The sequence below is a fragment of the Leucoraja erinacea genome, chromosome 29 (genome assembly GCF_028641065.1).
Source record: "Leucoraja erinacea ecotype New England chromosome 29, Leri_hhj_1, whole genome shotgun sequence".
In the NCBI taxonomy this organism is placed as follows: Eukaryota; Metazoa; Chordata; class Chondrichthyes; order Rajiformes; family Rajidae; genus Leucoraja; species Leucoraja erinaceus.
In genome coordinates this window covers 26,414,191-26,485,611 of record NC_073405.1, presented here as the reverse complement: position 1 = coordinate 26,485,611, position 71,421 = coordinate 26,414,191, and the positions used below count along the sequence as shown (strand labels likewise).

Sequence of the window (71,421 nt, the reverse complement as noted above, 5' to 3'; positions counted from 1 at the left end):
ACAAGAGTGCAAGACAGTGGAGCACACTGTCAGCATGTGAGAGTTGCCACATTTTAGTCACCATCTTGTACCCTTTAAGTCCAAAAAACAATGTTAGAGACTTACCTTGGCCAGAAAGGCCCGTTGTCCTGGCAGAGGCACAGGGTCGGAGTTGCCGGGGTCATCCTGCCCTGGTGATGTGTCGATATCCTCCACCGCTGCTCCACCCCTACGTGCCGCATGCGTTCCGTGCGCTCAGCCACTTCAGATTCAGATTCAATCTTTATTGTCATTGTGCAGTGTACAGTACAGAGACAACGAAATGCAGTTAGCATCTCACCCAGAAGAGCGAACATAGAATAATGGAACAGTAAAATATATATATGTACATACAGTAGCAGTAGTGCAATTTTTCTGGGGGAAGGAGTGTCCGGGGGGGAGGGGGGTGACTGGCAATCACCAAGGTGCAGAGTTAAGTTGTGTAACAGCCGCAGGGAAGAAGCTGTTCCTGAACCTGCTGGTCCGGCAACGGAGAGACCTGTAGCGCCTCCCGGATGGGAGGAGGGTAAACAGTCTGTGGTTGGGGTGAGAGCAGTCCTTGACGATGCTGAGCGCCCTTCGCAGACATCGCTTGCTCTGGACAGACTCAATGGAGGGGAGTGAGGAACCGGTGATGCGTTGGGCAGTTTTCACCACCCTCTGCAGTGCTTTCCGGTCGGAGACAGAGCAGTTGCCATACCATACTGTGATACAGTTGGTAAGGATGCTCTCGATGGTGCAGCGGTAGATGTTCACCAGAATCTGAGGAGACAGATGGACCTTCTTCAGTCTCCTCAGGAAGAAGAGACGCTGGTGAGCCTTCTTGACCAGTGTTGAGGTATTGTGGGTCCAAGAGAGGTCATCAGAGATGTTGACCCCCAGAAACCTGTAGCTGGAAACACGTTCCACCTCCGTCCAGTTAATGTGGATGGGGGTGTGCGTGCCGCCCCTAGACCTTCTGTAGTCTACAATGAGCTCCTTGGTCTTCTTGGAGTTAAAGGCCAGGTTGTTGTCAGCGCACCATGCTGCTAGGAGCTGGACCACCTCCCTATAGGCCGACATTGTTGTTGCTGATGAGGCCAATCACCGTTGTATCATCTGCATACTTGATGATGGTGTTAGTACCATGTACAGGTGTGCAGTCGTAGGTGAAGAGGGAGTAGAGGAGGGGGCTCACCACACAGCCCTGTGGAACGCCGGTATTCAGGGTGAGGGTTGAAGAGGTGTGGTTGTCTGACCTAACAGACTGGGGTCTGTTAGTTAGAAAGTCCAGTTTCCAGTTGCAGAGGGAGGGGTCGATGCCCAGGTTACCGAGTTTGGTGATCAGTTTTGAGGGAATAATGGTGTTAAATGCTGAGCTATAGTCGATGAACAGCATTCTCACGTAAGTGTCTCTATTGTCGAGGTGGGAGAGGGATTGAAATGGCATCCTCCGTACTCCTGTTCTTGCGGTAGGCGAACTGATAGGGGTCCAATGTGGGAGGTAGGCAGCCTTTGAGGTGTGCCAGGACCAGCCTCTCAAAGCACTTAATGATGATGGGAGTAAGTGCAACTGGGCTGAAGTCGTTGAGGCTCGCCGCAGTCGAGTGTTTTGGCACCAGCACGATGGAGGTGGTTTTAAGGCACGTGGGGACAACTGCTTGGGCAAGTGACAGGTTGAAGATGTCAGTCCAGACGTCTGTCAGCTGCGCAGCACAGGCCCTGAGGACACGCCCGGGGATGCCATCAGCCATTCGTGCATTAATCCTGCTCAGTGCCACGTACACGTCGTATAGACTTGGAGCAGCGCCCAGAGAAATGGAGCCCCGGGCTGCTGCCGGGCCCCCAGCGGCCCACTACACCAACTGAACGCCTCCTTGACATCGGCACGTCTCATGCCTCCGACTGCCCCCGCTAGGCCTCTGTGCCCAGGGGCCACTCCCGTAGCTTAACCATAGCACCTCCAATGTCATTACAGCTGAGCCCCCAATCTACTCATTATCTTTCCTACCGTCTGCTGCCATCTTGTAGGGTATTCTTTGCCATTTCTTTCAAAAATTGACTACTTTTACATTTGATTACGTATGTGGTCTGCTCACACCGAGCTGTAAAGGCACTTTGAAGCTTTACTCCTGTGTTTTCATTGAGTTGAACATAATTTCCCTCTTTCGTCTTAAGCAAATAAGAATGCACCAATTATCCACTTCATGTGTACCAGAGAAATTGATCAGTTGCTATTGATTTGAATCTCTTCAGAACTGTGACTTTAGCTACTCTGTAAGATAATATGCTCCCAGGGTGGCTGTTACTCAGATGTTCAGTCTTAACTAAATTACACTTTGTTGTTTAAAAATGAATTGTGTAAAGAGCACCATTCTGCAGGATGCAAGTAGCTTTTCTACAGTTCACTCAAGTGGTGAACATCAATATTCTACCCTCTGGACTCTACACTCTACCTGTTGTATTTGTGTTTGCATGATTGTATTCATGTATAGTATTATCTCATTTATTAATACAGCAAGCAAACAAAACCTTTTCATTGTCCAGGGACCCCGACAGTCCTTTCAGGTTCGGCAGACGTTCACTTGCACATCCTCCAACCTCATCTGTCGTATCCGTTGTTCAAGATGTGGACTCGTACATTGGCGAGACCAAACGTAGACTGGGCAATCGTTTTGCTGAACACCTTCGCTCAGTCTGCCTGAACCTACCTGATCTCCCGGTTGCTAAACACTTTCATTCTCCTTCCCATTCCCACAGACCTTTCTGTCCTCCATTGACAGAGTGCAGTTAAATGCAAATTGGAGGAACAGCATCTCATATTCTGCTTGGGCAGCTTACAGCCCAGTGGGATGAACATTGATTTCTCTCACTTCAGATAGGCCCGGCATTTCCTCTCTCTCTATCCCACGTCCACCCAAGTTGTACGAGCTTCTCGTTTTCAACCAGCTAACAATGACCTGTTTCCTTTATCATCGTTACTTTTTTGCATATCTTTTATTCATTATTCTTTATCTCTCTACATCATTGTCTATATCTCTCGTTTCCCTTATTCCTAACCAGTCTGAAGGGTCTCGACCCAACACCCATTCCTTCTCTCCAGAGATGCTGCCTGTCCAGCTGAGTTACTCCAGCTTTTTGTGTCCATCTTCTTTTCATTGTATCTCAGCACATACACACAATAAACCCAAGCCTAAAGTGGTAATTCAGAAAGACCGCTTTACTGAGAGCATCACAATTGGAGAGGTGCAGCCTCGCAGTGTCAGAGAGCCAGGTTCGATCCTGACCTCAGCTACTGTCTGTGTGGAGTTTTCACGAATCACCTGTGACCACATGGGCTTCCTCCCTCATCCTAAAGACATATAGAATTGACCCCTGTAAAATTGCAGTGGACGAGAAAGCAGTGGATGAGAAAGTGAGATGACGTATCCCATATGATCACCGTAGACCTGGTAGGCCAAAGAGCCTTTTCCATGCTGTATCTCGAAACTAAACTTCAATTCAGGATCTCACCCAAAAGCCATGCATACACACTTTCCAACAGTCACTGAACGAATCATGGACAATTTCTCCTTTAGCCAGTGGGTGACAAACCAAGCCTAGAATCAATCGTAATATTCAATTCTACAGCACAACTGAAATTAATTAATACTTTAGAATTTAAACCCAAGCCCTTTCTTGTCTGGGTGGCTGCATATTGTATAAACCAATGCATCAAGAATTCTTATTCTTTTGTACAGCTTCGTTTTGAGAAGATGGCCAGGAAAAATATTGGTTAATAACAAGCTTGGAGTTTATACCTTGTGGCTTTAGCAAAACATGGAATTTATATTATTATTGAGAACTCAGTGCACATTTACCCTATCCATTCCCCGCTTGACCCTGTACACCACTGTAAGATCACCCCTCACCCTCCTGTGTTCCAAGGAATAAGGTCCCAGCCTGTGCAACCTTTCCCTGTAGTTTAGGTCCCGTCCTGGCATCATCCCTGTAAATCTGCTCTGCACTCCATCCAGTTTAACAACATCCTTCCTATAGCAGGGTGACCAAAACACTCCAAATGTGGCCTCACCAACATCTTGTAACATAACATCCAAGATTCTGTACTCAATATCCTGACTGATGATGGCCAATGTACCAAAAGCTTCTTTGATCACCCCATCTGCCTGTGATGCCACTTTCAAGGAACTATGTACATGCACTTCTAGATCCCTCTGCTCTACAGCACTCTTAGGGCCGTGCAATTCACTGTGATGGTCCTACCTTGATTTGACTTCCTGAAATGCAATACCTCAGACTATCTACATGAAACTACATTAACCACTCCTCAGTCCATGTGCCCAACTGAGCAAGATCCTGCTGTAAGTTTTGATAACCATCTTCACTATCTAGGATACCACCCACTTGAGGTTCATCTCCAAATTTACTAAACAAGGCCTTATGCAGTCGATGATATAATACTACAAAGTTTGGGATAAACATCTGGTGATCAAGTTCAAGGAAAGGCCAATGTTACCAAACAGTGAAGGAAAGAACGTCACCCACTTCTTCTCTCCAGAGATGCTGTGTGTCCCACTGAGTTACTCCAGCATCTTGTGTCCACCTTTGATTTAAACCAGGCACGTGACGTGAGTAATTACTCAGGGTAGGTAGTCAGTCGGCTTTTTTTTTAATCTTTAACCGCGCAGGCGCAGATTGTTCTCCTCTCAGTAAAAATAAAAAATTAAAATAAAGAAAGTAACAATTCAGTTAGCCCAAGGCTTCCAAATCTCCTTCATTCTAAATTACTGAATGGGTGCGGGGGTGGAGGGTGACGGCAGGTGGAGAGATGGTGGGGAAAAACGGAGCACACCGGGACAAGTTGAATCAGTTGTGATCTTATTGAATGACTATACTAGTTCAAGGGACCAATTGGGGGGAGAATTTCTTTCACAGCATGTGGGGAGACTGGCCAGGGGTAGTTGCGGGGAGAGCAGGAGCGTTGAGAAGGAGATGTTGCCTGGCCCGCTGAGTTACTCCAGCATTTTGTGTCCATCTTCAATGTTACCAAACCTGTGAGAATCCCTACACAGTTGGTTAAACATCTGTCATTGTAATATTGATCTTGTTTCATTTCAGGTGATCACTACGATGTGTTTAAGTTAGTAAATCACAAATTTGAAACATTGCCATTTATTAATCCTCGATGAAAAACATAGATAACAACAAGACATACTCCAGTGATACTTGTCCCATTCCACATGATTTTTTATTTGTGTAATGCAGGTTTACAGAACAATTACATCCTTGGCTTCAGGCTATCCAACAATCTTTTATTAAAGAACCTAGAGTTGTAACCAAGCCTGTTAATGAACCTTAAACATGGTGGAATTTGCACGGTCTCCAAATCGACATTCACAGGGAGGACTTTGCTTCCCTTCTCGATGTACTGCTGCAAGTTCCACTCAGAGACTCTCCGACACCAACCACTTTTCAGGGAGCTCTGGGACAAGACGATGATGGCGACTTTGCTTTGCTGGATAACATTGGTGACCTCTGTTATCATTAATCTTCCACCCACTTGGTCCTGAAGTTCTACAAATCCTTTATGGCCATGTTCACGGAGTAACTGAGAGATATGTAATGCCACTTCCTCATCCGATTCGCAAAACCAGAGGGAGAAATCATACTCAAGAAGTCCACTGGAAGTTGCCCCTTTCTTAACTTCCATGAGTTAGAATATTGTCATAAATTTAATAACAATTCCTTGTGAATAGTTTAGTTTTGAAAATTTGTATCTTTAATTTCAGAAATACTTAGGTCAAGTTGTTTGCCTGCTTTTTTCAGCTGCTCACACTGTGTCGACAACTCACCACGCTCCTTCTGTAAACGTCTGTTCAGATCAACATAGTCTCTGCTTTGCTGGTACTGAGAATCCACGTCCGGCATTGACACTTCTCCTCGCAATGGGCTCACAAACTCTGTAGGGGAGACATTTTTTTTTTTTAATTAATGCATCCTTTGCTAATATACATCTGATGTTAGACGCAAAGTGCTGGAGTAACTCAGGTCAGACAGCATCTCCAGAAAAAAAAGGATAGGTGACGTTTCGGGTCCCAAAATGCCACCCATCCTTTTTTGCCAGAGATGTTGTCCGACCTGCTGAGTCACTCCGGCACTTTGTCTTTCTTTGGAATAGACCAGTATCTACAGTTCTTTTCTACATATTTCTGATGCTATTTCCATTTCATTTTATAAAACATCAACATCAGGTGACAAACACAAAGTGCTGGAGGAACACAATGGGTCAAGTATGATCTGTGGAAGGAATGGACAATGTTTCAGGTTGGGACCCTTCTTCAGACTGATTGGAGGAAGGGAAGAAAGCTGGAAAAGAGAAGTGGGGCAGGGCAAAGCCTGGCAAGTGATAGGTAATAGGATACAGGCAAGGGGGGGGTGATAAGCAAATGGGTGGAGAAAGTAATAAAGGCTAGAGATGAAAAGGAGACAAAAGGGTGTCAGATAAGGAGAAAAGAGGAGTGAAATGTAAAGCCAGAGGGAGAGATATAGGTGGAAGGCAGGCACGTGCCGTGAGTAATTAGTCAGGGTAGGCAGTGGCTTTTAAAAATCTTGAAAACCGCGCATGTGCAGATTATTCTCTCCCTGGCGAGCTGTCAGTCAGCTTTTTTTTTAATCGTGGAAACCGCGCATGCGCAGATTGTTCTCTCGACTTTTATCAAGCAATTTGTATTCAATAGGTCCTATCTCTTAATAAAGTATTTAAAAACATATAGCCCAAAGAAATTTATTTACCACATTATTTGTACACAAAATCCATTCTTCTCTCTGTACCAAGCCGTTTTAAATGTTCTAATTATTTTTGTTCCTTTGCCCTGTTGAAGTTCTTTAAGTTCCAGCGTTGGTCTGCCATTTTTAATTATTTTGGTATTTTCCTCGTAAGTTTGCTTCGAGAAACTCTTCAGGTAATCACTACCCATCTTTGAAAAACCCGGCAAGAAACTTGCACGTGTGCATGCGCAGTAGGCTGTTGCACAGTGCAGCACATGCACACAGTCCATGGTGTAAAGGCAGGATTTCAGCTGCCTTTATGGACCGTTGCCACTGATGGCTTGAAGCATCGTCGACGGCACATGAGTAGCACATACCTCCGCGTTTTAAAATGTAATGCGGATGAAAGGCACGGGAGGGAGAATTCTCCCGTGCCTTTACTATTTATGACCATTTTATATATGTTTTATATATATTATATTTATAAAATATTGACAATATTATAATTTTATTCAGGGTAGGCACTGCCTACCTAATCTGATGGCACGTGCCTGGTGGAAGGGAACAGTGGGGAGTAGAAAGAGAAAGGATAAGGGGAAATGGAACTCAGGATAGGAGATGAACGTATGAAGAAAGATAATGGAGCAGAGTGACTGAGGTGGGATAGTGCGAGAAAAGGTGTGCATGGTGGGGGAGGGGAGGTCATAGGGAGGAGAGGGGTAGGAGGGTATTACTTAAAACTGGACAGTTCCTCCAGTTTGCGTGTGGTCTCCGCCCTGGCACTGGAGGAGGCCCAGGACAGAAAGATCATTATGGGAGTGGGAAGAGGTTAATATGATTAGAAACAGTGAGATAACATTTAGCAACATAATTCTGGAATTCAGAACAGTTAAATTAATGTGTTGTAGGTTGCAACTTTACAGGGCAATCTTGCCTAGATTATAGAAAGAGAAAAGACTCTCATGTTCCGACAAAAGTGCTCTGCAAACAATAAAACACCTTTGTGGAGTCATCATTGTAAATGTAGGGCAACATCGATTCTCAAATTGGAAGTGTCCTATATGGTAATGTTGGGTCAAGTGCATGTTTCAGTTGCTGACTCAGCAATGACCACTGGCCACAAGACAACATGGGTAACTTCTCCAAAAGTCTTCCACGTAATCTTTTCCAACCGCTTTGTTTAAAATCTTATCCGAGAACCTGCCCCGACAACAATGTGACGTAGAATGGGGACACAAGGAAGTGCAGATGTTGAATCTTGGACTTAATACAAATGCTGGAGTAACTCAGTGGGCCATGCAGCACCCGTGGGGAGAAGAGGGCAAAGTTTAGGATCGAGAGGATTTTACGATTTAAACGACAAGTCAGGCAGCATCTGTGGAGGGAATGGTTAAGAGATGTTTTGGATTGGGACTCATCTTCAGACTGCGTGAAAAATGGTCCCAATCCTGAATATTACATCCATTCTCTCCACAGATGTTGCTTGACCCACTGAGTTACTCTAGCACTTTGTGTTTTGCTGTAACATAGATTATTAGTCTAGATTTTTATATTCAGGTCTCCGATAAAGATTGTGAACGCACATCATGGATTGGACAGGTTTAGGGGGATATGGACCAAACGCAGGTAGGCAGAACTAGTGCAGATGGGACATGTCTGTTGGTGTGGGCAAGTTGGGCAGAAGAGCTCTTTGACTATCACACATTGTGAAACCAAAAGAGGCAAACCAGCAACCAACGTGGAAATTCCCAATTAAGCAATCTAGTAACTTGTAACAATTCGTAGTTTGCAAGGAAAATTAAAATACCTTCACTGCCTTCAACGAATGAGGTGAATACTGGATCTGAGAGACAGGCACTTCTGACATCCTCCAGAATCTGTTCAACAGTCGGAGGCTCGGGTCGAGTTGGCAGAATGACTCGCTTCTTGTTTTTTGATGTCATGCCACACCCTCATGCACGAGTCTTCAACAAATGGATAGCACACAGTGTTGTTAAAGGAAGGTACATGTACAAATACACAGTGCCATTTTATTACAACAGGCCTGGATGGAAGAACCCACTTGATTGGTATCTCATCAACCAGTCCATACACTTACTCTCATCCTTCCCAGTGCATGGTGGATGCAGTAAACTCCACTGACAACTCACAGGGCATGTGATTGCAGAAGTGTAGGAAGGAATTGTAGACGCTGGTTTACACCGATCATAGACAAAAAATGCTGGAGTAACTCAGCGGGGCATGCAGCACCTCTGAAGAAATGGGTGATGTTTTGGGTCGAGACCCTCCTTCAGACTGATAGTCAGGGGGGAGGGAGACATAATGAAAGGACAGTGTGAAAACAGATCAAAGAGGACGATGCTTAAAGGAAATGGAGAATGGTACATTGATGTTTGAGGGGAAGGTGACGAGGCATACAATCAGTAAAGTTTAATCAGGAGGACAGTGAAACTAATGGGGGAGCGACAGTGAGAGAGAAGGAACGCAGGGGTTACTTGAAGTTAGAGAAATCAATGTTCATACCACAAGATTCTAAGCTGGGCATTATTCCAGGCCATTTTTTAAATAAAAGGCAGTCTGAAGAACCTGAAACATCACCTATCCATGTTCTCCAGAGATGCTACCTGACCCGCTGAGTTACTCCAGCACCATGTCTTTTTTGTAAACCAGCATCTGCAATTCCTTGCATCCACATTATCCCAGGCCACTCTGACAGCACAGCTCATAAAGGAGACCTCTACCACCAAGCAGGGCCACAACAGCGGGTGCAAGGGACACGACTATCTGCAGGTTACATTTCAAAAAGCAGTCTTGGAAACTGCCAATGTGATTGGGAGCTAATGATGAGGAACTCTGTGGGTCAGGAGGTTACAAGGTCATAAAGGATAGGACCAGAATTAGGCCATTCAGTCCATCTAGTCTATTCCGCTATAAATAACTGTGCCAGTCGGGGTGACCGTGAGAAACAGCTATCCTACTTTAGAGTTCTAAAGATTAAGAAAAATGAAGGTAAAGAGAAGTGAGAGCTGAAGGGAAAATAACAGCGGAAGTTGTTGGCCGTGCAGATATAAAGATAGAAAATATCGGGAATTATCGCGTTTGCTCGCTGCATTTCATCAAGACTAAGGCATTATTGATGTTTTGATGAAATGCAGTGAGCAAATGCGATAATTCCCGACCTATGACCCAGTGACCTTTTGTGCAATCACCATATAATCCAAAGATTATAGCTATAATCTTTGCCCTAGATGGACATGGAGAGGTGACGTTTTGAGCGGGACCCTTCTTCAGACTGAGGGGGTAGAGAGGGGGGTGGGGAAGGAGGGTTGAGCGAAGGGGAGCGGGGAGAGGTGAGGGGTGAAGGAGGGCGGGGAGAGGAGAGGGGAAGGATAGCACCCGGTCCCGGTTGTCCTCCGGGTCCCGTCCACCTCATTCTCCACATTTGACAGGAGACAGACACAAGATGCTGGAGTGTTCCTATCTGTGATCCTATTTCGCCGCGACAGGAGCCCTGGGCAGCCCGCAGGCCAGGCCGGGCCCGGCCGAGGCCGATGGCCGGGGAAGGCCACAGCCCGGAGAAGCCGATGGCCGGTGCTGTTGGCCGTTTGGCCGGCGGTCCGTCCTCACACTCCCCCGGGTGTGCGCGGGAATCCCCGCAGACCTCCCCCTCCCCCTCCCCCCCGCCGGCGGCTCCTTACCTCAGCCCGTCGCCCGCTCCCGTCGCGGCGCCGGCACACCCGTCAATCACCCGGGACACCGCCCCGCCCCCTCATTGACGTCACCGACGAGTCAGCATAGTGCCCGATCTCATGTGACGTCACCGATCCGCCGAGCGGCCGCCTCTTTCTCCCATCGCCTGTCAATCAACGTAATCACCTCCCATTATTATATGTTCAAGAAGGAACTTACAGATGCTGGAAGATCGAAGGTACACAAAATTGCTGGAGAAACTCAGCGGGTGCAGCAGCATCTATGGAGCGAAGAAAATAGGCAACGTTTCGGGCCGAAACCCTTCTTCAGACTGATGGGGGGGGGGAAGGAGAGAAGGAAGGAATAAAAAGGGGAGGAGGAGGAGCCCGAGGGCGGGGGGGGGGGGGGGGGGGGGGGGGGATGGGGGGGGAGGAGACAGCAAGGGCTAGCAAAATTGGGAGAATTCAACATTCATGCCATCAGGATGCAAGCTGCCCAGGCGGAATATGAGGTGCTGTTCCTCCAATTTCCGGTGTTGCTCACTCTGGCAATGGAGAGGACCCAGGCCAGAGAGGTCGGATTGGGAATGGGAGGGGGAGTTGAAGTGCTGAGCCACCGGGAGGTCAGGTAGGTTATTGCGGACCGAGCGGAGGTGTTCGGCGAAACGATCGCCCAACTGCCGCTTAGTCTCCCCGATGTAAATCAGCTGACATCTAGAGCAGCGGATGCAGTAGATGAGGTTGGAGGAGATACAGGTGAACCTTTGTCGCACCTGGAACGACTGCTTGGGACCTTGAATGGAGTCGAGAAGTCTAGTGCCCGTCTGCCTAGCCTTGCTAACCTCAGTGGCTGTTCCACTGACTCCCCCCCCATCCCCCTCCAACTATGTCACCCCCCCCCTCCTCCCCACCCACGTTACCCCCCCCTCCAACCCCCGCCCCCCCCCCCCCCCCACCCCCCCCCACCCCCACCCCCCCCCCCCCCCGACACATCGCCCCGTCCCCAGTCCACCCACCTGCCTTCCTCTGGCCCCAACTCCCATCCTTGCCGGGTTTTCACCATCCCCCCCCGACCTCCCCCTCTCCCACACCGAACGGTCTGTCCTCAGCAGAGGTCTTACCTTTGTCCCCCTCCGTCCCCATCTCAATGAGTTCCGCGCCCACCATGACTTGGAGCGCTTCTACCATCGCCTCCGCGTCACACTTCCATGGGAAGGAGTCCTCGCCCCCCAATGATGACCCTTTTCCCTGTCTCCAACGCACCCCCTCCTCGTGGAACCCCCCTCGTAAAGCCCCGGCTCTGGTACTCTTTATCCAGAACTGCCGCCGCGACATCAACCGCCTCAACTTCTCCACTCCCCTGTCTCACTCCAATCTATCCCCCTCTGAACGCACTGCCATTGAATCACTCCGCAAAAACCCAGATTGGGTCATCAAACCAGCCGACAAGGGAGGTGCCGTGGTAGTCTGGCGCGCCGATCTCTACAACGCTGAGGCCACGCGCCAACTCTCGGACACCTCTTCCTACTTACCCTTGGACCATGACCCCACTGACGAGCACCAGGCCACCATATCTAGCACCATCACCGACTTCATCAATTCCCACGCCCTGCCCGACCTCATCGTTCCAACCTCATCGTTACCCAGCCCCGCACAGCCCGTTTTTACCTTCTCCCCAAAATCCACAAACCCGGCTCTCCCGCCAGACCCATTGTCTCTGCCTGTTCGTGCCCCATCAAACTCATCTCCACATACCTTGACTCCATACTATCCCCCTTGGTCAAATCCCTTCCCACCTATGTTCTAGACACCTCAGACACTCTCCGCCGCCTCCACGCATTCCACTCTGTAGGCCCCCACCCCCTCATCTTCACCATGGATGTCCAGTCACTCTACACATCCATCCCCCACCAGGATGGCCTCAAAGCCCTCCGGTGCTTCCTCGACCAGAGGAGCAACCTATACCCAGCCACTGACACTCTCCTCCGCCTAGCGGAGTTGGTACTCACCCGCAACAACTTTACATTTGACTCCTCCCATTTCCTCCAAACACAAGGCGTAGCTATGGGCACACGCATGGGCCCCAGCTACGCCTGCCTCTTTGTCGGGTATGTTGAACAATCCTTGTTCAACATGTACCAGGGCCCCATCCCCGACCTCTACCTCCATTACATTGACGACTGCTTTGGGGCCACCTCCTGCACCTACACACAACTGACTGACTTCATCCACTTCACCCAAACTTCCATCTGGCACTCCAATACACCTGGACCATTTCTGACACTTCCCTACCATTCCTTGACCTCACCATCTCCATCGCAGGGGACAGACTTCTGACCGACATACACTATAAACCAACTGACTCACATGGCTATCTGGATTACACATCTTCCCACCCTGCCCCCTGTAAAGACTCCATCCCCTACTCCCAATTCCTCCGCCTACGCTACATCTGTTGCCTGGATGAGACATTCCATACCAGGGCATCGGAAATGTCCTCGTTCTTCAGGGAACGGGGATTCCCCTCCGCCACCATAGATGAAGCTCGCACCAGGGTCTCATCCATACCCCGCAACACTGCTCTCTCTCCCCATCCCCGCACTCGCAACAAGGGCAGAGTCACCCTGGTCCTCACCTTTCACCCCACCAGCCGGCAAATACAACACATAATCCTCCGCCATTTCCGCCACCTCCAACGTGACCCCACCACTCGCCACATCTTCCCATCTTCCCCCATGTCTGCCTTCCGCAAAGATCGCTCCCTCCGCAACTCCCTTGTCAATTCTTCCATTCCCTCCTGTACCACCCCCTCCCCGGGCACTTTCCGTTGCAACCGCAAGAAATGCAACACCTGTCCCTTCACCTCCCCCCTCGACTCCATTCAAGGTCACAAGCAGTCGTTCCAGGTGCGACAAAGGTTCCCCTGTATCTCCTCCAACCTCATCTACTGCATCCGCTTCTCTAGATGTCAGCTGATTTACATCGGGGAGACTATGCGGCGGTTGGGCGATCGTTTCGCCGAACACCTCTGCTCAATCCGCAATAACCTACCTGAACTCCCGGTGGCTCAGCACTTCAACTCCCCCTCCCATTCCCAATCCGACCTCTCTGTCCTGAGTCTCCTCCTTTGCCAGAGTGAGCAACACCGGAAATTGGAGGAACAGCACCTCATATTCCGCCTGGGCAGCTTGCATCCTGATGGCATGAATGTTGAATTCTCCCAATTTTGCTAGCCCTTGCTGTCTCCCCTTCCTTAACCCTCAAGCTGTCTCCTCCCATTCCCCCGCCATCGGCGCCTCCTCCCCTTTTTCCTTCCTTCTCCCCTCCCACCCCCCCATCAGTCTGAAGAAGGGTTTCGGCCCAAAACGTCGCCTATTTCCTTCGCTCCATAGATGCTGCTGCACCCGCTGAGTTTCGCCAGCAATTTTGTGTACCTCCCATTATTATATCATCGACTCCGCTCTCTCTGACATCACCTCCCCTTGCCGACTATCGGCCATTCTCTCCTTGACGTCGCCAGTCAATTAACTCAAAGAACGACACGCCCCTTTCTGAGGTGGAGAGAACTGCAGATTGACAGCATTAACATTGACTTCTCTAATAATGTCCCAGTTAGGCAATTTTTTCGGCGACTGTCATAATTGTAGCAGGTCGCCGAAAAACTGGCGACTGGACTCCCCCTGGTCAATATCTACAACAACCTGGCAGCTAGTCGGTGTCAAGCTACCGACGTCCACCTACGACCACACAGCGACACGCTACGACACGGTAAGACAATTCAGTCGCCGGTACCTGTTGACGGTTGACGTAGGTAGTCGCCAATGGAATTCACCGAAGTCAGCACCAGCGACAACCTACGTTATCCTGGCAACAACCTACGACAGCACCTACGTCAGGAGAAGTCAAGCTACGACTGTCGGCGAAAAGTTTTGAATATTTCAAAATACAGTGGCGACCAGAAAAACGCTACGATTCTTTGGGCGACCGAGGAGACTATTCATGACCATACAGGCGACACCCCGGCGACCGTGTGGTGACAGCCTAGTCGCCTGTAATCGCCTAATAAATCGCCTAGGTTGGACAGGGGCATAACTTCAAATAGCGCTTGCTTTCCCTCTCTGTCTATCCACTCCCTTCCCAGTTTTTCCACTAGTCTTACTGTCTCCGACTACATTTTATCTCATTACCGCCCACTCCCCTGACTTGAGTGTGAAGAAGGGTCCCAACCCGAAACGCCACCCATTCCTTCGCTCCAGAGATGCTGCCTGTCTCGCTGAGTTACTCCAGCATTTTGCGTCCACAACCCTTTCTGATCTCCCCAGACAATCCAGAACCCGCCTCATTCTCACAACCCCAGACAATCAACCAACAAGGGGCGGCACAGTGGTAGAGTTGCTGCCTCACAGCGCCAGAGACCCTGGTTCGATCCTGACCACGGATGCTGTCTGTATGGAGTTTGTACGCTCACTCTGTGACCGCGTGGGTTTCCTCCCATACACCAAAGATGTGCAGGTTTGTAGGTTAATTGGCTTGGTATAGACGTAAAATTGTCCCTAGTGTGTGTAGGGGAGTGTGGGAATAGCTGGTCGGTGTAGACTCAGTGGGCCTGAAGGCCTGTTTCCACGCTGTATCTCTAAACTAAATTAAACAGTTTTACATCCCCTGCCAATCAACCCAGAGACTGCCCTTTTCTAACATCACCAAACGTAGGCTTGGCGATCGTTTTGCCGAACACCTCCGCTCGGTCCGCATTAACCAACCTGATCAGCACTTCAACTCCCCCTCCCATTCCAAATCCGACCTTTCTGTCCTGGGCCTCTTCCATGGCCAGAGTGAGCACCCACCGGAAATTGGAGGTGCAGCACCTCATATTCCACTTGGGCAGTCTGCACCCTAGCGGCATAAACATTGACTACTCCAATTTCCGGTAGCCCTTGCTGTTTCCTCCCCTTCTCAGCTCTCCCTCAGCCCACGGGCTCCTCCTTTTCCTTTCTTCTTCCCGCCCCACCCTACATAAGTCTGAAGAAGGGTTTTGGCCCGAAACATTGCCTATTTCCTTCGCTCCATAGATGCTGCTGCACCCACTGAGTTTCACCAGCACTTTTGTCTACTTTCGATTTTCCAGCATCTGCAGTTCCTTCTTAATCACCAATCAATAACTAATTGAAACCAATTTTTAGAAAATGGGATCCTCCTTTTTTCAGCATGGACCCATGTTATGTTAAATAAGGTTTCTCGATATACACGATTGGCCTCTATAAATTGCCCCGAGTGTGTAGGGAGTGGATAGGAAAGTTGGATAACATAAAACACTTATGAACAGGTCATCGTGGACTCGGTGGGCCAAAGGATGTGATACAATGCTGTTTTAAAACTAAAACCAAAGCTTAAACCAACACTGAATAGAATGATAGGTTGATACAGGAAAGGAGGAGGTCATTCAAACTGGATACCTCCTGATACTTAACCTCACTGCAATTCTTTACAGTTCTTTAATGTGATATTAATGTTAAGCTCTAGGTCCAAGTTTATCACTAAAATTTCTGCCCCATTAATCATTGAAGCAATAATAACAAATATATAAATTCATGACTATATGCAGCAACAATGATCAGAATCCAAGTATATCATCTTTATTTTAGATTGTGCATAAAATTTCCAGCAATGCGCAGCTTGTTCAAAGAGCGTTGCTCCAGAGAGGGTGTGTTTGGGGCTGCTCAGGAGTTTCACTGATGAATCCCAGCCTTGTGCCTGACCCATGGGACATTTGAGACACACTTGGTCTCACCTTCATCCCATTCATGCTGGGCTTCTCAGTTGTTAAACGATTTCCGAAAAATTGAACTTCTGCTCTTTTTGGTCACTGAAATACAAAGTGGGTAATCATAAAGGTCATAGACTTCATAGACATCAACAACTTCCGACTATTTCCATCCGTTAAACCAGTTTTGTTTTTTTCACTTGCCCTATTACTAACCCCTGCACCACCATTGAAACATATAAGATTATTAAGGGTTTGGACATGCTAGAGGCAGGAAACATGTTCAAGAATAAGGGGTAAGCCGTTTAGAACGGAGACGAGGAAACACTTTTTCTCACGGAGAGTTGTGAGTCTGTGGAATTCTCTGCCTCAGAGGGCGGTGGAGGCCGGTTCACTGGATAATTTTAAGAGAGAGCTAGATAGGGCTCTTAAAGATAGCAGAGTCCAGGGGATATGGGAAAAGGCAGGAATGGGGTACTGATTGGGGATGATCAGTCATGATCACATTGAATGACAGTGCTGGCTCGAAGGGCCGAATGGCCTACTCCTGCATCTATTGTCTATTGTCATCACTTGGGTGCCGAGTTCAAAATTGGAAATAGCCTTAATTTCTTAAAAAACACTCTGATGGTGACTTGACACTCGGATGCAGCCTGAGAGAGTGTAGTGGGCTATGCTTGGTACATCACAGACACAGCCCTCCCCCACCATCGAAAGTATCTACATGAGGCAGCACGATGGCACAGTGGTAGAGTTGCTGCCTTATAAGTTAATAAGTGATGGGAGCAGAATTTGTCCATTTGGCACATCAAGTCTACTCTGCCATTCAATCATGGCTGATCCATCTCCCCCTCATAATCCCATCTTCCTGCTTTCTCCCCATAACCCCTGAAACCTGTACTAATCAAGAATCTATCTACCTCTGCCTTAACACTTTCAATTGACTTGGCCGCCACAGTCTTATGACGCCAGAGACCCGGGTTTGATCCTGACTCCGGGTGCTGTCTGTACGTTGGTACATTCTCCCTGTGACCACATGGGTTTTCTCCGGGTGCTCTGGTTCCTCTCGCGCTCCAAAGACGTGCAGGTTTGTAGGTTAATTGGCTTCTGTAAATTGTAAATAGACCCTAGTGTGTCGGATAGAGCTAGAGTAAGGGGTGATCGCTAATCGGCGAGGATTCAGTGGGCCGAAGGGCCTGTTTCCGCGTTGTGTCGTTGCCGAATCCAACCTTTCTGTACTGGGCCTCCTCCATGGCCAGAGTGAGGACCACCGTAAATTGGAGGAGCAGCACGGTGGAAGCCGGTTCTCTGGATGTTTCAAGAGAGAGTTAGACAGAGCTCTTAAAGATAACGGAGTCAAGGGATATGGGGAGGAGGCAGGAACGGGGTACTGATTGTGGATGATCAGCCATGATCATATTGAATGGTGGTGCCTACTCCTGCACCTATTGTCTATTGTCTATTGTCTATCATTACCAATTGGTGATGAGGAAGATTCAACATTACAAACTCCATTCTAATGGATCCTTAATTTGAGTTTTACCTTTTGGGGATGAGGTGGTGACTTTCTTAGCCACTGGTGATAAATCTGTAAGAAAGAAGAGAGTTTGTATATATTCACAGTAACATTGTTATCAATACAAATCAGAGTTCATTCTACTGATCTATTATGCTTCAGTCTACTCCCTTACATTTCTTCCTTTGGAGACTAAGGAAATTTGGCATGATGACAACAATTCTTACCAACTTCCACAGATCCACCGTAGAAAGCATTCTATCAGGTTTGGGAACCGCTGTGCATAAGACCACACAAAATTGCAGAGTTGTGGATGTAACCCAGTCCATCACGGAGACCAGATCCCCACCGTTGGGTATCTTCAGTTTAGTTTATTTTCAAGTGTACCGAGGTACAGCAAAAAGCTTTTTTATTGCCTGCTATTAAGTCGGCGGAAATATTGAATCACTTCCTCGGAGGGAAGTGATTCAAGGAGTTTGTGGCCAGGGTGAGAGGGGTCAGAGATGATCTTACCCGCTCGCTTCCTGGCCCTTGCAGTGTACAGTTCGTCAATGGGGGGAAGGTTATAGCCAATAACCTTCTCAGCTGATTGAATGATTCGCTGCAGCCTCTGGATGTCGTGCTTGGTGGCTGAGCCAAACCAGACCATGATGGAGAAGGTGAGGACGGACTCTATGATGGCAGTATAGAATTGGACCATCATTGCCTGTGGCAGATTGTGCTTCCTCAGCTGCCACAAGAAGTACATCCTCTGTTGGGCCTTTTTGACTGTGCAGTCGATGGTGGCCCCCCATTTAAGGCCCTTGGAGATGATGGTTCCAAGGAACTTAAAGCACCAAAATTTGCAGAAAAGAAGAAGCAAAACCAAGCCCGTCCAACACTTGCACTCTGTCTGCAAGAACCAGTTATTATATTCCCCTTCCCATTCCCATGGTGACCTTTCTCTCCTGGGTCTCCTCCAATGTCACGGCGAGGCCAAATGCAAACTGGACGAGCAGCACCTCCTATTCCGCTTGTATCAGCCCAACGGTGCGAACATTGAATTTTAGTTAATGGCTACAAAACAACCCTCCCCCTCTCCTTCCTTCCCCGTAAACGCTAACCTTTTCATCCCTCCCTACTCCGCTGAGCGCTAGGTAACCATGCACCTTAAGGGACTGTCCCACTGCAGCGACCTAATCCGCGAGTTAAGAAGAGTGGCTTCGACCTTCAAGCTCGAGGGCACTCGCCTGGAAAACCTCGAGCTGGATCGACCGTCAGCGTTGAAACCGCGAGCTGGATCGACTGACCGCACACGCACCACACACACACATCGCAAAGGCGGGGGCCAGGGAAAGCGGGGGAGCGCTGTCTGAAATTCACACCCGCGATGAAGAGGAAGGTAAAAGACGGCTGCACAGTGTACGGTAAGTCCTTTGGAGAGCACAGCGAAGGGGGGGAGAAGGAGCGGAGACACTTTTAAGAAGTATAATAAAGTTTTGCGGGCATTTTACCCACCTGTTGGTTTTCTTTGGTCCTGAAAACTCCAGTCAGACAATCAAAATACCAGGTCAGCGAAGGAGATTGCCTATGGCTGCCCTCGACTGCCTGTAACTAAATAGCGACCCCACTCCACTGCACTACGAGTTAAAAAGAACCATGCCGATCATATTTTAATGGCGGTAAATTTTTCAACATGCTGAAACATTTTCCGCTACCTAGCTGAGGCAGCGAGTATTCGGGAACTTCCCTTGAGCATGAAGGAGAATTCCAGTGACCTCATAGGACCTCCTAGGACCACGTGTCGACCATGCTGCGAGTTTGAGTCGAGTGCAAACTCGTCTAAACTCGCAAATTAGATTGTCGCAGTGGGACAGCCCTTTAACTCCTCTCCCCTCCTCCTCCACCAACATTCCGAAACAATGAACACCTCGTTAATCCATTAGCTTCACATCCTTTTATCTCACAACCTTGTGTGTGTTCATCAGTGGCCTTTGTTCAACTAGCTGCCTATCAAACCCCCCATTCACCCCTCACCTGCACCATGATCTGCCGGGGTTCATTCTGCCCCTCCACTCTTCTAGCTTTCTTTCCCCCCACCCCTGCAATCAGTCTGAAGAAGAGTCCTGACCCGAAACGTCGCCTATCCATGTTCTCCAAAGATGTTACCTGACCCGCTGAGTTACTCCAGCATTGTGTGCCTTTGCTTGGTAATCCAGCCTCTGTAGTTCCTTGTTTCTTCTGCCAGACCTCACTAGTTTGGTTTGCATTCCCTTTACTATGAGAGCCAACCTCCACATACTGACCCCACTTCATTATGTCTGTGGAATTCTCTGCCCCAGAGGGCGATGGAAGCCAGTTCTCTGGATGTTTCAAGATAGTTCTTAAAGATAACGGAGTCAATGGATGTGGGGAGGAGGCAGGAACGGGGTACTGATTGCGGATGATCAGCCATGATCACATTGAATGGTGGTGCCTACTCCTGCACCTATTGTCTATTGTCTATTGTCCATTATTACCAATTGGTGATGAGGAAGACTCAACATTACAAACTCCATTCTAATGGATCCTTAATTTGAGTTTTACCTTTTGGGGTTGAGGCGGTGACGTTCTTAGCCACTGTTGATAAATCTGTAAGAAAGAAGAGGGTTAGTGTATATTCACAGTAAAATTGTTATCAATACAAATCAGAGTTAATTCTACTGATCTATTATGCTACAATCTTCTCCCTTACATTTCTTCCTTTGGAGACTAAGGAAATTTGGCATGATGACAACAATTCTTACCAACGTCCACAGATCCGCCGTAGAAAGCATTCTATCAGGTTTGGGAACCGCTGTGCACAAGACCGCACAAAATTGCAGTTGTGGATGTAGCCCAGTCCATCATGGAGACCAGATCTCCCACCATTGACTCCATCTTCACGACACCGCCTCTGGAAAGTTGCTAGAATAATCAAGGACGTTTTTTCACCCCAGTTATTCCCTCTTCACCCCTCTCCCATAGAGCAGAAGGCACAAAAGCTTGAAAGGACGCAACACCAGACTCAGGAACAGCTTCTTCCCTTCGAATATCTGACTATTGAATGGACCTCTCATAAACTAGGATCTGGTCCTGATCTTCCAACCCACCTACATTTTGGATGCTGCATTCTATAACCATTACACGACAAAGCTGTAAAACCAGATCCTGGTACTTTTCTCTTTGCACTACCTGTTGCACTTGTACATGAATAGCTTGTACCAGCTTCCACCATCACCGCCAACCTCTCCTTGGACACAGAGATTGGCAAGAGGTTCGGGAAGGCAGCTACAACTCTCGCTCGCCTCACAACTCGAGTGTGGACCAAACCAAAGCTGACAGTGAAGACAAAGTTAGCCATCTACAATGCCTCTTACTCGTGTATAGAATCGTGTAATTTAATTGACTTTAGTTTTACTTCAGAGATACAGGCCCTTCGGCCCACCAAATCCGTACCAACCAGCGACCGCCCCATACACTGCACTGCCATACACCCCAGGGACAATTTACAATTTCCTTAAGCCAATTAACATACAAACCTGTATATCTTTGGAGTGTGGGAGGAAACTGGAGCACCCGGAGAAAATCCACGTGGTCACAAGGAGAATGCACTAACTCTGTACAGACAGCACTATTATGGTCTGTAGACAAAAGTGCTGGAGAAACTCAGTGGGTGCGGCAGCATCTATGGAGCGAAGGAAATACGTTTCGGGCCGCAACCGCATGGTTTCGGCCCGAAACGTTGCCTATTTCCTTCGCTCCATAGATGCTGCCGCACCCGCTGAGTTTCTCCAGCACTTTTGTCTACCTTCGATTTTCCAGCTTCAGCAGTTCCTTCTTAAACACTATTATGGTCTGGTCTCATCGTGTTCAGGACTCTGATAGTTGATCCACCATCATGAACCATTAAATTTGCCTTGTGTAAGTAATCATTCCCATCACCTCTCCCGAGCTTCTATCACTCACAAATACACTGGGAGAAATCTAGGACGACCAATTAATCTTCCAACCTGCATATCGTTGGACTGTGGAAGAAAACGAGAGCTCCTGAAGGTCACTCACTCAGACAGCACTGGAGGTCAGGATTGAACCTGGATCACTGGCGCTGTGAGGCTGCAGCTCTACCAGCTGCACCATTGTGCCTCTCTATATTTGTTTAGCAAGACATTATATAAATGGACTTTCTGCTTTTTAATCTGATGAAAAGGTAGGCGGCGCGACTCTGGTCAGCAGCGGCCTCTGCAGCCTGTCCGCGTTTTTATTATTTTCTGTCTGTGTTTTTATGTAGTTTTTGTTATTTTATGTTGGGGGTGTGTGTGTGGGGGGGGGGTGGGGGTGGGGGTGGGAGGGGGGGGGGAAACTTTTGAATCTCTCCCTGCACTGGAGACCCGACCTTTTTCTCGTCGGGTCTCAGGTGTCGTTGAGGCCGCAACGAGGAGCGGCCTCCAACGGGAAGAAGCCGGGGACTCTGGTGCCGACTCACCGTTGCCATCGCGGAGCTGGCCAAGACCGGAGCGGGTGGAGCGGTGGAGGAGCGTTGCCGCTGCCGACCTGCTGCTGCCGTGGCTGCTGCTGCTGCTGCTGCCGATGCTGCTGCTGAGTCGGAGGCTGCTGCTGCGGGTCTGCGGACGGCGGCACCGGGAGCCCGCGGATCCCTGGAGGGAGACCGCTTTTCGGGGCTCCTGCAACGGCGAATTCTCCCGCCCGTGTTGCGGGGTTGAAGAGCTTCTGGAGCGGGGCCTGACACCACTGCCCCGCGCGGCTGGAATGGCCGCGGGACTTTGCGAGCGCACACCGGGGGCTCCAACACCAAGACCCGGTGTGCGACCTCGCACCACCCGGCGCGGCTTTAATGGCCGCGGGACAATCGCCATCGCCAGCCGGGGGCTTTGACTTTGACTCTGACATCGGGGGGGGGGGGGGGGGGGAGTGCAGTGGGGAGATAAGTTTATTTGGCCTTCCATCACAGCTATGTGATGGATGTTTATGTAAAATGAAATTATGTTGTGTCTGGGGTCTCTTTGTGTGTAATGTATGGCTGCAGAAACGGCATTTCGTTTGGACCTCCAGGGGTCCAAATGACAATTAAATTGACTCTTGACTCTTGATATTTGTTTAGCAAGACATTATATAAATGGACTTTCTGCTTTTTAATCTGCTCTAAAGTTTTATACTTTAGAGATGCAGCGTAGAAACTGTCCCTTCAGCCCACTGAACCCACGCCGACCAGCGCTCACCGTGTACACCAGCACTATCCTACACACTGGGGCCAATTTGCAATTTTACCGAAGCTAATTAACCTGCAACCTGTAGGTCCTTGGAGTGTGGGAGCAAACTGAGCACCTGGAGATAACCCACAGGGAGAATGTACAAACTCTGTACAGACAGCATCCGTGGTCAGGGTCAAACCCGGGTCTCAGGCTCTGTACGGCAGCAACTCTGCCACTGCACCATCGTACTGGCCTTGGCATTTCCAAAACTCCCAGAGTGTTGCGTTAAAGGTCAGGGATTAACTTTAACCTAAACCTTCCAACCAAACTTTAACCAAACCAAGAGGCTTGCAACGTAGAAACAGGCCTGAAATGGAGAACCAAGGAGTTGCTGATGGTGCTTTACAAAAAAGACACAAAGTGCTGGAGTAAGTCAGCGGGTCAGACAGTATTACTGGAGAATTTGAATAGGTGACGTTTCAAGTTGGGACCCTTCTTCAGACTGATTGTGCGGGGGGTGGGGGAGGGGGGGGGTGAGGGGGGACCTGGAAGAGAGGGGAGGAGGGGCAGGGCAGAGCTTGGGATATGAACAAAGGTAGAAGTGGGGGGGGGTGGGGGGGGGGGGTGATAGGCAGATGTTTGGACAAAGGGTAGAAGTGCAAAAACAGGTGTGAGACAACATTGAAGAGTTGCGAATTGTGAAGCCGGAGGAAGGAATGTAGGGGAAGGAGGAGGGACGGGGCTTTGTGAGAGAACCTACATTTGGAGGAATTCAATGTCCATAACATTTGGTTGTGAGCTACCCAAGCAGAATATGTGGTAATGTTCCTCCAAATTGCATGTGTCCTCACTCTGGTAATGGAGGAGGCCCAGATCAGTAGAAGGGTAGTTAAAATGGATAGCAATCGGGAGATTCAGTAAGTCTTGGCGGACCGAATGCATGTTCAATGAAACGGTCAACGAATGGCAAAACGGGTCCCTTGGTCCACCATGTCCATGCCGATCTTTAAATACTAATCCACGTTCATCCTGTTTTCCAGCCTTTACTGACTGGGTGTTTCGAGTGCTTATTGAGGTGATCCTTAACTTTACATTCTCTGCTACTTAGCTCAGTACTAGGGGGGTCAATCTGTAGAATTCTTTGCCACAGAAACTGTGGAGGCCATGTCAATGGATATATTTAAGGCAGAGATAGATAGATCCTTGATTAGTACGGGTGTCAGGAGGCAGGAGAACGGGGTTATAGACAATAGACAATAGGTGCAAGAGTAGGCCATGTGGCCCTTCGAACCAGCACCGCCATTCAATGTGATCATGGCTGATAATCCCCAATCAGTACCCCGTTCCTGCCTTCTCCCCATATCCCCTGACTCTGCTATTTTTAAGAGCCCTATCTAGCTCTCTTGAAAGCATCCAGGGAACCTGCATCCACCGCCCTCTGAGGCAGAGAATTCCACAGACTCATAACTCTCTGTGAGAAAAAGTGTTTCCACCTCTCCGTTCTAAATGGCTTACTCCTTATTCTTAAACTGTGGCCCCTCTTACTCCTTATTCTTAAACTGTGGCCCCTTTCTTAAACTGTGGGTTAGGGGGGAGAGATAGATCAGCTGTACTTGAATGGTGGAGTAGACTTGATGGACCGAATGACCTAATTCTGCTCCTATCACTTACGACCTTATGAGTACCTGATATATTTTACCCTGGGGTTTGATATTATCCACAGCTTCTGAAACTTTCGTGCTGAGTTCCTCCACCTTGGGTTTTGCCTTGTAGAAGAAAGGACGGATGATGTTCGTATAAATGACATAGGAACCATTCCAGTCCACGGGTGCCATGCACCACAGCAGAAAGATGGTCTGCAGAACAAAATAACAAGACCATTATGGATGTAATAAGCCTTTAGGCACAAACGGTATAATTGGATGAACAGCATTCCTTTTGGACGAGTTCCAGTCTAACTAACATAATACAAAATGCTGTCATGTCTATTATCATTAGACAAAATTAACAGAGGACTGTACTGTACTGATAGGAAGACCATGTGATGGGATCATATTATGGGTTCACCGACATAAGGAATAGTGGATGAACTTTCCATCGCTTCAGTTTATCAATATCAAAAACCTGCTGTTTGAAAACCCATCAAGAAGGCGTCTTGTGCAGGAAGGAACAGCAGATGCTAGTTTACACCAAAGATAAACACAAAATGCAGGAGTAATTTGGCGGGACAGGCAGTATCTCTGGAGAGAAGGAACGGGTGCCGTTTTGGGTCGAGACCCTTCTCAGACCCTTCAACAAGAAGTCATCTTGTTGGCTTTGATCCAATTTAATATGTCAAAAGGTTAAAAACAGGTCTCTTTTATTCAGCTCTTATTTTCTCATATAAATGTAACAGAACATATGACACGGAACAGTACAGCACAGGAACAGGCCCTTCGACCCACAATCTCCATATCGTACATGAAGCCAAGCTAAATTAATCTCATCTGCCTGCACGTGATCCATATGCATCCATTCTCTGCATTTCCATATGCCTACCTAAAAAGCCTCTTAAATGCCAGTCATACCTGCCCCCATCCTACTCTTACCATCAGGGTAAGAGTATTAAAGAGAACGTTAATACTGTAGGGTGGCACAGTGGGTACAGTGGTAGAGTGGTGCAGGCGGCACAGTTCTGCAGTGGTAGAGTCGCAGTGCCCGAGACCCGAGTTTGGTCCTTTCTACGGGTCTCCCTGTGACTGCGTGGGTTTTCTCCAGGTGATTCCGTTTCTCCCCACATTCCAAAGACACAGTGTGTAGGTTAATTGGCTTCTGTTAATTGTTCCTAATGTGTAGGATAGAACTAGCATATGGGTGATCGCTGGTCGGCGCTGACTCAGTGGGTCGAAGGGAATGTTTCCACACTGTATCTCTAAACTAAACTAAATTGTGTACTGTGGCCTGGAGCAACCATTATACCATCTGCTTTGAAGCTGGAGTTTAGAGCTGCATCAACAACCAGGATATTTGCATTTTACAGTACCCTATGATGACATCCAGAAAAAGGAAGGGTTTCCACCCGAAATGTTGCCTATTTCCATCGCTCCATAGATGCTGCCTCACCCGCTGAGTTTCTCCAGCATTTTTGTCTACCTTCGATTTTCTAGTATCTGCAGTTCCTTCTTGAACATGCTTTCTTTGTGGGACAACTTGTTCAATTAATCTTTCCAAATATGTGACTTCGGAGATTTAATAGGAACCCGAGGGGCAACGTTTAAAACAGAATTCACAAAGGGGGTGGTATATGGAACGAGCTGCCAGAGGAGGTAGCAGAGGCAAGTACTTTCACAACATTTAAGAAACATTTTGATAGATACATGGATAGGATAGGTTTGGAGGGATTTAGTGAAGGAGCGATGCTAAACAAATGGATTTTAACTTTGTTAATTTGTGAAATTGACAGCAATGGGGGAAGTCCATATATCTGGAGTTCAATGCCAATGAGCGGTTCAGTACTAGAATGGACACACAGTGGTGGAGTAACTCGACGGGTCAGGCGGCATCTCTGGAGAACGTGGATGGGTGACGTTTGGGTCGGGGCGTTTGTCTGTCTCTTGGTTCAGTACTCTTTTGCAGGCTTCACTGCTTGGAACCTTCACCATTGCTTCAAGGGAAATTACATAAATTACAATAATTTGTGGACAAAGAACATGTGCACGTGCAGAATAATACAACACGGGCCTTGACCTGCTCCGCCAGTCTTTAGAGCGACATTTGAGATACAGCGCGGGTGCAGGCCCTTCGGCCCACCAAGTCTGTGCTGAACACCGATCATCCCGTATACTAGCACTATACAACATGCTAGGGACAATTTACAATTTACCAAAGTCAATCAACCTACAAACCTGCACGTCTTTAGAGTGTGTGAGGAAACCGGAGGACCTGGAGAAATCCCACGCGGTCATAGGGAGAACGTACAAACTCCGTACAGACAGCACCCGTAGCCTGGATTCTCTGGCGCTGTAAGGCAGCAACTCTGCTGCTGCACCACCGTGCCATCTTAAAACGAGAGCTCGGCCACAACCTCTTCCTGCTTGTTCTTTATGACCTTCAAATCCACTATAGTCCAAGCATTGCCTGTCTCAGTTTTGAGCGTATATTAATTTAGATTGCAAGGCACTGATTCCTTGAATCTTTTTACAGCTTCCTCACCTAAGAATGACTCACTTTTCAGAAGGCCAGATAACTTATCTTTGTAAGTATATATTATCCCTAATTAAACCGGGCTCGTAACTTGCACAATAACTCTATCCTCTGCTTCTTGGAAATTCAAATGGATTACACTGTGGGCATCACGGTGGTTCAGTTGGTAGAGCCGCTAATTCACGACGCCACAACACCAGAGAAACTGGTCCAGCGAGTCCATGCCAACTATCGATCACCTGCTCACACTAGTTCCACTTTCACATCCACTCCCTACACTCCAAGGGCTATTTCACAGAGTTCAATGGTAAACATGGGTGCCATTGGGATATTAGAGGAAACCGGAGCACCCGAAGCAAAACCACACAGTCACAGTGAGAACATGCACACTCCACACGGACTGCACCTGAGGTCAGGATCGAACTTGGGTCTCTGGCACTGTGAGGCAGCAACTCTACCATGGTTGTGCCACTGTGCCGCCACACTTGTACCGCCACATACCAGATCATGTGCGGTAACATAGATTGATACAGCATGGAAACAGGCCTTTTGGCCCACACTGACCATCGATCACCCGTTCAAACTCCTTCTACATTATCCCACTTTCACATCCACCCTACACTCTAGGAGGCAATTTACAGAGGCCAATTAACCTACAGACCTACACGACTTTGGGATGTGGACGGAAACCCGAGCACCCGGAGGAAAACCCATGCGGTCACAGGGAGAACGTGCAGACTCCACAAAGACAGCACCCAAGATCAGGATCAAACCGGGGTCTCTGGCGCCGTGAGGCAGCAGCTCTACCGCCCTTTCGTGTGTGCTATTTTATATGCTAGACAGGCTGCTGTTAAATGCGACTGAAATTAAATCTCTTACTTACCTTTAACTTTTGAAAGGATGGAATTACATAGAGGAGGATGCCTGCTGTACATTCAACGATAGCAAATGCACCATAGATCACCCAATACATAAGCCACTTCAACTTCTCCTGTTTATTGGCACTTTCTATTGCAAGAACTCTTGAAAATGCAACAAAAAAAAATAGAAGCACTTACATTAATTTTACTGGATTACAATAGGTTATTATTAATATAAACGCTAATCTGTTCATGATTTAAAAAAAGTTTTGCAATGTCTCTCCATCCGTGGCTTTCTCCTGAGGGTGCTAATTTAGAAGCACATGAACAAGAGTTAATACCATGCAGCATTGAATAAGATCAGGAACTAAAATCTCCAAGTAGTAAAATTATTATTTTTTACACATGTCATTAATGGACCAGGAACAATGGCAGTATTATCCATTCCTATTTGCCCTCAAGAGTTTTGTTTAGAGATAGGGCTGTGAGGCAGCAGCTTTACCAGCTGCACTGATGTGGCCTCTCTTGTTGTTTGGATGCACAGCTTATTGGGTATAAGCAGGGCCGGCCTTAGGAGGTGCGGGGCCCAATTGGGAACAATTTTGGTGAGCCCCAGGTTCCCAGCCAAGGTTTGTAGAATCATAGAAATATAAATAAAGTCTATTATGGACTTTATATCTCTGGTAGAATGGAAAGTAATCAAAATGTGCGCTTAAAATGCCTGCGAGTTAATGGACCAAACAGATGTAAGCTACATTTTAATATCAAATTGCATACATGTTAGCCTACAAGTAACAAACAAAATTGTAGATCACCTCTGAAAAGTACATAGCTACAACACCACTTGTTTTAGTGACTGTGAAAGAGAAGGGAGGGAACCACAGGCAGATACAGAGGTCAAAAAGGCTTTTGGCACATTGGCCTTCATCAGACAGAGGATTGAATGTAGAAGTTGGGAGGTCATGTTGCAGCTATATAAGACATTGGTGAGGCCGCATTTAGAGTATTGTGTTCAGTTCTAGGCACCATGCGATAGGAAAGGCTGCAGAGAAGATTGATGAGGATGTGGCCAGGACTCGATCGAGGGCCTGTGCTACAGGGAGAGGTTGAGCAGGATAGGACGCTATTCCTTGGAGTGCAGGGGGATGAGGGGTGATCTTATAGAGGTGTACTAAATCATGAGAAGAATAGATCAGGTAGACCCACAAAGTCTCTTGCTCAAAGGAGGGGAATCAAGAACCAGGGGAGGTTACACAAAAAGCTGGAGAAACTCAGCGGGTGCAGCAGCATCTATGGAGCGAAGGAAATAGGCAACGTTTCGGGCCGAAACCCTTCTTCAGACTGATCGGGGTTCCCCCGATCAGTCTGAAGAAGGGTTTTCGGCCCGAAACGTTGCCTATATCCTTCGCTCCATAGATGCTGCTGCACCCGCTGAGTTTCTCCAGATTTTTTGTGTAACCCAAGAACCAGGGGAGATAGGTTTACGGGGAGGAGGGGGGTGGGGGGGAGATTTAATAGAAACCTGTTTCACACAGTGAGCGCATGGAACAAGTTGCTGGAGGAGGTTTATAGGGCAGGTTTAGAGGGATATGAGCCAAATGCAGGCAAGTGTGACCAAAGATCTTAGAGCGAAGCAAGATAGGTTACTCTCACGCAAACGTGAGGTACGCTCATGGGCGGTTTCATGGGTGATTACAGGACACATTTTAGCAAGCTGACTCCGCCATCTTGTTCCGCCATCTTGGCCATCTTGGCCTTCTTGGGATTGGGGGGGAGGGGAGGGGGGGGGGGGGGGGGGGGGGGCAGCGGGAGAAGGAGTGGTGGGCCCGGGGGCAGGGGGAGGAGAGAGTGCGGGGCCCGGGGGGGGAGAAGGAGTGCGGGGCCCGGGGCAGGGGGAGAAGGAGTGGCAAGGCCCGGGGGCAGCGGGGAGAGGTGGGCGGGGCCCGGGGCAGCGGGGAGGTAGGGGCCCGGGGCAGCGGGGAGAGAGAGTGCGGGGCCCGGGCAGCGGGGAGGTGGAATCGCAACATTTAATTGGTTTAGAAGAAATATAATTGTGTGTGTTATATACATTTATAACGTTTGGATCAACAGGTACAGAATGGAATCTAATAATCACGCACAAAAAGTCCCCCCCTGTCAATCACCCTGCGAGCCGGTTCGGTTCCGGTTACTACAAAATGCACGGCTTGCCAAATTAAAAAACATTAAAAAAGCAGAATCAAATTTTATTCTTGACAAAAAGTGTGACTAGATTTATGAATCTGACCCACACAAACTGTTGCCCCGCAACATTGACAGTGCGAGTCGGGTCGGGTTAGGTAGGCTCAGGTTGCTAAAATGGGCGTGGAAAATGCCCATGATCCTCTCCATAGCGTACTACACGTCAGTCCTTTGCATTTAGCAGGAGTAGCCTATCTTGCTCCGCTATAAGATCTTTGAGTGTGACTAGTGCAAATGGGACATGTTGGTCAGTGTGGGGAAGCTGGAACGAAGGGCCTGCTTCCATGCTGTATAACTATGACTCTTATCTGCTCAGAGCCAGTAACAAGTATTATCGGAGCAACCATTATTATCGGAGCAACCATTATACCATCTGCTTTAGAGCTGCATCAACAACCAGGATATTTGCATTTTACAGTACCCTATGATGACATCCAGAAAAAGGAAGGGTTTCCACCCGAAACGTTGCCTATTTCCATCGCTCCATAGATGCTGCCTCACCCGCTGAGTTTCTCCAGCATTTTTGTCTACCTTTGATTTTCTAGTATCTGCAGTTCCTTCTTGAACATGCTTTCTTTGTGGGACAACTTGTTCAATGAATCTTTCCAAATATGTGACTTCGGAGATTTAATAGGAACCTGAGGGGCAATGTTTAAAACAGAATTCACAAAGGGGGTGGTATATGGAACGAGCTGCCAGAGGAGGTAGCAGAGGCAAGTACTTTCACAACATTTAAGAAACATTTTGATAGATACGTGGATAGGATAGGTTTGGAGGGATATGGGCCAAATGCAGGCAGGTGGGACTAGTGTAGATGGGGCAAATTGGACTGAAGGGCCTGTTTCCACGCTGAATGACTCCTTTATGGTTATTGTGATTTTGTGAACAGTCTGCAATGTAAATGTTAATCTCAGCACTGAATATACTTAAAGACTTAAAGCCTCCACAGCTCTTGGGGTGGAGAGATTTACAAAGTTTCACAAGGCTTCATGAGAGAGAAAAAAAATGATGACGTCTTATTTTGAAATGGGCAACTGGATGCCTTCTAGTTCCAGATTGCCCCAGAGGAGACATTTTTTTTTTTAGCATCTACCACTTTGCACATTTCAATAAGATCACTTCTCATTCATTCATCCATAAATTTGCAAACACTTTCCTTGTAACTAAGAATACATTAAGTGAACCTCCATGATGTGGAGACCAAAACATGACAAGATGACTAAGGCCTGCTGCTCTCCAAGTCCATCCTCAAATTCAATGTGGCGGCACAGTGGCAGAGTTGCTGCCTTACTGCGCCAGAGACCCTGGTTCGATCCTGACATTGGGTGGTGTCTGTACAGTTTGTTCATTCTCCCTATGATTGCGTGAGTTTTCTCCAGGTGCCCCGGGTTCTTCCCATGTTCCATAGATGTACAGGTTTGTAGATTGATTGGATTGTTAATGGTAAATTGCCCCATGATGTGTAGGATAATGTTAGTGTACAGGTTTATCGCTGGTCATGTGGACTCGGTGGACCAAGAGCCTGTTTCCACGCTGTATCTCTAAACTCAATGCAATTATAGTAATTCTTCCCTTATTTTGTGTTCCATCTCCCTCGCAAAGACCAACATTCAATTTTGCTTCCAAATTACTAGACCTTGCATGCTACAGACATAACAGCTCTCTTAAGCAGCAGTCTTTGATAGACTGTGTTTAAAACCACAATCTTTGACTGCTTCTTCCCAACAGTGGTTACTCATATTTATTCCTTCAATTGAAAGAAGTTCTGCTTCTAATACTTCAATATAACACTTTGTTTAAATTATTTATTTTGATGCATGGCTTCCTTCTTTCCCCATCTCACCTAATAAGAAGGGTCTCGACCCGAAACGTCACCTATTCCGTTTCTCCAGAGATGCTGCCTGACCCGCTGAGTTGCTCCAGTTTGTGTGTCTCACTTCATTGTAAACCAGAATCTGCAGTTCCTTCCTACAAATAAAATCCACGCTTGTTCACTCATCAGGAAGAACAAAAGCTAAACCCATTAGGAATCAATGAAGTCTCTCTCTCTTCTCTCTTCTTATCTCCTCTCCCTAAGACATCAGATTTGTTATTAATGGAAACAAGGAATTCTAGATTCTGGAGTGTTGAGTAAAGCAAAATGCTGGTGTAACTCAGATCAAGCAACATCTGTGGAGGGAATGGATATTTCTTTAGGCCAATTGTAGTGGGGGCAAGAAAGCTGGAAAAGAGCTGGGGGCAAGACGGCCTGGCAAGAGCTTTATTTTATTTGCTATTTACATGGACCATAATTTACATGGACCACCATTTTAGATAATGAATGAATGAATGAATTTACAGATGAATACTATCAAATTGAACAATGGAATAGCAGAGATCAGTTTAATGGGTAAACTTTAGATAGCTTAATAAGTAACCCAACTACCAAAACAGTGCAAAGGTTTACAATTAGTAAATTAATTAACAGCATGGTTTCACAACTTTAGTCTGAATGACCTTTGGCTGTTTTAGTTTACTCCTCCACTGTGCGGTGGTGTGGTTCAATGTAGAGGGACGAGGTGAGGTGTGGAGAGGCAGGAGGGGAACATTAGGACCTTGATGTAGCGTGGTGCTTGAAAAACGTTCCAAAATTAAATCAAGTACTGCACTTACGAAAAGTAGGCCGGAAAGAGGAAGACCACTACATTGGCCAAAGGGAACAAGGATGCTCCATATCCAAGCAGTGAGGACAAGGCAATCAAAGCAAACAAAGTGTAGACAAATCTGGACACACTCACTGACATTGTATTTTTGGAATCCTCTGCTCAGCTCTGACAGTTACTGCATGATTGGTGGCCAAAGGATGTGTTACTAGGCTGCGCCACAAACCAAGTGACATCACAGAAGGATTTGTGTAGTCAAAGGGCCTGGTTTGTGCTTGGGGCCACAACCCAATACGTCACCCGTCTATGTTCTCCAGCGATGCTGCCTGATCCACTGAGTTACTCCAACATTGTGTGTCTGTTTACATTATGTAAAGACCCGTTTAGTTTAGAAGTACAGCGCAGAAACAGGCCCTTCGGCCTACTGAGTCCGTGCCGACCAGCGATCACTGTATGCTAGCACTATCCAACACACTAAGAACAATTATCCTACAAACCTGTATGTATTTGGAGTTTGGGAAGAAACCGGAACTCCCGGAGGAACCAGACATGGTCAGAGGAAGAACGTACAAACTCCGTACAGAAAGCAGTCGTAGTCAGCATCGAACCTGGGTCTCTGGAACTGTAAGGCAGTAATTCTACCACTGTGTCAACCCTCATTTGTTCAAGGAATTTAATTCTCAAATGTGACATTAAAGTGATGAAGTCAATTATCTTCCAGTTTCCCCATCCTCGCACAATCAAGGGAATTAAAAGTTTGAACTTGGCATTACTTTTAAGACTTGAGATACAGAGTGGAAACGAGCCATTGGATCCACCAAGTCTGCGACAACCACCCTGTACATTAACACTATTCTACACACTAGGGATAATTTACAGAAGCCAATTAACATACCAACTGAAGATAGACAACAAAAGCTGGAGTAACACAGCGGGCCAGGCATCATCACCTCTGGAGAGAAAGAATGTGTTGATGGTTCGGGTAGTGTGTTGATGCTTCTTCAGACTGGTTAGGGATAAGAGAAATGAGAGATATAGTCGGTGATGTGGAAATATATGCAAAAAAGTAACAATGATAAAGGAAACAGGCCATTGCAAGCTGTGTGTAGGGTGAAAATGAGCAGCTAGTGTGACTTGGGTGGGGGAGGGATAGAGAGAGAGAGAGAATGCCGGGGCTACCTATAGTGAGATAAATCAATATTCATACCACTGGGCTGCAAGCTGCCCTAGTGAAATATGATATGCCTCACTCTAACAATGGAGGAGACCTAGAACAGAAAGGTCTGTGTAGGAATGGGAAGGAGAATTAAAGTGTCCAGCAACCGGGAGATCAGGTTGGTTCAGACGGGCTAAGCGAAGGTGTTCCGCAAAACGATCGCCCAGTCTGTGTTTGGTCTCGCCGATGTATTAGAGTCCACATCTTGAACAACAGATACGGTAGATGAGGTGTAAGTGAATGTCTGCCTCACCTGAAAGGACTGTCGGGGTCCCTGGACAGAGTTGAGGGAGGAATATAGCGACAGGTGTTGCATCTTCTGCGGTTGCAGGGGAAGGTACCTGGGGAGGAGATGGTTTGGGTGGGAAGGGATGAGTTAACCAGGGAGTTGCGGAGAGAACGGTCTCTGCAGAAAGGGGAGGAGATGGAAAAATGTGGCTAGTGGTGGGATCCCATTGGAAGTGGTGGAAATTTCAGAGGATTATGTGTTGTATGCAATGGCTGATGGGGTGGAAGGTAAGGATTAGGGGGACTGCCTCTGTTGTGACTAGGGGGAGGGGGAGCAAGGGCGGAGCTGTGGGGTTACAGAGGAGACACAAGTGAGGGCCGCATCTATAATGGGAGAGGGGAATCCCCGTTCCCTAAAGAATGAGGACATCTCGGATGTTTTAGTATGGAACACCTCATCTTGGGCGCATAGACGGAAGAATTGGGAGTAGGGAATAGTCTTTGCAGGAAGCAGGGTGGGATGAAGTGTAGTCAAGATAGTTGTGGGAGTCAGTGGGTTTGTAATAGATGTCAGTCAATAGTCAATTTCTTGTGATGGAGACTGAGATCAAGGGGAGGGAGGAGTCGGTGATGGTCCAAGTAAATTTGAGTGCAGGATGAAAATTGGTGGTGAAGTTGATGAAGTCCATGAGTTCTGCATGGGTGCAGGAGGCAGCACCAATGCAGTCATCAATGTAATGGAGATAGAGTTTGGGGATAGGGCCGGTGTACGCCTGGAACAGTGATTGTTCAACGTACCCTACAAAGGGGGAGGCATAGTTGGGCCCATGCGGGTGCCCATAGCTATGTTTGGACTTGGAGAAAGTGGGAGGAGTGAAAGGAGATGTTGTTGAGGGTGAGGACCAGCTCTGCTAGGCAGAGTAGTGTGTTAATTGGATGGTTCAGCGATCGAGGAAGAAACGGAGGGCTGTCAGGCCTTCCTGGTGGTGGAGGATGCAGGTATAGAGTTTTTTTATGTACTGCAATAGCAATACACATTTCACTACACCAATTGCTGTATGTGACTAATAAAGAACCTTTGAACCTTTGAGTGACTGAACGCCCATGGTTAAGATGATGGAGTGGGGGCTCGGAATGAGGAGGTCATTAAAGAGACGAAGGGCATGTGAGGTATCTTGGACATAGATCGGGAGAGGTTGGACCAGGGCGGTTAGGATGGAGTTGAGCTACGTGTAAATCATTTCCATGGGTCGGGAGCAGGCAGAAACAATGGGTCTGCCAGGGCAGTTGCGTTTGTGGATTTTGGGGCGAAAGGTAAAACCGGGGTGTGCGGTGCTGGGAAACGATAAGGTTGGAGGCTGTGGAAGGCAGACAGCCAGAAGTGATGAAATCAGTAATGGAATTTGAGATTAAGGCTTGGTGTTCATCTGTGGGATCATGGTCCAAGGATAAGTAGGAGGAGGTGTCCGAGAGCTGTTGCCTGGCCTCAGCCCAGCAGAGGTCAGCGTGCCAGACTACCACGGCACATCCCTTGTTGGCCGGTTCAATTATAATGTCAGGGTTGCTGCAGAGTGAGTGGAGGGCTGTACGTTCACAGGGGGTGAGGTTAGAGTAGGTGAGGGGGCAGGGGAACGAAGGCGAGGCCTTTGTTGAGGACAGACCATTCCATATCAGAAAGGGGGGGGGGGGTGAAGATGGTGAAGACACAACAAGGGTGGGGGTTGGTGTCAGAGGAAGGCCGAGGCGAGATCTGGGGGGGGGGGGGGGGGGGGGGGGGGGGGGGGGGGGGGGGGGGGGGGGGGGGGGGGGGGGGGGGGGGGGGGGGGGGGGGGGGGGGAGAGGTGGGCGCGCGGGGGGGGGGGGGGGGGGGGGAAAGGTGGGCAGCATCAGTGGCCCAGGCCTGTGGGGAGGAGGTGAATCGGAGCATGTGGAAGGAGTCAGAGCTGTGGAAGAGTCAGAGCAAGGGCCTGCTGGTGCCGGCATTGTACAAACTCCAATCAGACAGCACCCGTAGTCATGATCAAACCTGGACCGCTGGAGCAGCAAGGCAGCAACTCGACCGCTGTACCCTACCTGTTTCCCTTGCTAATCTGGATCAATGGATCAGAGTTTCAGCTACACAAACAATCTTTATGGTACAGTACCTTTTCCCCTGCACAATAGCTATGAGAATGCAGGGTGACTTGGACAGGTTCGGGGAGTGGGCAGATGCATGGCAGATGAAGTTTAATATGGATAAATGTGAGGTTATACACTTGGTAGCAAAAATAGGAAGGCAGATTACTATCTAAATGGCGTCAAGTTGGGAAAAGGGGAAGTACAACGGGATCTGTGGGTCCTTGTACATCAGTCTATGAAAGTAAGCATGCTGGTACAGCAGGCAGTGAACAAAGCGAATGGCATGTTGGCCTTTATAACAAGAGGAATCGAAGAAAGACTGGATAGACTCGGTTTGTATTCGCTAGAATTTCGAAGATTGAGGGGGGATCTTATAGAATCTTAAGGGGTTGGACAGGCTAGATGCAGGAAGATTGTTCCCGATGTTGGGGAAGTCCAGAACAAGGGGTCACAGTTTAAGGATAAGGGGGAAATCCTTTAGGACTGAGATGAGGAAAACATTTTTCACACAGAGAGTGGTGAATCTCTGGAATTCTCTCCCGCAGAAGGTAGTTGAGGCCAGTTCATTGACTATATTTAAGAGGGATGTGGCCCTTGTGGCTAAAGGGATCAGGGGGTATGGAGAGAAGGCAGGTACAGGATACCGAGTTGGATGATCAGCCATGATCATATTGAATGGCGGTGCAGGCTCGAAGGGCCGAATGGCCTACTCCTGCACCTATTTTCTATATAGGAGCAAAGAGGTCCTTCTGCAGTTGTACAGAGCCCTAATGAGACACACCTGAAGTATTGTGTGCAGTTTTGGTCCCCTAATTTGAGGAAGGACATTCTTGCTATTGAGGGAGTGCAGCGTAGGTTTACATGGTTAATTCCCGGGATGGCGGGACTGTCATATGCTGAGAGAATGGAGCAGCTGCGTTTGTAGACTCTGGAGTTTAGAAGACGAGAGGGAAACTCATTGAAACATATAAGATTGTTAAAGTATTGGACACGCTAGAGGCAGGAAATGTGTTCCCGATGTTAGGGGAGTTCAAAATCAGGGGCCACAGTTTAAGAATAAGGAGTAAACCATTTAGAACGGAGACAAGGAAACACTTTTTCTCACAGAGAGTGGTGAGTCGGTGGAATTCTCTGCCTCAGAGGGCGGTGGAGTGGATTCTCTGGATGCTTTCAAGAGAGTTAGATAAGGCTCTTAAAAATAGCGGAGTCAGGGGATATGGGGAGAAGGCAGGAACGTGGTACTGATTGGGGATGATCAGCCATGATCACATTGAATGGCGGTGCTGGCTCGAAGGGCCGAACGGCCTGCTCCCGCACCTATTGCCTAATAGAATATAGACATAAATATGTGGACACAAGGAACTGCAAATACTGGAAAGCTGCGTAGAACAAAGTACTGGAGGTACTCAGCGGGTCAAACGGCATCTGTGGATAGGTGACATTTGGGCTCAGAACCCTTCTTCAGACTCACTTCCAATGTTCAATGTTTTCATTAAAAAATGTTTAACCCCCCTCGGGGCTCAAAGTTAGTGAATGTATCCCAGGGTATAAATAAATCACAAGATGCCAAGAGGTAGATTTTTGTTTTTATTGAGCTTACTTTAACAAAGAGTGCATCTAACATATAGAGTCATTATTCCAGTAAACACATTATTAAAACTTCTCAACTCTGTGAAATCGATAGAAAAGTCCCCACAACAGCAAAACATTGTTTTCAAGCTCCATCAGAAAGCAGGGGCTGCAGACATTGGATTCCACAATAGTTAATAACAGGTAGACAGCACAAAATTGCACTTTTAATATTTTGTACATTTTTCTACCAGAGACCCACATGTTTTCTCTATCGATTCATTACTTGGAGCTTAAAAAGATTGCTTGCCCTAAAATACAAAGTTGTTAACCAACTCTCCCTTTCCTTTCCCCTCCCACCCCTGTACATCAAAAATGTGTCATCTCTTCCAAAGGCATTATGCAAAGTATATGGATAAGAGAGAACCTGGTCCGAAATCCTCCTTAAACAAGTTACAGGAATGCTACAGCAGTTTCCAGTGATAATCTGGTGCAGTGAAAAGTTACTTTTCCCTACACATTCCTCTCAGTCACAGCATCTATTGCAACCCATTTTTCATCCTGATGGAATACAAACTAGACATCCCCTAATAACAATAATCAAAAAGCCTCAAAAGTCTCAGATGACTTGCAAGTTAAGCAAAGGTCCAGAAAGTCACACTCAAATGTTTTTTTGCGACAATTTAACCTACATCTCTCTGAATTAAATGAGAAGTGGTAGTTTATATTTTATACTATCTTATTGCTAAATTAGAAGTGTAATTCCTTCCACCACACAATTGTAGTTCATGTCAAAACCATTTAGGAATCACTTTTCGACTTTCATCTAGGATATTTGGTTAATTGAAGTTTGAGCCAGTCTAAAATATGGTCCCTCACCAGCCTTATCCACCTGTGCCCACAATAGTATTGAACACAATCTCTCCTTGTAGGGAGGTATGCAAGGTTGTGATATTGGAGACAAGCTTACATCGTTTTGAGTGGGAGATAGAAAAGTAGGTTCAATGCAATTTCAGTGTTCAGCATGAAGGGAAACAAACGATCCCACACACCTACCTCAAGGCCAGGATCAATGCACGTAGAATAACGAACAACTGTATAAAATCCCTGAAACAGATGTTTTTGGAAAAATTCTGCTCTACTGGCAAGTTAAATTAGGAATTGTTAAGTGGAGTTGGTATCAAAGTACAAGATGAGAATATTAATTTAGCAGCGCAAGGAAATGTGATCACGTGCACAAGTTGCCGCAGTATCTCAGAATTCCTTCATAGTTATTCCACACAAACAGATTCAATGCTAACCATCTGAACCATTGGCAAGTACATGCAAAATATTCCGACCCAATAATTTAATATTCAATATTCTGGCTCCATAATTTATTCCAATCAACAGGATAATCAAATCATTTTGGACTAATCTACGCACAAGTAAGCAAAATCGATATAAAATCATTTCATTCTTTGCCATATATTTCCAATCTTAAAAATATTCTCCATTATGAACAGCCAGTAAAACAGGGTGTGTTGAGGTACAATCCTACATTTATGAAGCGGAGTTATAACAACACCAACAGTAAACAGAAACGTTTTCTCCTGCTAACAACGGGTATTGAGATGGAGGTTGTTAACGTTGGGAAATAATTGACTGCATGTCTATGGTTGGTGTACTTTATGGAGTATATTCATCGACAGTCCCAGTTCAGACCCCAGGTGAGGTAGAGGAAGAACGGTTCTGCTATCAGTTACTTCCAAAGGAGATTTTATGGATTACATCTTCTGCTGCAGGTCAATTATATAACTCAGGCATGAGAGGCATTGGATCTGAAGAGTAAAATACTCAAAAAAAAAGAGGGTTGGCTTCTGAAAGAAAAGGCAGGTTATTTTAGATTCCAATCACAAATCGCGCTTGGAAAATTAAACCACATGCATTCCTTTTCAGACTGTTGCTGTCATGCCTGAATTATAGGTCTTTTTCTGGTGGGAGTAGCTTCATCTTGCAGGTGGTCTGTTCAGCACGAGGTTCTCAGTTATCCTTGTTTTTGTCCAAGTGTAGCTTCATTGCTGAAATAGAAGAAAATGAATGAAAAACAACATATTTTCATGTAGGATGACTTTTGTATTGGTAAGAGTGAAGCAAGGACACAGGGGAAGTACTGCAGTGTTACTAGCTGTGTTCATAATGCAAATCACTAGGAATGTCTTCAAGCGTGCGATTCCGACCTCATGGTTAACTTGGTCTAATTTAAAAACAGATTTAAAAGGTTTGTACAATTCTGTTCTCAGTCCAACCCAAGTAAGGTTCTGAAACAGTAATATAGCTTCCCCCATCCTCCCCGTAAACTCGCTCTGCTGTGGAACTCAAGGAACTACTCAAAGCCTAATGGTTCACATACTTTATACAATGGATTCTGCATTAGGAGGCTTGATTTCCATGCCCTGTACAAAGAGCAGACTAACTTGTAAATGTGCCAAGCTCTCTTGACATCATCCTCCCAAGCAGCAAATTGGTGGAAGCCGGCGTGGTCCATGGCCAAATGTAAGACCCGGCGGTTCATGGCCTGCAGGGGGTTAACGCCGAGCTGGCTCGTGCTCGAAGGACCTGTCGACCACGACTTGCAAGGGGTAGACCACCGGGCCGCCGCTGCTCGCTCCCCAATAGCCAGAGGGTGGCGCCTGCAACAGCAGACACGACGGGAGGGGAGAGGAAACTAGTGTCAGGCTGACCGCACCCTGAATGTTCGCTGTCCACCGGGAACTAAAGTAGACGGGCATGGAGGGGACGTCGGTTGCTGGTCGACCAAGGAAGGAGACGGCTGGAGGCCCACAGCAGCGTGTGTAGGAAGGAGCAGCAGCTGCTGGTTTATCCCGCAGATACAGAAAATGCTGGAGTAACTCAGCAGGACAGGCAGCATCTCTGGAAGAAGGGTCTCTACCCGAAACGTCATCCATTCCTTCCATCCAGAGATATTGGCTGACCCCCACCAGGTTACTCCAGCACGTTGTGTCTTTTAAATATAAACCAGCATCTGCAGTTCCTTTTCTACTATTGAACCTAATTTAGATGTTTCCTTGCATTTCTACCTCATAATGGGCATATATTAGCATTTTACTGCAGCCACTAAACAAACCCCACACCAACAGATTTTGTTTCAGTCTCGTTTTCTTCTTTTAACCATGGAAGGAGGCTGGGCACAATGAACAATAAGGATCTAAAGGGCCTGTCCCACTTGGGCGTGATTTGCGCGTTACGGAGATGGGGCACAAAGATTTTGTGCATCCCAATATCCCGGGGCAACCGCGCATCACTGCCTACGTCACCACGCGCGCATCACGTGCGTAAATGATGTCGCGCAGATGATGCCCAAGTGGGACAGGCCCTTAAGTTTCCTTTTAATTGGTATGTGTACCAGTACCATTGTCTACAAAAAACAAAAAAACTGCTTATGGCTGTGACCCTGATGGCAAGATTGACCACAAACAAAGAAGATGATCATTTGTTGTAGAACCTTGAAATTCAAAGGTGTTATTAACATATAACCAGCAAATACCGTACACTGGGAAAAGCAATCTCAAAGCTATCATTCAAAGTAATAAATTGAATCAAATTGCTTGGCTGTGACTGAATAACAGCAACAAACTACATTATCCAAGTGCAACTTACCAGGGGCCACATTACCATCTTGTATACCTTCCTGCCATCAGTCTACTGACAGCGGACTCTGAATGTATTTGGCAGCAGGAAGGGAAAAAAGAACATTACTGGACAGAATACACTCATATGTCCACTGTTCAGTCATTTTGCAATTTTCCTACATTTACAAGTTGCTTTTCCACTAGATTTCACCTCAAAAGATTACAAGCAATGGGACACAACAGCTGAATTATTGCAGACTGAGATGCAAATACATTTTGTCCCAGGAGGGTAATGGATCTCTGCAATTCTGTCCTGGGGTGGTGGGGGCTGGATCATTAGATATATTCATAGGTGAAGAGAAATATTAGGGGGGGGTGGGGGGGGGAAAGAGAGAAAAAAAAAAAGGATTTGAGGCTTATGAAGAACTGGTACAGAAGAATTGAGGCCAGCATTGATCTGCCAGGCAGACATGGAGGGGCTAGTAACCAACTACAGCTACTGTGTGTTCAAAAGGAGAAGGGATGGAGATGGCCATAATCTAACTGCATTAACCCTACAGTGTTATTGATATGAATGTTCCATTATAATTCATTATTATTACAGTTAGCGAGAACACACCAAGAGCACTGTTATTATTTATTTAATAAGAGGTATTCTTTCATTGAAGATCATTCAAATGTGCCCAAGTTATCCATAGCCTCAAGCAACCCACTTGCATTAGAGGTAATTTAAAGTAATTAATTAACCTATCAATAACATCATTGGGCTAAGGGTGGACAAAGACAGCCTCAGGGGCGCCTTGCACTCACATGGACAACATGCCAACCCCATCACCCAAGGGCCGGATCAAACCCATTCAGCACTGTGCCCTTTATCATACTGCACCTCAACATCAGGTAAATCTATGCAGATTAAATCAAAAGCAGTAATATAGAGATAGTGTGGAAACAGGCCCTTCGGCCCAGCTTGCCCACACTGGCCAACATGTCCCAGCTACACTAGTCCCACCTGCCCACGTGTGGTCCATATCCCTTCAAACCTGTCCCATCCATGTACCTATCCAACTGTTTCTTAAATGTTGGGATAGTCCCAGCCACAACCACCTCCTTTGGCAGCTCGTTCCAAACACCCACCACCGTTTGTGTGAAAAAGTTACCCCTCAGGTTACTATTAAATCTTTTCCCCTTCACCTTAAACCTATGTCCTCTGGTCCTTGATTCAGCTACTCAGAGTCTCTTTTTGCCCAATCTGTTCCTCTCATACACTTAAATGAAAAAGAGCCATACGCAATCCTTTTTACATGCTGGCCAATTTTTCTTTTGAAGTAAATTTAAAAAATGTTCAAAACGGAAAGCGGATTCATATACTGCACTAGCCATCGTCTGCAAGATGACATTGTGAAACTTGCTAACTTTTAAATAAAAAGAATTACACAACGTTGTAAAATGGTAAGCGAGTAATATTTTGCAGGCGTAAATTTAACATACGACCTGTTTAAAGCCGCTTCCCAATTAGGAACTGAAATATCCCTCTTCCCACACCATCACCACAAGTAGGAAGTGTGATCTCCAAGCCAGATGTAACAGACATTTAAACTGTAGACAAAGTGCTGGAGGAACTCAGCGGGTCAGGCAACATCTTTGGAGAAAAAGGATGGGTGAGGTTTCGGTTCGGGACCCTGCTACAGTCTGAGGGCCACGACACAAAACAACTAGGCCACAATCTGGGCGTACACATAGTCAGCGGGAGACACCGAGTCCTGGCGTGGCGCATCTAGGGCAGCGGGGCCCAAGTCGCTGAATGGACGAGACGCTGACCCTTTCACAGTGACCAGCAGGGAGTGTGCCTGGAGGAAATCGGCAGCCAGCAGCGGCTGGGAGAAATCGGCAATAGTGAAAGTCCAGGTGAAACGACAGGAGCCAAAAATGAGAGGAACCGTGCGGACACCGTACGTCACTACTGACGGCCGGCCGAGGCTTTTCCCGGATGAGTGCAGGGTGGTCGGCATCGGCGGATCTTGGAACCTCACGCTGGTGGTAGTAGCACCACGTACCTTTAGCGGCGCCATTCGTAGCCAGCTTTGGTGCTGTGCTTCGGAGGCCGGAACCAGCCGCTGGGCCTGCCAGGCATACCCGACAAATAGAGGCTCCACCCTGCTGCTTGGCCAGCCACAGCTCATCCGCATGGTCAGCCAGCTGCTGGAGGTCAGCAAAATCATCACCCTCGAGGAGCAGGCGGATGTCATTGGGCATCTGCTGCAGGAAAGCCTGCTCGAACAGAAGGCAAGGCTGATGGCCGTCCATCAAGGCAAGCATCTCGCTCATCAGCACGGATGGCTTGCGACCGTCGAGGCCGTCCATGTGTAGGAGCCTAGCGGCCCGGTCGCAGCGGCTGAGCCCGAAAGTGCGCAGGAGGAGCGCTTTGAGGCCATCGTACTTGCCGGCAACTGGCGGCTGGCAAAGGTAATGGATGAGATGACTGGCGGTGTCCTGGTCCAGCGCACCAACCACAAAGTAATATTTGATCACGTCGGCCGTAATGTGCCAAATGTGGAACTGAGCCTCAGCCTGTTCGAACCACACATAGGGCTGTGAGGTCCAGAAAACGGGCAGTTTAATGGAGACTGCATTCTGCTGGGCTGGGTTGTCCGCTGCTTCATTTTGCTGAGCTGGGTTGTCGGCTGCAGAGATCCAAACGTTGTGAACAGAACAATGTTTTATTAAAAAATACAGATTTAGCTCACATGCCCGTTTAGTTAAGACTAGAGCAAAGTTCCTGCCGTTACTGTCGGGCACGTCTATGACTGACGACTTTCTCAACCAACTCCCGCCAAAACCCTGTCACGTGACAGTCCCAGCTCTCCAGACGAAGGTTCTAGCAATAAGTGGGTTGACCACCAGATGTCACCACAACTCATCCTTTTTCTCCAGAGATGTTCTGAGATGTCCAGAGACCACCTCTGGAGAAACAAGATGGCCGAGATTTCAGGTCGCAACCCTTCCTCAGACTGAAGGGTCCTGACCCAAAATATCATCCATTCTTTTTCTCCAGAGATGCTGCCTGACCCATTGCTCCAGCAGTGTGTCTCTATCATTGGTATAAACCAACCTCTCCAGTTTAAAGAGGAACTGCAGATATGATCTTTCCATGGGGAAAGTCCTGGCATCCACACACACACATTACAGTGTCAGGGGTTATTGGGAGAAAGCAGGGAGAATGGGGTTAGGAGGGAGACATAGATCAGCCATGTTTGAATGACAGTGGACGATGGGCTGAATGGCCTAATTCTGCTCCTATCACTCATGGCCTTATGAACACCAGGTGTTATGTAGTGAAGACTCTACAGAAGGTAGTGTTGGATCCCTTCATCTGCCCAGATCCAATTTTGTAATAGTTGATCAACGAGTGTGTTAATGGCACAGTTCTAAAACAGCACAAATAGGCTGTGGGCCGAGCATCAAAAATGTGTCTAGAAATAGGATTTTGTGACCCAAGTCACCAAACTACATGAAATTTTCACATATTGTGTAAAAAAAAATCTATATAAAACTCCCCTGAAACTCGATATGAAGAAGACTTGCACATTTTTATTAAATTAGAGAAAAACCGAAAAAATGTCGGGAATTTTTTAGTCCAGTCAAAGCACATTTATCATTGAGTTGTCTGTCAGTTGGCCAATCACGCGCTTTGTTTCAGGCTAGCACACAAAATGGCTGAGGGGGCTTTACAGATGCCAGTTTTACTGGAGATTCCGATGTGTTGTTCTGTGGAATAAATGTCGTGGAAACTTGCAGCAGGTTAATTGTATTTAGTGGGAAAAGCATTAAAAAGGCTGAAGAAAGTGCTGCGAAGTGGATTAAAGTGCAAGAAAGCCTTCAAAGTCCCTGCTGATGTGCTGGAACACAAAGAAGGCCCCCATGAATCAACTAACTGAAAGGTAAGACTAAAGTCTGAATTTATGAAAATCTATCTGTATGGACTTTAATTAATTTAATTGCACCATTTTATAATGTGAATAAATTCATTCATTCTTTATTCATTCCTTATTCATTCATTCACTCACTCACTTACTCATCATGCATTCATTCATGAAATTGAGGGCCTAAACTATAACATAGTCAATTAAACATTGTCACTAATGCCAGCTTGTAGTAGAGTAATAAGTCTTTAACAAATAATCTCGGAGCTGCCTGCAAAAACTTACCGGGAAGAAGTGCTCCGATCGCGGGACATAGGTACTCGCGGTAAAGTGAAGCCGCGGTCTCAATTAAAAAGCGGCCGAAACAAAGCGCGTGATTGGCCAAATGGCAGACAACTCAATGTTAAATGTGCTTTGATTGGATTAAAAAATTCCCGACATTTTTCCGTTTTTTCTCTAATTTAATAAAATGTGCAAGTCTTCTTCATATCGAGTTTCAGGGGAGATTTATAGAGATTTTTTTACACAATATGTGAAAATTTCATGTAGTTTGGTGACTTGGGTCACGAAACTGCAGAATAAAGCTCCTCGGCCCACAGCCTAAAAAGCATTGGAACATTTCTTACCCAACCAAAGTGAAGACAAAACTAGAATCTAAATTACGTAGAAAGCTCTAATCTAGACTAACGGCATAGGACACTCGATGAATTAGCATACTTACAAAATATCAATTTACAACTGGGATTACAGTAAAGGGCAAAAGCTCTACTGAAATTGCTATTAAAACACCCATGCCTGTAGCTACAGGGATAGATTGGTTTATCATGACACTGTTTATTAGTAGAAAACACTTTATAGCAATAAAATAGTTGGGCCGAAGGGTCGGTTTCTACGATGTAACACTGCATCCATGATGTGCTATCTCTTCCCCATTATATTAAATATTGTTACATATATTTACATAAATGAAAAAACAGCCAACGAAAATACATTTTGAAACACACTAACCTTGCTTTCTCACTATAGGTCTACGAAATATCAATTGATATTACGTTCTGAAATCACTTTAAAAAAAAAAAGTTCTATTGCTCTTTCAAAACCCCCCTTAAATCATTCTCTAAACCTTCTAAATCACCAAATCTCACCATCTCCAAACTAAATGATCCATGGGGAAAGCAATGCATATCAATATTTATCTCAGTTTATCACAAAATCTATTAAAATTCAATCCTGGAACAATAGCTCCACTGAAACACTGGTCATGATAAACCATAAAACCCCTGTCCCACGGTACGAGTTCATTCCAAGAATTCTCCCGAGTTTGCCTCGATTTGAACTTGTAGATTTACGACAATGGCCACTTGTCGGTACTCGGGGCTCTCGTGGACATTTTTCATCATGTTGAAAAATCTTCACGAGTCTTCCAGAGTACCTGCCGTCAGCATTAAGAGACGTCCCCGAGCGCCAACGTACCAGCTACGTTCATTCTCTGTGCTTACCACGAGTTCAATTTTTTTTTTTTTAAACTCGGGAGAGCTCTTGGAATGAACTCGTACCATGGGACAGGGCCATTAGGCTTGTGTTTGGATCTAATTAAAGGTAGGCCTGTTTAGTTACATACAGACGCTCCAGCTAACTGTTTAGGTCTTGCATCTGCCCTGACGAGGTTCTTGTTGTTGCACAATGTCTGCAAAACTAAAGCAAGAAAAATTGATAGAAACATTAATGCGAATTAAAGACTACTTAAATATAACCATCTACAATTCTGCATCTGAGATACAAGAGCTTTATCCAGATCACTGCAACCCATGTTCAAAATACATATTTACGATACACTAGTCAGTGCACACAATAGGATAAACTGCACACACACACAAAATGGGTTTCTGATCTTTTTTTGCTGAAGCAGAGATTTGTTAAATTTATGCATTTTTATAAATAACCTATAACGACATCCTTTTAATGGGCCCGACTTTTTTTACTCGTGGACATTTTTCCATCAGGTTAGAAAAACGTCCCGACCACTATAACTTGGGGGAGCTGCACCTCATATTTCGCTTGGGCAGCTTGCACCCCAGCGGTATGAACATTAACTTCTCCAATTTCAGGTAGTCCATACTTTCTCCTCCCCTTCTCAGCTCTCCCTCAGCCCACTGTCTCTCCTCCTCTTCCTTTCTTTGCCCCCCCCCCCCCCACCACCCCACCCTCACATCAGTTTGAAGGGGTTCAGCCCGAAAAGTTGCCTATTTCCTTCGCTCCATAGATGCTGCCTCACCCACTGAGTTTTCTCACGCATTTTTGTCTACCTTCCTTTTAATAGTCATTTCCTTAAACTGGTTATCAACTTACTCTTTAATGCCCATTAAAAATATCCCTCCAGCCAACACGATTAAGCAGCCTGCCCCTGTACAAGGGCACATATGATAACTGATAATTCTATCGAGCATGTAACATTCCTGATATGTTGTTAACTCCCCCAACTAGCAACACCATGTGGCAGAGATAGATTGACCAGCTCGGTAACAGACGATAAACACCTTGTAAACTTTGGCAAAGTAGCACAAATGAACCACTTCCATAGTGTCAAATATCATGGGACTCACACCCCCTCCACACCCCACTTTTAACGTTTGCAAAGTCTCATTCTCCAATCTCACTCCTCAGAATGCATTGCTGGGTCTTATCTGTCAGACCCACTGTTTCCAGCTATTACATACAGGATACAATTTAATAACAACTTAATTTCTAATGTTAGCACATTGCAGGTACTCCAACTTAACACGGCAGACATGCCTCAATCCACCCATATCCCAAGGTATGGAATTCCTCTTTTAAACATTTTTACACCCCATTTCTCATTAAAGACCTTCAAGTTTTCAGCTGCACCAACATCCATTTTGAATTGGTGACTGTCTTTGACTGCATAATGGTATTATGTACTTTGGCATGTCTTTGAAAGTAGATTATAAAATGAATGTTATGCAAGATCTTGCCCCAATACTCGCTCAAAGTTGTGCTATTGTAGTGATGGAGGCATGCGGAGAAATACTTGTATGGGTCCACTACCAATTTTCCGACATCCTTGGTTCCAGAGCCTTTCTGGATTATAACCTTTTTGCCGGACCAACTGATGTCAGGGCCACCAAGAGGAGTCCAATGGTACCGGAAAGGTCTGCCTAGGTAGCTGAGATATCGGCCAGCAAAGTCGGCCTTGGAAGTTGGGTATGGGAACGGATCTGTTGGCTCCGGCCGGGCCGGAGTTCCAGAGCACCGGTACCCGGTACCAGGGGGGTAGAGATCAGCCGCCTCCCCAGGCAGAGGCATCACATTTAAAGGGGGTGGATTTCAAGTGTGCTCTCATAATTTTGTCCAGATTAAAGGTGGTGCCGGAAGGAAAGAAAAAAGTGGTGGACCTGTACATGGATGGAGCCCTCCTCAACCCAATCTTAAAATCAACCTGGTAAACAAGCCACTAGCTCAAGACCATACCTGTTATGCTTTCATAGCTAATTAATCAATTTTAATTCATTATCGTTTAATACAATGGGTTTATTCCTCTTTGACCCCATTAGCTCTTAATCCAATTTGCCCTGTTGTGTTCTGGTCCATATTAATGTGTTGAAAGAGCAGAACATTTGCTGTTACTGGATACTGGGAACAGTGGAAGGATTAATGTCCTTAATTACCAACCTGCATAACAAATGACATTCATTTTTTTAATTGAATATTTAAAATATGAATTGCACAACATTTGAGTAACGTTATTGCTAAATACCAGACTTTTAGTGCATTTAGTCACCAGTCAGCCATCTGTGGCAATTTCAACTGGAAATGTAGTCACGGATTATCCACTCATTTTTTAATATAATGTGCAATCCCAGGAAATACATATTTTCATATTGAAAATTGGGACATCGTGCGGCGATGCATATTAGGACACAACATGCCTCACCAGAACAAAATCTTTGAGCTATATTGCAAGAGCTCATGCTGCATTTAGAAAAGCCCAATTATCAGTGTCAACCAATTCTTAAAGGATCCAGTCATAGCACAAGCACAGTCACAATCACGCATGCACGGATTTGATTCTAACAGTCACATCATTGATTTTCTTCCAGAGAAAACATAACCTTTTGCACAATGTGAAAAGCAGAGACTCCAAGAGAAACACGTTACTGAATCCAATCCGACAGACTCGCTGTACTGGAAATTCAGTGCCTAAAAAAAAAAAAATTAAATCCACGAGCTAAAAACCATTCAAAAATGATTCCCATCTTGCTCGACACAAAAACAGCCAAGGACAAAGGTTAACATTCACAATATTGGCCAACTCTGGCCTGGATAATGTTGGTAATTGTACCTTTCCTACATCTTAAAGGGCCTGTCCCACTAACGCGACTTTTCTGCAACTGTCTTCGACCCTCAAGCTCGAGGGCACTCGCCTGAACGAGCTGGGGCTGGATCGGCCGTCAGTGATGCAACCGCGAGCTGGATCGACCGTCAGCGAACGCACGCGCACACACACACACACACGTTACACCCGTGATGAACAGGAAGGTAAAAGACGACTAGCACAGTGTACGGTAAGTCCTTTAGATGGAGGGGAGAGGGAAAGGAGAGAGAAGGAGTGGAGACACTTTTAAGAAGCCAGACAACTTAATAAAGTTTAGCGGGCATTTAACATTACCGATCGGTTTTCCTTGGTTCTGAAAACTCCAATGAGCCAATTAAAATGCTCAGTCAGCAAAGGAGATTGCCTACGGCTACCTCGACTGCCTAGAACTACATAGTGACCCCACTACCACTGCACTATGCGTTCAAAAGAACCATGCTGACCAATTTTTACTGGCGGAATTTTTTTTAGCATGCTGAAAATGTTTTCTCGACCAAACTGAGGCCGCGAGCATGCGGGAACTTCCCTCGAGCATGAAGGAGTTACAGTGACCTCCTAGGACCACGTGTCGACTACGCTGCGAGTACGAGTCGAGCTCAAACTCTTTTAAACTCGCAAATTAGGTCCCCGCAGTGGGACAGGCCCTTTAGGGGAAAAAACAAGTTAGGAAGAGGAATACAAAATAAAAAAAGTGAACTTCTTCATGACTTTGGAAGGGTAGGATCAAGATCAGATTCAAATGTTCCAAAACAGTTTAACAGCTTGCTGACGTTGAGCACCTACAAATAAGAGATAGATGCATAAAATATAGGCACCTGGCACACCTTTGAAGGAGCAATACTTCGCTGGCACCAGATACTGATAGCAGTGGAAAGATCAACATCATTTAATTACCAATTACAAAAAAAAAAAAAATCAAGTATTTTGTTTTGCAATGTCACTCGAAACATGAATTGCACAAAATTGTAACCTTAGTGCTAAAATAATACTTTTATTACCCTTCAGGAGTCAATCAGCCAAGTTAGCGATTGGTGTATCAGTAGATCTTATCTGTGGCAATTTCGATTGGAAATACAGTCAGGGATAATCTGCGAATAAACCCTTTAAGTTCAGGGCGCAGCTTTCCAGAAGTCTGCAGATAACAAGCCATTTTGTTTAATTTTGAATGAAGTCATTACAGAAACACGCCCTTTGACCCGCCGAGTCCACGATGTCCACCTATTTGCGTTAGTTTGCAACCGTATGGTTTTCCTCGGGAGCTTCCTCCCACATCCCGAAGACGTGTAGGTTTATTGACGTCTAATTTGCCCCGTTGTATGTAGGGAGAGGATCATCCACTACAAACTAGTGGCTACACATTAATGGTAATTTACAAACTTATCACACTCCGATCCACTCTCTACGCACTCGGCAAACTAGAGGTCAATTAACCTACAAACCTGGAGGTCTTCGGGATGTGGGCAGAAATCAGAGCACCCAGACAGAACCCACGCGGCCACTGGGAGAACATGCAAACTCCACACAGACAGCACCCACGGTTACCATGGAGACAGGCTCTGAAGCCGAGAGGAGACGGTAAAGTGTGACTTTAGTCTTATCAGGGGCGCCGCCCGATTGGCAGCCCCGCCAATAGTCAGTTTTTTTTTCGTCTCAATATTTTTTTTTAGTGTTTGTTAAAAGTCTGTGTAAATGTTCTCTGGGTTGTTTTATGTGGGGGGGGAGGGGGGGGTTTCTTTCAGTTTATTACCTTGCCGGATATGCGTTTAATTTTCAGATCTCATTCTCCGGTCGCTCTGCAGCCTTCCATCGATGGAGCTGGAGGCCTCGTTGGACTGACTTGGGCCCCACTGCGGGGTGTGGACTTACATCGGAGTCGATCTCCTGCCTGGGATCGCTCCAACTGCGGCTTTTACATCGGGAGCTCGCAGTCTCGGGAGAGGCAGTGGATGTCAGGAGCTGTAACGTCGCCGAAGGTTCGACCAGCCCTGACGTGGAGTTCGATTGGCCGAGGGCTCTTGACCGCAGGAGAGCATAAGCAAGAGATTGAGCTTTTTTCACCTTCCATCACAGTGAGGAAGGTGGAGGGGTCACTGTGGTGGATATTTATGTTAAAATGTGTTTTGTGTGTTTTGGTGCTTTTTACTTGTATGACTGACTAAGCAAATAAAATTCCTCGTATGCTGCAAAACATACTTGGCTAATAAAGCATTGCTGTGATTGTGAGAGAGGACGGCAAAGTGCGACTTTAGTCTTATCTCAATTATTTAAAAATAGATTTCGTAACAAGTGCAGTAGAGATGAAGACAAGTTCTCCGCCTTGCCTTAAAAATAAGACATCTTTATGTTCTAGACTATACACAAGCACCATTATTAATAATATTCCACAAGGTCTCCATTTTCAGGTAGAGTTTCACTGACCTTCCCTCGTCACGCATTCAGCTGCATTCAGAGCCTTGCTGCTGAGGTCGTTAACAACACTATCCACCCGGTTCTGATGTTTGAGGAACAGAGGGCGGACTATTCGATTGTAGATGAGCTGGGAACCATTCCATACCACAGGTGCCATGCACCACAGGAGGAAAAGACACTACAGGCAGAGAAGAAAAAAAAGTCTCCAACATTAGTCACTAGCTTAAGCTCAAGTCTAATCAGTCATTCAATTATGGCCGATCTATTTTTCCCCTCTCCAAACTTTTCAGTACGAGGGCCACTTTCTTTATTTGACACATTTTGGCGGGTTTAGGAAAAAAATAAAGAAATTTTACACACACACACTAATAGACACACACAGAGAAATGCACATGCACACGTGGACTCCCACATACCGAAACATACAGACATAGACCCGCTCACCGACACACAGACAGATGCACACATATACAGGCTCTCACATACGCACTGCGAACACACGCACACGCCTACCGATCAGCCGATCTCTGCGGGGCTGGGGAGAGCGAGCGATCAAGAGAGAGAGAGAGAGAGCGAGGGCAGAGACCTGGTCAAAGGGTCCAGATCAGTGTGGCGCCCGGAGCGGATCACACTCACGGAATGGGGGGTGGAGAGACCGCGACACACCGATCCTGCCATCAATTAGCTGCCTCCCTCCCACCCCCTCCACCTTGCTCCACCCCCCCGCACAACTTGCCTTTGCAACACAGGAGCAGTGCCACAGACCCGGGTTCCATCGGTTTGATGTGCCGACGGGACTGTTTCCGCGCTATATCTCTAAAGCTGCGCTACCGCAGAACCTGCGAAATAGCCCGTGGAACCCTGTTTGCTGCGGGCCGGATGTGGCCTGCGGGCCGTAGTTTGGAGACCACTATTCTACCCAATCAAGAACCTATCAATCTCCGCCTTAAAAATTCTCCACGTCTTGGCCTCCACAGCCACCTGTTGCTATAAATTCCACAGATTCACCACCCTCAGGCTAAAGAAATTCATCATCACCTCTATTTTGAAGGTACGTCCTTTTTAACTTTGAGGCTATACTATTATTTTTGGTTGAAAAATACAAATTTTGCATGCTGAATGTGTGCATATTTAAACTGGAATTTCTGCTGTTCCTGGTGCTTAGGTTTACAAATAGTGTATTTGAATAGTAAATACAAGTACATTTAAAATAACATCAAAAATCGGAACTATACTGACCTTGCCTACGTAGTAAAAAGGGAACCAATATAGGAAGATATCCGAGAAGAATTCAGCAACACTGAATATTCCATATACCACCCAGTACGTCAACCATTTTGTATCATCCTCTTTATCTGTGCTTTCAATAGCTTTGATTCTGAAAAAGTGACATTATATTAATATTAAAGCATGTAAGGAAACATACCAACAAAATTATAAGGGTACTTGGCTTTTCCATGGAAGGGGTATTATATCAACTAACAATGCGCCTGCCAGCTGGAAATAACAATAAAGCACAAAGTTCACGCATGCAAATTGGTTGATTTGCATTATTTTGTGATTCACTGTAGAACAGCTAATATTTAAAGTGCTAGAGTGCTCAAATGATTAATTTAGAACATTCAATTTTCGATTATATTTCACCACATAACCTGCTACCACTTCCTAGATGATCCACGGCACATTGTTATCAAAGATGGAAGTAAATAATTTAACCTGGTCCATGTGTGATACCCATCAACTACATCTTATTAACTTCCCAGAAGCAAGAGCCAAGGGATGTAATTTAAGGGGATTTTTACAATGCTTAAACTACCTAATGTCGACTCATCCGCTCTGCATTAACCAGCCCCCTCTGCATCCACAACCCGTCACTGCCAAAGGACATGGACGGCGACTGACAAGTGCAATGGGGGCCAGGGCTGCAAAGCATCAAGGTGTAAAACTTTAGTTGAATTTTTATTTACCCATCCCTTACAGTGTGCGGCACAGCAGCACAGCTGTAGAGTTGTAGCCTTATAGCGGCAGAGACCCGGGTTTGATCCCGACTACGGGTGCTGTCTGTTTGCACATTCTCCCTGTGACCTGCGTGGGTTTTATCCGACACCCCAAAGACGTACAGGTTTGTAGATTAATTGGCTTGGTAAAAATGTAAATTGTCCCTAGTGTGTGTAAAATAGTGTCAATGTGTGTGGATCGCTAGTTGGTGTGGACTAGGTGGGCCGAAGGGACTGTTTACCCACTGTGTAAACTACAACTAAACTAGCATGGCGTTTGTAAAAAGGAACAACAATTTGGTAAAAAGTCCAATTGTATCTACCAAACAATCTAAAAATGTGATTAGATTTATTAATCCAATTGCAGGATGGGCTCATTGCTGTAACATTGCCACACAGACAAGAGGGCATACGAGTTTGCCTTTCCATTCAATTTTTCATGCGAGTGTATTGGGCCAGATGGTTAAACTTTAGCAACCGAACTCACTTGCATTAAAATGGAGGCAGTGCACATCAACTGCATGCAAAGCAATTGTGTGGAAAGACAATATTCAAATGGGTTTAATTGCATATTTGCCAAGTTTATCCATGTCCCATTTGGTCATAATTAGCAGCCATTCAATTGAAATACTCATAGGAAAATGAACTGATAAGTGGGACTGGCCTGCATGAAGTTAACGGAACCAAATAGCCTTTTCCTGAGCTGTAATGATTAGGACAGTGACTTAACTTCTGTGACGAGTTAACACTGGCAGCTATTAATACCGTAGAGAGGCAACGATAAATCATACTGCTCCCCATTAGTGTTAAATTATGGACCTCAAGGTAAACTGTAGCAAGTATAGAATGAGCAGGATTGACCCAACACCCCAGGAGCATTGATAAAGAACTTGTAGTCACTGAAAGCAGTACGCATACCAAGCGTGGACACAAGGAACCACAGATGCAGGTATGCAAAGAAAGACAGTGTAAGAGTAACTCAGTGGGGCAGGCAGTTTCTCTGGAGAAGATGGATCAATGATGTTTAGGGTCGGGACCCTTCTAAAGGATCTGAAGAAAGGTCCCAACCTGAAACTTCACATATAAAAGTTCTCCAGAGATGCTGCCCGACTCACGGTGTTACTTCAACACTGTCTTTATTTACGCCTATTAAATTATAAGCAGGCAAAAGGGCCCTGGTTAAACAAATTTCAAGCATTAAAATACGCATTCTGGCTAGGTTTGATACAACACTGGTTTACACAGTGCCAAAGTAGTCAAATTAATGCTGATCCACACACTACCTCAGTAATGCAACAGTACTGTGGCAGCAGTAGCTTCTAGCTTTGCAGCATTACAGAATTAGACAAGTAAAACAGGTTAGAACTAGCAGCCAAATGTCTCTTAAGGCAATGAACAGAATAGTGGGAACCACTGCCGTCTCAATGCCAGAAACCTTGGCTCAACCCTGACCTCAGGTGCCGACTGTCTGGAGTTTGCACATTCTCCCTGTGACTGCGTGGGTTTCCTCCCACGTCCCAAAGACTCGCAGGTTTGTAGGTTAAATGGCCTTTAAATAGCCCCCAGTGTGTTGGGAGTGGATGATAAAGTGGGATAACATAGAACTAGTGTGAACGGGTCAATTGTCGGCGTGGACCATAGGGCTTGTTTCCATGCTGAAGGACTCTGAACTGAGAAGACATTGCTGTCATTGAAAAGAAAAAAAAAAAAAAAAAAGAAAACCAGTCATCTACAATACATTGAAAAAATGTTAATCTCTGTGATAATTAAAGCATGCTTCAAAATCTAAAGACTAGTTTAAGCATGTTGCTCACTTGCAAGTGTCCTTAAACAAAAAGTCAAACACATCCCAGTTTCAGATGTTTGTTTTTGAGTTTTCAATTGTGACCAAGGGCTGTCTCGGATATTGTTGTGCATTAGTATGCTGAATAATTTTGCTAACTTTGTTGATGGATAACAAACATGTTGTATGAAAGTTGGACACAAAATGCTGGAGTAACTCAGCGGGACAGGCAGCGTCTCCGGAGAGAAGGAAAGGGTAATGTTTTGGGTCGAGACCCTTCCCCAAAACAGTTACTCCATCATTTTGTGTCTATCTTCGATTTAATCCAACATCTGCAGCTCCTCCCTACACAAGTTGTAGGCATGGATAGTCAGAGCCAACAATCCTGTTTGCAATGCATATTGTTTGATAACTACGGAGACACAGTGGCACAGCAAAGATTTGTTGCCTCTACCCCTGTCCCACTTAGGAAACCGGAACGGAAACCTCTGGAGACTTTGCGCCCCACCCAAAGGTTTCCGTGCGGTTCCCGGAGATTGCAGGTAGTGGAAGCAGGTAGGGAGACTGACAAAAAACTCCGGGAACCGCACAGAAACCTTGGGTGGGGCGCAAGGTCTCCAGAGGTTTCCTAAGTGGGACAGGGGCATTAGAGCACCAGAGTTCCGGGTTCTCTCCTGACAATTGGTGCTATAGGTACAGAGATTGTACATTCTCCCTGTGACTACATGGACGTTCTCAGGGTGCTCTGGTTTCCTCCCCCACTCCACAGGTGAACAGGTTTGTCGGCTTGTTGACTTACGTACATTGTGTGTAGGACAGTGCTAGTGTACGGGATGCTGGTCGGCATGGACTCGGTGGGCCGAAGGGCCCTGTTTCTACACTGTATCTCTAAAGTCTAATAAAGTACTGTGCAGATTTTAATAATGCAATTCTATCCAATGGAGGCTGGAAAACTAAACTCTTGGACTGAAGCAAAGAATGGACTCACAATTGAAAACAGTTGGGTCAATGAAATCAGATCATGCACAATGTTATTTGATGGAAACATTCTCCACAAAGTTTATACTCACGAAAAATAAGCTGGATATACAAAACCAATCAAATTGCATAACAGAGATGCTCCATATCCAAACACAAGATATAGGCCAAGGGTAGTAATTGAACCTAGAGAGAAAAAGCATAAAGATCAGTGAGATCACAACAATAAAAGGAGCTCTCAAACAGAGATCGACACATACAGTAGCACATTTAGAGAACATCTTAAGTAGCGCTCTTGCCCAATTGTAAAAATCAGCCACAGGGTTGAAAGTAATCGTCCGTCTCCTTGCATATTTAATATCTCAACGATAGAGATGGATAGACAAAAATGCTGGAGTAATTCAGCAGGTCAGGCAGCATCTCTGGAGAAAAGGAACCGGTTATATTGTAATATTGTAAATTTCCCCAAGTGGGTAGGATAGCGTTACGTATGGTGATCGCTGGTCGGCACGGACTCAGTGGGCCGAAGGGCCTGTTGCCGTGCTGTATCTCTTTAAAAAAAAAAGTTCTTCCCTTTGTCCTCTCAATAACCCAGGATGCATTTGATCTGGTTCAAATGATTTATCCCATCAGTTGTCATTTTTAAGACGTTTATGAAATCCTATCTAACCAGAATCAATTATTGCTTCCTTTGACGGGACTCCAATGAGCCTTCTCCCTTGGTGATGATGACCAAAGTATTAATTTAGTACTAGCTCAGCCACTCATTCTACCGTCAGTGGCAAATCTACTTTCTAGTTTCTTATTAGCCCCTCCTTTCCTCTTACAATCCGTTTGCCATATGTATACCCATTGGATTAAAGCCCTGGTCCCACTTTGGGAGACCTAAACTGCAACCTCTGGTGGCCTTGCCACCACCCAAAAAGTAAAAAATAATCAAGGTCGAGGTGATTTGCAACCTCCTACCATGCACATATGTTGAAAACCGCGTGGCCAAGGCATCATCTAGGTCGCTGCTATTTTTTCCATCATGATTAAAACCGGCCTCGATTATGAAGAAAATCGGCTTCAACTAGACCTGCGACTAAAAAATTATCGATTTTTAAAATGGCAACCTATTTTTAGTCGAGGCCGGTTTTAATCATGATGAAAAAATAGCAGCAACCTAGATGAAGCCTCGACCACGCGGAAACCACTTTCGACCATTAGGGAGAGTGGCCAAAACCTCCGGTGATCTCATGGAAACCTTGGGCGCTGGGCAAGGTCACCAGAGGTTGCTGTCTGCTGTGTAGGTCTCCTACATGGGACTGCCTTCTCTTACCCCCTGATTTATTTAGGGCCACATCTTTTTTTACAATGAACTGGCCTCTGCCTCTGTGGCAGAGAGTTCCAGAGATTCACCACTTTTCTGAAAAAAATTCTCTCATCTCGGTTTATTTTACCCATTTAAACTGTGACCCCTTGTCCACTTTAAATCTGTTCCTGCATCTAGCCTGTCCAACCCCTTAAGAATTTTGTGTTACCTATAAATCCCCTGCTCAATCTCCTTGTCAGTTTATGTCTGGGACATGTGCAGGGAATAAGAGTCACGATTTTTTTACAAACGCTGCAGTCTTTGCTCATTCTCTCTTAGATTGCAACTTTAAACTGTTGGTGTTCAGTCTGTTGTTACCAACTGCACATCTGCTAGTCAGTATATGTGGGAAAGTGCAGAGAATAAGAGTCACGATTGCTTTAAAAGGTTGCAATTGTTGTAGATTGCAACAGAAAAGTTGTTGAAAAATACTCCATCTATGGATATAAACAAGGGCAATGTGGATTGGAGAACGTTTTCTACAAACTGTGTATAATGAAGAGCATGTCCCAAGTTCACAGAGTGAACAAACAAGTTGTGCAAACACACAGACAAGGTCACATTCTAAGTGGCAGCTGGTAACGATGTACTTCACATCAAACAAGTTCAATTCAATGGAACACATATCCATTGGATGCATTCAAACCAAGAAGTTGGTGCAGGAGCAACTGAGCCATTTCAACTCTACATGGGAACAGCATACAATATTCATGTGAACAAAGACACTGAGGTGGTGCAATTAAAACCAGTGGGTCACGTTAATTATTGACATCTACTGCAAGACCAAAATAAACTGAGACATGCTCTCCATCCATACTGACTCCAGGAGAACGTAAAAGTCTGGGAGATCCAGCATGGAAACGGGATTCTTGACCCATCAGGTTTGCACTGACTATCTTTAGACTCTATGGTGACCCTCGGACTTTGCTGGCTTTACTTTGCACTAAACGTTATTCCCTTATCATGTATCTCTTCACACATATCATTTTGCTGACTGGTTAACATGCAACAAAAGCTTTTCACTGTACCTCGGTACACTTTACAATAAACTATACTAATATGCATTGGCTTTCACCCGCCTAAGCATCAAACCAAATTAAATTTATAGCCTTGACTTCCCCCATCTCTTCTTCCAAACTTGAAAGCTTTGTGCACCTCCAATTCTGTAGTCTCAAAATCCTTGATTATTATGTACTAGAGCCATACACCCACACATAGATACATGCTCATCAGTCCCCAGGGGCGACAATACGAGCCGCAACAACAGTCGTGTGAATCAGTGAAGAAGAGCTCGCTGGTGCAGACCAGTGGCAATGGCGCCTGGTATTAAAGTGAAACGACACAAAGTGCTGGAGGAACTTAGCCGACAGAATCAGTCTGAGGAAAGGTCACTGATCCGTGTTCTACAGAGATCTGGATCCGCTGATTTACTCCAGCACGGTGCGTCCTTTCGGTGGATGAAGGAGGGCTCGCTGGTGTGCCTTGCGAGTCGGGAATGGAGTCAGAAGCCGGGGCTCTAAACAGCCGTGGAGATGGTACGAGCTGGGGTTAGGCCGGCAGGACGTTCCATCCACATTCTCTGCCTCAGAGGGCGGTGGAGGCAGGTTCTCTGGATGCTTTCAAGAGGGAGCTAGATGGGGCTTTTAAAAATAGCAGAGTTAGGGGATATGGGGAGAAGGCAGGAACGGGGTACTGATTGGAGATGATCAGCCATGAGCACATTGAATGGCGGTGCTGGCTCGAAGGGCCAAATGACCTACTCCTGCACCTATTGTCTATAATATTGTCACATTCAGTTTGCATTTGTGTTATTAGGTTGCTGGGACTCCATGGTGCTTTAGAGATATGGCAGGGGAGTTTAAGCAGGCCAGGAGTGTATTGCCATTTCATTATTAACTGACCCCTGTTGGTCCAGAAAAACAGATATTCCAGAAAGGCTCTGGAACAGAGGATACTTGAGAGTGTTCAACCTGTTGTCATTGGCACAATTACAATCATTGTAAGACCTGCAAATGAATCAGGGAATCCTGGCGCTGCTTTTATGATGCCGAAATCTCCAAACTCTTAACTCCGCATTCCTGGCAGGGAGTGATCATCCTGGTTTATTTCACAAAATATTAGTTTGTTAAATACTGGTTTGTACTCTCCATATCCCAGAGGGAATGAGGACAACCCCAGTGAGACCTACAGTTATCCTAATGCCTCTCCAGCAGCCAGCATAACACTAAGTTACAAGCTGGAGGAAGTGGTTAAGGTAGGTCCAATATTTAGGAGTCGCATGTCCCAAAACAGAGCAATGAATGAAATTCTAATAAATATTATACACACATATTTATATAAAATAGACAAACAAACAATGATAGTACAAAATCAAAAAAAAAAAATCAAAAATGGAATCTAGACAAGGACAAGGTCCAAATGTCCTTTAAGTGTTGTAATTGTACTTTGATTACTGCAGCATTTCCTCTAGACAAGGACAAGGTCCAAATGTCCTTTAAGTGTTGTAATTGTACTTTGATTACTGCAGCATTTCCTCTGGCAGCTTTTCAAGTACCGACTACCTGCTTAGTAAAAAACCTGCCTCACACAACCTCCAAAATGTTTCCTTTCTCACCTTAAAATGCCATTTAAAATTGATCCAGAGTACATTTGATCCTTTCCAAAAAGTGGGTAAGAGGAATATGTAGCAAGTAACACTATTCTATTCAGACAAAAAGTCAATGTAAAGGCCCACAAGCAGGAATGATAGTAGCAATTTAACACTAGTTTTGAACAGTTAAAAATTTGCCCAGATTTTTTTGGAAGTAGGTCTCAAAGTGCTCTTGTACCCCACTTGTATAAGGCGTGCATTTGCGTGAGGCATCCTAAACTAATTATTTTATGCCTAGATCAGTGGATGCAGGACAAGAGTGCCGTGGGCGACATTTGCGTGCATTTATGCGTCACGATGGGCATGGCGCGACGTGCATTACGCGGGCGAGGCCTTGTGGCGTAGGCAGTGACGCGTGGTCGCGCCCCAGGATTTTGGGATTCACAAAACGTTTTGCACGCCACATGCGTGACGCGCAGATGATGCCCAAGTGGAACAGGCCTTTAAGAGTCTAGGACCAGAGGGCACAACTTTAGACTAAAAGGATGTACCTTTAGAATGGAGACGAGGAGGAATGTCTTCAGCCAGAGAGTGTACTGTAAAACCCCTGTATGGGTGATGGCTGGTTGGTATGGACTCAGTAGGCTGAAGGGCCTGTTGCTGCGCTGTATCTCTAATCTAAACAATCCTGCATTTGAACACCAACTAAACTATGAACCATTTTAGGGGCTTCAAGCATTTGTTTTGCACTAATTAGGTTTTTTTAATGATTGAACTTTGTTTGCTTTATTATGTATGTTATCTATTCAAAACTATGTTTACAGGCCTGTCACGCTGCTGCAAGGAAGAATTTCATTGTTCCCTTTCAATACGTGTGAGAATTAAACATTCTCTCTTGTTACCTCGTCCAACAGATTATTGTTACGCAAGTATCAAAGGAAGCAACTGCTTGTTAATTTCCAAAGCAACTTTGTGGCCTCCCACGGTGAAACTGGCAGCCCGAGTTCTTGGATTACTACGAGGAGGTTACAGGTAAACAAGTTTACAACCACCCCCAAGACTGGCTCCCACTTGAATTTCATATTTATTGGAGTCACATATATTATCAGTAGTAAGGAAGACAAATGAAATAGCAGCATTTATTTTGAGAGGACTAGAATATAAAAACAGTAGTCTACTCCAGACTTTTGTGTCCATCTTCAGTTTAAATCAGCATCTGCAGTTTGTTCCCGCACATGTAATGCTGAGGCTTTGTAAGGCACTGGTCAGATCAAACTTGGAGCAGTTGGAACTGCTATTATGAGCAGTTTTAGACCCCATATCAGAGGATGTGCTGGCTTTGGAAAGGGTCCAGAGGAGGCTTACAAGAATGATCCAAAGAGTGATTGGGTTTACATATGATGAGCGCTTGACTGCACTGGGCCAGTACTCGCTGGGGACCTCATTGAAACACATCGAATAGCCAAAGACCTGGATAGAGTGGATATGGAGAGGATGATTCCACGAGTAGGAAAATCTAGGAGCAGAGGCAATAGCCTCAGAGTAAAAGGACATACCTCTAGAAAGGAGATGCAGAGGAATTTCTTTAGTCAGAGGGTAGCACATCTGTCGAATTCATTGCCACAGGCAGCTGTGGAGGCCAAGTCAATGGATATTTTTTACAGTGGAGATTGACAGGTTCTTGATTAGTACGGGTGTCAGGGATTATGGGGAGCAGGCAGGAAATGGGGTTGACAGAGGAAGATAGATCAGCAATAGATGTGATGGGCCGAACGGCCTAATTCTGCTCCTATAACTTCTACAAGCCTCCAACTTGGGCATGTGTAACACAGGGAGGGCCTTTGTTCAGTCTTGTTACTGAGATATAGAAACAATGAACCATAGATGGTTTTTTTTTTTTTTAAAGCACACAGCAAAGGGGACACAGTGCTGAAGTAACTCAACACAGTCAGGTAGCATCTGTAGAGAAAGTCTGACAAAGGGTACTAAACCAAAACATCAGCCACCCACATTCTCCAGAGATGTTGCCTGACCCGCTGAGTTACTCCAGCACTGTGCGCCCTTTTGTTACTGCGACGCTCTGTTCCAGCACAAAATTAAGTATCCAAATAAAATGCATGCCTTAATTAAACATTGGAGGGCAGATGGCTGAAAAAGCAAACAGTCATAGTAAAGAGATCACTGTTGCTGGCAAAGCAAACAGTGCCTGTCGCAGGATCACCCTCGTGACTCCTTTCTTTCTTCTTTTGCAATTTGAAACCAAGAAGTGAAGTAAGTTTGTCCCACCACAAACGCTTCCTTCTCTCTAGCAGTGGAGGCCATTTGTTCAAAAACAAAGGCAGGAGTTGGAAATGTTGGAAATTATTGGCAAAGATCCTAAATTATATTAAACTTTAATACCTTTACGGGATCTGCTCGGAGACATTTGGGTCAAAGTGCAAAAGCTGTGATCGCTCCTGACACGGAGGTTACCAACTGCACAATTCAGCCAAACAAGAGGGCAACTGCTTTTTGAAAAGCACTAACCTTTCTGCATTTGTGCTTCAAGTTCAGTGTGAATATTAGCTTGGTGTACTGCACTCTGGATCTAGAATGAAGATCACCCTGGGCAACACATACAAATGTTGCAAAGCACCAAAGTACAAATTTGAACACATTTACAAAGGTTACTCATGCAATTAAAATTAAGCAACTTTACTGGATGACTTACTTACTCGCAGTTGAAAACCATTTAAATAATCAATATACTTCAGATGCCGGAATCTTGGGGGAAAATAAAAAACACACACACACAAAGTGGGGTTGGTGTGTGGAACGAGCTGCGGAGGTGGTAGTTGAGGCAGGTACTATCGCAATGTTTAAGAAACATTTAGACAGGTACATGGATAGGACAGGTTTAGAGGGGTAAGGGGCAAACGCAGGCAGGCGAGACTAGTGTAGATGAGACACGTTGGCTGGTGTGGGCAAGTTGGGCCAAAGTTTTTCCACCCTGCAAGACTCCGACACAAAAGACTGGAAGAACTGAACAGGTCAGGCAGCCTCCGCAAAGGAAATGGATAGACTACGTTTCAGGTCAGGACCCAGCCGGAGTACGATGAAGGGTCCTGGCCCAAAATGTCATACATCCTGTCCATTCTCTCCACAGATACTACCTGTCCCGTTGAGTTCTGCCAGCACTTTGCTTTTGTTCAATAAACCTGAAAATGGTCCAGTTAGTTCGACATGTGATGGGCACACTTCAGGTTATCTTGCTGAGAATTCACTGAAGCAAATGTATTCTTGGGATGGAAGACATCCTGCTTCCACTCACATTTAATGAGTTCTCAAGTGGCTGCCAGGCTAACATGGGACCTGGAGGCCTCCCACTTAGGGGAAGAGATGACCAACGGCATTGGACCATTAGTTGTAGGAGCAGAAATAGGCCATTCGGCCCATCAACTCCGCCATTCAATCATGGCTGAACCATCTTTCTCCCTCAAACCCATTCTCCTGCCCTTTCCCCATAACCCCCGACGCCCATACTAATCAAAAATCTGTCAAACTCCGCCATGAAAATATCCATTAACTTGTCCTCCACGGCAGACTGTGGCAATGAATTGAACAGATTCACCACCACACGGACCAGAGATCTCAGGGAGGTTGTGGGGTGGTTACATTTCTTCAAAGAAGCTTCAAGCACATTCAAACCCTTTCCTATGTGATGATCTTGAACAAGGAAGCATAGTAAAAAACCTAGTATTTTAAAATAGAGGTGCATAGAAATGGCTTTAAGAGAAGGTAGCAAATTTCTGGATATATGGCTCAGAGGATGTTAGAAGCTAGATTATTGGATATACAAGGTGGAGATAGATTATTTGAAAGATTGAAGAATAGAAGGTTATGGAGAATTGGTTCTATTTTTTTGAAGAGGAGGCTCAAGTGACCTGGTGGCTTGATACTATTGGTCTGGGTTCTCTTCTATGACAGAGGACATAGAAAATAGGTGCAGGAGTGGGCCATTCGGCCCTTCGAGCCTGCACCGCCATTCGATATATGATGATGGCTGATCTCTTAAATATAGCCAATGAACTCCCTCTTAAATATAGCCAATTCTGTGGCAGAGAATTCCACAGATTCACCACTGTGTAAAAAATGATTTTCTCATCTCGGTCCTAAATGATTTCCCTCTTATCCTTAAACTGTGACCCCTAGTTCTGGACTTCCCCAACATCAGGAATAATCTTCCTGCATCTAGCCTGTCCAACCCCTTAAGAATGTTGTAAGTTTCTATAAGATCCCCCTCAATCTTCTGAATTCTAGCGTGTTAGGAGCCTGGTCATAGTCATACAGCATGAAAATAGATCATTCAGCCCAATTTCCAATGCTGCCCCCTCTCTACTAATCCTCACTCTTCTGCATTTGGCCCATGTCCTTCGAAACCTTTCCCACACACATACCTCTCCAAATATCTTTTAAATGTTATGATAGTACCTGCCTCAACTACCACCTCTGGCAGCTCGTTCTATATTCCCAACATCCTTTGTGCGAAAAGGATGCCCCTCAGGTTCATATTAAATAGACAATAGGCAATAGGTGCAGGAGTAGGCCATTTGGCCCTTCGAGTCGAGCCATTAAACGTGATCATGGCTGATCATCCCCAATCAGTACCCCGTTCCTGCCTTCTCCCCATATCCCCTGACTCGGCTATCTTTAAGAGCCCTATCTAGCTCTCTCTTGAAAGTACCCGGAGAATCGCCTTCTGAGGCAGAGAATTCCACAGACCCACAACTCTCTGTGAGTAAAAGTGTTTTTTCCTCGTCTCTGTTCTAAATGGCTTACCCCTTATTCTTAAACTGTGGCCCCTAGCTCTGGACTCCCCCAACATCGGGAACATGTTTCTTGCCTCTAGCGTGTCCAAACCCTTAACAATCTTATACGTTTCAATAAGATTCCCCGTCATCCTTCTAAACTCCAGAGTGTACAAGCCCAGCCACTCCATCCCGGGAATTAACCTTGTAAACCTACGCTGCACTTCCTCAATAGCAAGAATGTCCTTCCTCAAATTAGGAGACTAAAACTTCACACAATACTCCAGGTGTGGTTTCACTAGGGCTCTGTACAATTGCAGAAGGACCTCTTTGCTCCTATATTCAATTCCTCTTGTTATAAAAGCCAACATGCTATTTGCTTTCTTCACTGCCTGCTGCACCTGCATGCTTACATAGACTGATGAACAAGGACCCCTAGATCCCGTTGTACTTCTCCTTTTCCCAACGACGCCATTTAGATTGTAATCTGCCTTCCTGTTTTTTGATACCAAAGTGGATAACCTCACATTTATCCACATTAAACTTCATCTGCCATGCATCTGCCTACTCCCCCAAACTGTCCGAGTCACCCTGCATTCTCATAGCATCCTCCTCACAGTTCACACTGCCACCCAGCTTTGTGTAATCGTTTCCTCCTCACCTTAAACCTATGTCCTCCAGTTCTTGATTTCAATACTCTGGGTAAAAGATTGTTCATTAACCCTAGCTATTCCCCTCGTGATCTTATACACCTTCACAAGATCACCCCTCAACCATTTGCGCTCCAAGGAATAAAGTGCTAGCCCGTTCAACCTTTCACTATAGTTCAGGCTCTCAAGTCCTGGCAACATCCTTGTAAATCTTCTCTGCATCCTTTCCAGCTTAACAACATCTTTCCTATAATACTGAACGCCATACTCCAAATGTGGCCTCGCCAATGTCTTGTACAACTGTAACATAACCATCCAACATCTACACTCAATACCCTCACTGATGATCAATGCGTCGAAAGCCCTCGTGACCATTTAGTGACGTAATTTTCTATATATCTCCACTCCTAGATCCCTCTGCTCTACAATACTCTCCAGAGGCCTGCCATTCACTGTGAAAGGTGATGGTCATGCAAGTGAGATGGTCTGTGTAACAAAGCCAACCATGTAACCAGTGCCTCAACATTGGCTTGATAGAGGACACCAACAATGGTTAACCCATCCTTTTGATGATTTTACAGAGTTGGTATATGTACTTGGTCCCTTGTTGCACCACATTAATACAATTACCACAGGCACTGTAGAATATAAAGTCATACAACAGTAACAGGGCCTGCAACCCACCACATCCACACTCACAATTGAGCACCCATCCACACAATCACCATTTTGTATTTCCCATAGATTCCTATGGACTTCCCCAAGTTTTAAAACCACTTGACCTAATACTTGAAGCAATTTACAGTGGCCAATTAACCTTTCACCTGGACACCTTTAGGCTATGAGCAGAAAACATATCGCAGAGAGAACATGGCAAATCCACACAAACATTGGGAGATTGGGATTGAACCCAGGTTGCTGGAATAGTTAAGGCCCTGTCCCACGATGCGAGTTTACCCAAGAGCTCTCCCGAGTTTAAAAAAAATCAAACTCGTGGTAAGTACGTAGAATGCACGTAGCGGGTACGTCGGAGCTCATGGATGTCTCATAGCGGCTCGTAATGCTGACGGCAAGTACTCGGGAAACGCGGAAACTCATGAAGTTTTTTCAACAGTGTGAAAAATTTCCAAGAGTAAAAAAAAATACTCGTGGTGAAGTACCACGAGTTTGATTATTTTTTACCTCGGGAAAGCTCGTGGGTGAACCCGCATCATGGGACAGGGGCTTAAGGCAACAGTTCTCCAATTGCGTCACTTTGGCAGAAATACTGCCAAGAACAAAATATTCTTATGAAATAAAAGCTAGACAGACTACCAACTCTTAGAACACAACACCCCTAGCCTTGTGCAACAATGCAAACAATTCACTTGTACGAGAAGTGAAACATGTATTCAAAGGACTTAAATCATCTATTTCTGGAAGGTCGACTGGTAACATTAAAATGTTACAATTTAGGATTGATTCCCTGACACCATGATATACAACTTTTTGTAATGGTATATATGCACAAGGGACAAAAGTTAAACACCAAGTATAAAAAGTTATATACCAAGTATTCTGCCAATTCAGTGTCCAGAAATATGCCAAGCAACCATGAAAGCTAGTTTTAATATCCTGTTATGAATTATATATTGGAACTTTAGATTCAAATTAGTGAAAACTATTGTTAAAAATATATCAAAGTATTTAGACATCAAGAGAATTTGGGTTCTTCTCACGATAGATCTGTAACCCATGTATTTCAATGAAATCCATTAATATGTGTCTCTTAATTCATACAAAAAGAAACACAGTAGATGATTCTTGCGAATCAAGGTAAGCAATTTCCTCCAGAATATCTAAACTGTTATTCATTTCCGATTTGGTTATTTTGTTTAGAGATGCAGCATTGAAACAGGCCCTTCAGCCCACTGAGTCTATACCAACCATCGATCCCCCATTCATACTAATTCTATGTTAATCCTCTTTTGCATCCTACACACTAGGCAATTAACCTACGAACCAGCACGTCTTTGTAAGATACAGCTCCAAAATTAAATGCTCTTTCAAGTATGGATCAACAAAAAAAAATTAAATGATCCACTTGCTAGACAACATTAACTAATGAGCCTTCCCCAAATTTACATGTGAAAATAATGCTAGAAGGCCTACAAATTTCTGAGAGTTGAACTGATGCATTTGTTAAAGTATAAAAACATAAATACTTGTTTTGCACTCAAACTGAAAAGTCACACACTCGAGCACCAGCATAAATATTTTGCTACTTAGGAGTCAAAGATGATTCTGGATTTGAAAAGGAAAGATTTTTTAAATTTGGCAGTCTAAAGAAGGTTCCCAATCTAAAATGCCACCTATCCATTTTCTCCAGAGATATCACCTGACCTGCCAGGTTACTCCAGCAAGGTCTTTCAAAAAATATATACAAGCTAACATCTGTAGATCCTTGTTTGTACCTTGGGCATTTCAGTCAGTGTTGAAAATGGAAGATTTAATGGTCCAGTTAGATTGAGCAAGTTTGTGAAACAGTGAAGGAATTTGAGATGAATGCCAAAGCAGACACTTGTATAATAATGTTATTCTTAAAGAAATCCCATTGCATTCACGAGGTGTTAAATCAAACCTGATAATGGTCTCAAAAGTCACAGCATTGTACAAAGTAGGCCAATTAGTCTCTGATCCATGTCACCTCCCATGCTCCTCGTTTCAGACTGGGATGCATCGAGACTTATTCAAAAACAAAAAGAGACACACACACATGGAATTAAGGGAGGCAAAGGTCAGGCAGCTTCTTGAAGAAGGCCACCAAACCCCAATGTAATCTGTCCATTCCCCCCCTTAGATGATGCCCAACATTTTAATGAAGGTGTTGCCTGGACTGGAGGGTTGGAGCTAAAGGCAGAGGTTGGGCAGGCTAGGACTCCTTGGAGTGCAGGAGGATGAGGGGTAGATCTTATAAAGATGTTTAAGATCATCAGAGGAATACATTGGGTCGATGCAGATGAATTGTGGACCATAGGTTAAAGGTGAAGGAGAAAACATTTAATAGCAACCTGAAGAGTAATCTTTTTCAAACAAAGGGTGGTGGGTGGATGGAATAAGCTGCCAGAAGAGGTAGTCGAGGCAGGTACAATCCCAACATTTAAAAAACAGTTAGACAGGTACGTGGATAGGACAGGATTGGAGAGATATAGGCCACATGCTGGCAGGTGGGACTAGTGTAGCTGGGACATGTTGGCCGGTGTGGGCAAGTTGGGCTGAAGAGCCAACACTGTCTGTACCACTCTATAACCTGCTGCATTCCTCCAGCACATTGTGTTTCACTTGTAATCCAATTACACATTGGTTCACACATTCTACTGAAATCTCCAAATAGAATTCATTTATAAAATATGGGTTTGGTCTAGACATTAATAGAACTATCTTTTTCCAATCCCATTTTCCATCAATCCCTTTCTTGGTCACGCACAAAAGTGCACTTCATGTATATCTTCAGACGAGAATTAATCAAGTCATTTTCATGACCTATGGAAAGGCCATTTTAAATTTTAACCGGGTGGGTATTTTTAAGTTAGAAAAACTAAACCAGTCCGCGTGTTTTCACCTTCATTTTTATTAATAAATAAGTCTACGCTTTAACCAATTGCTTTCAGCTGGTTAACAATACCCCCCCCCCCTTAAAAAAAAGTAATAATTATTTCACATGTCGCCCTTGAAAATACTTATGCCTTATTCTGATCAAAATTTGTTCAGTGATAGTGTGCTGTAACTGAGGTTTAAACCACCAACACCGGATACTTGGTGAATGTGGTAGGCGAGTTGAGTTAAAATTGACATGTAGATTCACTAATCAAACACGCAAACTACAAGTTAAAAAAAGTCTTAAACTGAAATCAAACTTTCACGTGGACCCGACAGGCGAATTGCCATGGAACTGACCGACGTGAAGTATTTATTACTGAACACAGCCATCCCCTAACATTGCACTAGGACATGTTTTTTCAATTGAAACAATACATGTTCAAGTCTGAAGACGGGTTCCGATCCGAAACCTCACCTATCATTTTTATCAAGAGATGCTGCCTGTTACTCCAGCACTTTTTGCGTGTATCTTTGGCACAAACCCGCATCTGCTGTTCCTTCCTACACGTTCTCAAATTGCAGGATTGCAAACGCGTTTGCTTTCAATAAACAAAAATAAAAGAGGCTGAGCGAGCATCTGTTACCCACCTGCGGCCAGATGGTATTTACGCACGCCCGTCTTCTTCTCAATCTTGTCGAGCATGTTGGTCAAGAAGTTCTTCTCGTCCAGGAACTTCTCAAAGCGCTGTCGCAAGGATGGCATTTTTGCAATGGGTCCGGTTGATTTCGATGCACCCTGTGCTCTAAAGGTCCAGTTTATTTCAATGCACCCTGTGCTCTGCGCTGGAAGAAAGCAGCGTACAGTGCAGAATCCCAGCCCGCACCGCTGTTAACAAAGCTCCTCCTAATCCTCTGGTTGCTGACTCCAGTTCTACTTCCAATCCTACTTAAACCGCTGTTCAATCCGTTTGCTACTTCCGCCCCCATTCTCTGATTGACGTGGTATTTGCCCAATTGCTCCGACTACTCTTATCTCACCTCCCCCCCTTCTATTTGCGAATTTATCCTTGTCGCGACCGAATAGTGCAGACGCGGAGAGATGGATCATTTCACGCGTCGCGAACTATATGCTGTCAGTTCATTTTTGTTTACTCTATCTGGACACTGGGTGGTGGATGTATGGAATGAGCTGCTAGAACTGGTAGTTGAGGCAGAGAAACGCTACACGATACGATAGAGCTTTATTCGTCCCCGGAGGGAAGTTAGTCTGCCAACACAACACACAAGGTACACGAAAACTTGAAATTAAAATTAAATTTAAAATTCATTTTTTCCTTGTTCACGTTTCCTTATAAACATTGCACTATTCCCTT

General features: G+C 45.6%; 3 protein-coding genes across 6 annotated transcripts; all 3 read right to left on the bottom strand.

Moving 5' to 3' along the window:
• Positions 1-5,220: 5,220 nt before the first annotated feature.
• On the bottom strand, positions 5,221-10,578 carry c29h19orf25 (chromosome 29 C19orf25 homolog). Its single transcript, XM_055658947.1, has 3 exons — positions 10,464-10,578; positions 8,573-8,729; positions 5,221-5,957 (listed from the first exon to the last, which is right to left on the bottom strand). Exons 2-3 carry the CDS (start codon positions 8,706-8,708, stop codon positions 5,755-5,757), a joined length of 339 nt encoding a protein of 112 aa, XP_055514922.1. The 5' UTR covers positions 8,709-8,729; positions 10,464-10,578; the 3' UTR covers positions 5,221-5,754.
• Positions 10,579-16,071: 5,493 nt separating this feature from the next.
• On the bottom strand, positions 16,072-33,125 carry LOC129711347 (receptor expression-enhancing protein 5-like). 2 transcript variants are annotated; one of them, XM_055658946.1, is made up of 6 exons: positions 32,856-33,125; positions 28,007-28,145; positions 24,627-24,797; positions 20,297-20,341; positions 17,759-17,803; positions 16,072-16,317 (listed from the first exon to the last, which is right to left on the bottom strand). In XM_055658946.1, the coding sequence occupies exons 1-6, from the start codon at positions 32,984-32,986 to the stop codon at positions 16,315-16,317; spliced, it is 534 nt and encodes a 177-aa protein (XP_055514921.1). In that variant the 5' UTR covers positions 32,987-33,125; the 3' UTR covers positions 16,072-16,314. The 2 variants fall into 2 exon arrangements, with proteins under 2 accessions (XP_055514921.1, XP_055514920.1); XM_055658945.1 differs by having other exon boundaries at positions 24,641-24,797; positions 32,856-33,112.
• Positions 33,126-37,981: 4,856 nt separating this feature from the next.
• Positions 37,982-71,005, bottom strand: LOC129711345 (receptor expression-enhancing protein 6-like). Of its 3 annotated transcripts, XM_055658942.1 has the most exons (7): positions 70,697-71,005; positions 57,181-57,274; positions 53,570-53,708; positions 52,340-52,508; positions 47,150-47,223; positions 41,637-41,694; positions 37,982-40,036 (listed from the first exon to the last, which is right to left on the bottom strand). In XM_055658942.1, the coding sequence occupies exons 1-6, from the start codon at positions 70,809-70,811 to the stop codon at positions 41,674-41,676; spliced, it is 612 nt and encodes a 203-aa protein (XP_055514917.1). In that variant the 5' UTR covers positions 70,812-71,005; the 3' UTR covers positions 37,982-40,036; positions 41,637-41,673. The 3 variants fall into 3 exon arrangements, with proteins under 3 accessions (XP_055514917.1, XP_055514918.1, XP_055514919.1); XM_055658943.1 differs by lacking the exon at positions 47,150-47,223 and having other exon boundaries at positions 70,697-71,002; XM_055658944.1 differs by lacking the exons at positions 41,637-41,694; positions 47,150-47,223 and having other exon boundaries at positions 70,697-70,995.
• Positions 71,006-71,421: the final 416 nt, after the last annotated feature.

Excerpts from the sequence above, each read along its gene's own strand:
- c29h19orf25 (XM_055658947.1), bottom strand. The coding sequence starts at position 8,708 with ATGACATCAAAAAACAAGAAGCGAGTCATTCTGCCAACTCGACCCGAG. Across the intron at positions 5,958-8,572 it reads ATTCGTTGAAGGCAGTGAAG|AGTTTGTGAGCCCATTGCGA; the intron begins GTATTTTAATTT and ends TCTCCCCTACAG.
- LOC129711347 (XM_055658945.1), bottom strand. The coding sequence starts at position 32,986 with ATGTCAGTGAGTGTGTCCAGATTTGTCTACACTTTGTTTGCTTTGATT. Across the intron at positions 28,146-32,855 it reads CTCTTTCCGGCCTACTTTTC|AGTTCTTGCAATAGAAAGTG; the intron begins GTAAGTGCAGTA and ends TGCATTTTCAAG. Across the intron at positions 20,342-24,640 it reads GGATAATATCAAACCCCAGG|ATTTATCAACAGTGGCTAAG; the intron begins GTAAAATATATC and ends TCTTTCTTACAG.
- LOC129711345 (XM_055658942.1), bottom strand. The coding sequence starts at position 70,811 with ATGCCATCCTTGCGACAGCGCTTTGAGAAGTTCCTGGACGAGAAGAAC. Across the intron at positions 57,275-70,696 it reads TAAATACCATCTGGCCGCAG|GTTCAATTACTACCCTTGGC; the intron begins GTGGGTAACAGA and ends TTTTCTCTCTAG. Across the intron at positions 41,695-47,149 it reads AACAGTTAGCTGGAGCGTCT|AGTCCGCTGTCAGTAGACTG; the intron begins GTATGTAACTAA and ends AAATACATTCAG.